Source organism: Sorex fumeus, unplaced genomic scaffold, assembly GCF_029834395.1.
Source record: "Sorex fumeus unplaced genomic scaffold, SorFum_2.1 ptg000107l, whole genome shotgun sequence".
Classification (NCBI taxonomy): Eukaryota; Metazoa; Chordata; class Mammalia; order Eulipotyphla; family Soricidae; genus Sorex; species Sorex fumeus.
Genome location: NW_026606164.1, coordinates 228,835 through 283,609, shown reverse-complemented (window position 1 = coordinate 283,609; position 54,775 = coordinate 228,835). Strand labels below are relative to the sequence as shown.

At 62.3% G+C, this 54,775-nt stretch overlaps 2 protein-coding genes across 4 annotated transcripts; one reads left to right on the top strand and one right to left on the bottom strand.

Moving 5' to 3' along the window:
* Positions 1–25,122: 25,122 nt before the first annotated feature.
* Positions 25,123–49,078, top strand: SMARCD3 (SWI/SNF related, matrix associated, actin dependent regulator of chromatin, subfamily d, member 3). 3 transcript variants are annotated; one of them, XM_056134798.1, is made up of 14 exons: positions 25,123–25,243; positions 27,015–27,147; positions 44,389–44,600; positions 45,796–45,838; positions 46,409–46,531; positions 46,660–46,782; positions 46,945–47,040; positions 47,153–47,254; positions 47,325–47,486; positions 48,036–48,133; positions 48,248–48,383; positions 48,551–48,673; positions 48,761–48,862; positions 48,954–49,078. In XM_056134798.1, the coding sequence occupies exons 2-14, from the start codon at positions 27,109–27,111 to the stop codon at positions 49,005–49,007; spliced, it is 1,413 nt and encodes a 470-aa protein (XP_055990773.1). In that variant the 5' UTR covers positions 25,123–25,243; positions 27,015–27,108; the 3' UTR covers positions 49,008–49,078. The 3 variants fall into 3 exon arrangements, with proteins under 3 accessions (XP_055990773.1, XP_055990775.1, XP_055990772.1); XM_056134797.1 differs by lacking the exons at positions 25,123–25,243; positions 27,015–27,147 and adding an exon at positions 41,852–42,165; XM_056134800.1 differs by lacking the exons at positions 25,123–25,243; positions 44,389–44,600 and having other exon boundaries at positions 27,035–27,147.
* A 267-nt stretch (positions 49,079–49,345) lies between these two features.
* CHPF2 (chondroitin polymerizing factor 2) lies at positions 49,346–53,464 on the bottom strand. Its single transcript, XM_056134785.1, has 4 exons — positions 53,138–53,464; positions 52,065–52,629; positions 51,301–51,483; positions 49,346–50,686 (listed from the first exon to the last, which is right to left on the bottom strand). The coding sequence occupies exons 1-4, from the start codon at positions 53,398–53,400 to the stop codon at positions 49,379–49,381; spliced, it is 2,319 nt and encodes a 772-aa protein (XP_055990760.1). The 5' UTR covers positions 53,401–53,464; the 3' UTR covers positions 49,346–49,378.
* Between the last annotated feature and the right edge of the window lie 1,311 nt (positions 53,465–54,775).

Here is a 54,775-nt window from a genome sequence, read left to right as displayed (position 1 = left end):
TGACCCAGATTGATACCCAGCACCCCCTATGAAGCCCACCAGGGCAGAGCCAGAAGTTGCTCTGAGTGTCACTGGTTGTGGCAAAAAAACAAATAAATTGACCTGCAGCCAGAGCGATAGTACAACAGGGAAATGCCTTGCACGTGGCTGACCCAGATTCGATCCCCAGCACCACATATGGTCCCCTAAGCCCACCAGGAGTAATCCCTTCTCTGAGTGCAGAGCTGGGAGTAAGCTCCGAGCATAGCCGGGTGTGGCGGCCCAAAAAGAACAAAAAGGCACATCAGCCAGGATGTGACTCAAAGAGAGAGCATTCGCCTTACACCTGTGGGGTCCTGAGTTTGACTTCCAGCACTGTCAGTTCCCCCCGGCACTGCAAGGAATGAGCCCTGAACAGCAAGCCACAGGAAGTAGCCCCGGAGGTCTCCTGGGTGCAAGCCAAGCCCTCCCCACCAATGACCAGTATGGATCAGAGTTACTGCCTTGCCGATCTCAGGTACTGCAGCGATGAGACGGTGTCTCTCTGCCCTTCCGTGTCCTGATTTGCATCTCTGACATACTCTGGTCCCCAAGGTTTACCGTGTTTCACTGTCAGTGGGTGTTCTGTTGATGTTGCTCCTCTGGAGGATGGGGGAGGGGGGGACGGCAGCAGTGATGATGCAGCTCAGACTCGGTGCTGTACACTGACTGCAGCTCGGGCCGCCTGAGATTTTAGGGTTTGACTCGATTTTTATGTTAGGAGAATCTTTTTTGGTTAGGAGAATTTTATATAAAATAAAATTGGTGATTTGAAGCTGAGAGGCGGCCCTGGGTCATTCTGGCTGGGTCCTCAGGCTGGTCTGCAGACTGGGCTGAGATGTCTGGGGCCCGAACCTAGCACAGAGCAGCTGGCACCACGGCACAGCAGCGAGGGTGTTGGTCATGCACACGGCCAACCCGGGCTTGAGCCCCAGCACCTCATATGTCCCCCCGAACCTTCAAGGAGTGACCTCTGAGCACAGCAGGCACGGCCCCAAAACACCAGCAAACCGAGAACGGGATGGGATGCTCCTTTGCAGATCACAGCGTGGTTTCGCCTCGCCAAGCCCTGCCTGGCTTCCTGCTGGCCTTTCTGTCTTTCACTGTCCCTTTCGGGCCAGCTGGGCGTGGCCACAAAGTCTGGAGGGTCTACAGCTATCCAACACCAGCTCAGACTCCCCATCCTTCACACATCTCAGTGGACTGCAGCACAAAGCCCGCCTCTACTCAGCACTATGTGCGTCCCTAACTCAGCACCAGGTGGGTCCCTAACTCAGCACCAGATGGGCCCCTAACTCAGCACCACGTGGGTCCCTAACTCAGCACCAGGCGTGCCTCTAACTCACAGCCAGGTGCATCCCTAACTCAGCACCAGGTGGGTCCCTAACTCAGCACCATGTGGGTCCCTAACTCATAGCCAGGTGCGTCCCTAACTCAGCACCAAGTGGGTCCCTAACTCACAGCCAGGTGCATCCCTAACTCAGCACCAGGTGGGTCTCTAACTCAGCAAACTTCACCTTCACCTAACTTTACCTTCCAGTGAAGGTGTGAACTGCTTCCCTCCCCGTGGGAAGGTAGGTGCCCTCCCTGCCCCCAGGCCTTTGACTTTTCCTTGAAAGAGCATTCCTCACTTTCCCCTTGCCAGCTCACATCAGATACTTTATCTTGCCTCCTCCTCTCCACTGGCAGACAGAGTTAGTGATACTGTTTACAGACCTGCAGGGAAAGAGGCAACTATCTTCCTGGGCCAAGAATGGAAACAATCCTTGTAGGAAACAAAGTATCAGCAACCTCCAAGGTCTCTCAGAGGGCCCTGGGCAGAGCCTGCAGCTCCTGAAGGGTTTAACTAAACAGAAGGCCAGCCCAGAGCTGCTGGTGGACCTGAAGAGGGGAAAGACCCCTGGGCGCCAAGGGGGGAAATGGACCCCCGTCCCCTGTCTCTGCTATGGGCGGCTAAGGGGCGACTGAGCTGCTGGTTCGAGAGGAGTAAGGACAGCCGTGAGAGAGTTCCCTGTCCTGGACCACAGAGCAGCCTCCAAGTGGCCCTGAAACCCTGCCGGCCCTGCCCGGAGCCACATGCGGGGAGTTTCCGCTTCTGTGCTCTCCCACGAACTGCCTGCAGGTGCCCGAGCCCGCACATCTATGAAGCCAAGACCCCGCACCTCCTTCGGGGCCCAGTCTTTGGAGCACGAGCTCAGCTGGGTCCACTGGGGAAATAAACTGCTTTCGCTTTCCCAGTCCTCACTGTGTGGTGCTGCTTGGTTTCCCAGGCTCTTGGGGAGAATTTCTGCAACAGACCCATGAAGTGTCAGGCGCTTGTCTCGAAGCCCTGTCTGGAGATGTCAAGGTACCCGAACCCAGTCTGACAATGTGGAATTGCTCTGTGACACTCCCCATGGGTCAGCAGTGAGGGGAAGTGGAGGGTGGGGGCTGGGGATGCCCTTGTTTTCCTGGAAACAAACCCAAACTTGACCCAGTTTGACTTCTGGAATCACACAGTGTCCCATGCCTGGCCCAGGGCACGCTACTGGCCCCTGAGTTCCTAGCTGGGATCAGCCCCTGAGCGACCCTGGGTGTAGCCGAAAAGCTGAAACAAAATAGGAAAAACCACTGTCAACTTCCAGGAGAGACAGAAGAAACAGAAGGGGCGGGAAGGGAGAAAGAGACATTTGGTGGTTCTTGAGATGTTACTTTGTCTCAGACCAGCCAGCTACATCTGCGTATGTTTCTTCTGGTGCTTGTGATTCTCCCTTGGTTTTTTGGGGGGTCGAGAGATGCTGGGAATCAAACCCGGGTCGGCTGCATGCAAGGCAAACGCCCTACCCACTGTGCTATCGCTCCAGCCCCACCATAAATAAATCTTGAAAGGGATTTTTTTTTTGCATCACAAAATGCACAGGGGAAATGCACAGGGGTTACTCCTGGCCTTGCACTCAGGAATTACTCCTGGCGGTGCTCAGGGGACCCTATGGGATGCTGGGAATTGAACCTGGGTCAGCCATGTGCAAAGCAAACACCCTACCTGCTGTACTATCACTCCAGCCCTTGAAAGAGATTTTTTAAAAAATGAAAAATGGAAAAATTAGGGACTTAATTTGTAGCAGTGGTGGCTAGGCTGGGCTGCCATAAATCATACCCTTCCCAGATCTTGTGGCACCTTGGCTCAGAAGTGTAGGCCCACCCCCAGCCCTGCACCTAGGCCACGCCTCCATGGGCCATAGTCTAAGACGGAAATCTCCCTTAGGCTGAAAGTGTTCTTCACGGAAGCATAGATTGTGGGACCAGCAAACACACTTCCAGGACCGCTCAGGACACACCCACACACAGAGAGAGACACAAGAAAACCAGGTCAGGCGTTTCCAAAATGCGATTCTTCCCTCCCTGCAGTAACCACCTACACATCAGCATCCCCATTAGGGGTGAAGGTTCTTTGTCACACGCAGGATGACCCGGGGTACCCACCATGGCACCAAGCTTTCTGCCCTGGCAGGCACCCCAACGCAAGGGACAGTGGAAAGGCGAGCATGAGAAGCCCGCCTGGGCAGAGGGAGGGACGGGGGAGGTGACTCACCTCACTCAGCAGCGTCTGCCAGACTGATTCCTGGGATGCAGGGGAGCGGGTTGGGGGGACAAGGGCCGGGCCAGGCTGGCCTGTTTAGGAGTCCTTATAAGTCCTCTTGGGTTTTCGACACCAAAATGTCAGGCTTGGCTGCAAGAAACCAGACCGGACTCTACTTGCAAGCGAGAGAAACTTTATTGGAAGGAAATGACTGCTGGGCGGAGGCATCTAGAACACAGGCGCCGCCCGGGGGGGGGGGGGGGGGGGGGGGGGGGAGGGGAGGGGGAATCTTTCTACAGGCCGGAAGTTTCTAGGAGGTTGGGAGGGAGGGCTCTCTTCTTCTTTTTTTCTTTTTTTTCTTTTTTGGGTCACACCTGGCAATGCAGAGGTTACTCCTGGCTCTGCACTCAGGAATTACTCCTGGCAGTGCTTGGGGAACCCTATGGGATGCTGGGAATCGAACCCAGGTGGGCGGTGTGCAAGTCAAATGTGCTCCCCGCTGTGCTATTGCTCCAGCCCCCCCCCCCAGGGCTCTCTTCTTGTCTTGTCCACACCAGCAGCCCCCCAACCCGCCCCCGCTCACACCTTACTGGGGCTTAATAATTTCAGAAATGTTTCCTTTCTCTCACTTAGAACCCGATCTTAGCGGTTTGAGGGCTGCTCCATCAGATCTTTCTCGGAAAAAGCGCTCCCCACATCCTGCAACTGCCTGGTGGTCCCCCCTTTCCAGGCAGCAGACCGAGTTTACTTCTCTTCTATGCTCCTCGGCTTCATGGTTGCGGTTTTGACTTAGCCATGCGGGGACTGGACCTGTGACCTCACGCACGTGGGAGCAGTGCTCTGCCGCTGAAGCAGCAACCCCAGCTACTCCTTTGGCTGTGAGGGCAGCCACACCCAATGGTGCTCAGGAGCAATTCCTGGCACGGTGCTTGGGGGTTGCATCCAGCAGGGCTGAAGGGACCATGTGGTACCAGGGGTCGAACCCCAACCTCCTACGTCAAAGCTCGGCCTTCTGATCTCCCTGCCTCGGAGCGAAACCTTACCCCGAAGTGAGTCGTTGGACCGCTTGCAGCTTTGTTCTTTGCGTAATGTGAAATTAATGAGCACAGCACGCGTGGACGGTCTGATCTGAAAATATTTCCTTCCAAGCTAAAGGCTCATCATGGCTCACGCAGAGTCAAGGAAGGGTCATCCTGCTTTCAGTCAGTGCACGTTAAAAATAACCGCAGAGGGGCTGGAGTGATAGCACAGCGGGGAGGGTGTTTGCCTTGCACGCAGCCCGACCCGGGTTCAATTCCCAGCATCCCATATGGTCCCCCGAGCACCGCCAGGAGTCATTTCTGAGTGCAAAGCCAGGAGTAACCCCTGAGCATCGCCGGGTGTGACCCCAAAAGGAAAAAAAAAATAACCGCAGATGGCGCTGGAGAGAAAGTCCAAGCGCGAGAGTGCGTGCTCTGTATGCAGGAAGCCAGCATCCCATGGGCTCTGAACGTGGCCAGGAGCAACCTCTCAGCAGAAAAATCCCCTGTCCACCTCTGAGTGTGACCCCAAACCTAATTAACCAACAAAAAAATTTCAAAATAGGGGCTGAAGCGGTAGCGCAGCGTGTAGAGCATTTGCCTTGCATGCAGCTGACCCGGGTTCAATTCCCAGCATCCCATAAGGTCATCCTAGCACTGCCAGGAGTTTTTCTTGAGTGCATGATCCAGGAGTAATTCCTGTGCATCGCTGGGTGTGACCCCAAAGCAAAAAATAAATAAATAAATAAATAAATAAATAAAATTTCATAGGAGGGGCCAAAAAGACAGGACCTTGTTTCAAATTCCTGGCATCAAACGCGTTTTCCCCAGGCACCACCAGGGGCCACTCCTGAGCACAGGGCCAGGAGTAGTTGCAGATACCACCAAAAGCGGCCTGATCTGTTCTGCAAAAAAATCTGATCAGGGGGCTGGAGCCATAGCACAGCAGGCAGGGCGTTTGCCTTGCACGCGGCTGACCCGGGTTTGATTCCCAGCATCCCATAGGGTCCCCTGAGCACCGCCAGGAGTAATTCCTGAGTGCAGAGCCAGGAGTAACCCCTGTGCATCACTGGGTGTGACCCAAAAAAGCAAAAAAAAAAAAAAAATCTGATCAGGGCCCTGAGCATAGCACAGAGGGGAGGGCGCTTGCGTTGCACGTGGCCAACCCAGGTTCAATCCCCTCCTATCCCATATGGCATATGGTCCCATATGGTCCTGTGAGCACCATCAGCAGTATTTCCTGAGTGTAGCGCCCTGAGCAGAGAGAGCGCTCCTCTCTGGACCAGACAGGAAGCATCGGTCTAGATCTAAACCACCAGATGCAACATTATGGCTAGCCCGGGGGCTGGGTTCCCCCTGGGGAGAGGGATGGGGGAATTGTCTACCTGTAAAACCTTGTCAACAACCACTTAAGTCAGGGTCTAAATACAAAGGGGGAACGTTTCTTGTTCAGCGAAGGAATAAATTGGTCACTGGGAAAATAAAAACAATCCCGTCTGGACCTGAGCGATAATACAGCAGGTAGGGCGCTTGCCTTGCACCTGGCTGACCTGCTTTGCATCCTCACCCCAGGAGCGATCCCTGGGGCTGGAGCGATAGTCCAGCAGGGAGGGCATTTGCCTTGCCGACCCAGGTTCGATACCCGGCATCCCATATGGTGCCTGAACACTACCAGGAGTAATTCCTGAGTGCAGAACCAGGAGGAACCCATGAGCATAATTGGATGTGACCCCAAAAAGACAAACAAAAAAACAAAAAAACAACCAGGAGTGATCCCTGAGCTCGGGGTCTGCAGCGGCCCCCAGCAGCGCCAAAATACCCTCAGGCTGCTTCAGACTCCCAGGGGCTCGGGCTCCCTCTGCTGGTGAGAGCTGGAAGCGTGTTGGGCGGCTCTAGACTGCTGGCCTGGCCTCTCCGGCCGGCTCCTGGACCTTCCAGGGAAGCGGGAGCCCCAGAGCGGCCTAGTCCATCAGGTCTCCCCCAAGCTCCATTTCCTCCAACGCCAGGAAAGACGTTATTCCTCTACCCTATTCCATGCGCCACTGCCAGACGCCCCCAGAGCCTGCCTTCTCCTCTCCAGGAAAACGCTCTGGGTGGGCCAGAGCGATAGCACAGCGGGGAGGGCGTTTGCCTTGCACGCAGCTGACCCTGGTTCGATCACTGGCATCCCACAGCACTGCCAGGCGGGGCCCCTGAATTTCCCTGCATGAGTCCCTGAGCACCCCTAGATCCTGGTCCTAAATGCAAACCAACTGCAAATGTATATGGCCCAAAAAAGCATATATGTATATATATATGTATATATATGTATATGTATATATATGTATATATATATATGTATATATATAGCCAGAATCATGTCTTCTTGCATTGCATTAAATCACCATCATTTACAACTCCAAACTCAGGGTCACCCATTCAGGTAAATAGGCCACATCTGTTACACCAGGGTGCTGAACTGGGCACCCTACCATGCAGCCTTTTTAAAATTTAATTTAATTTTTGTAAAGTTGTTCACAAAAATTTATTACACTCAATATTTCAACACCAATCCCACCACCACTACACCTTCCCACCATCATTAATTCGGATTTTCCAACTACCACCCAATCTGCCCCAATAACAGTCCCTAAATGTATTTCGTATTGCTTGTTATGAATTTAAAAATTCGCTAAAAATGATTCTTAAAATTTCCTTAGAGGGGCTGGAGCGATAGCACAGTGGTTGGGCATTTGCCTTGCACGCAGCTGACCCGGGTTTGATTCCCAGCATCCCATAGGGGCCCTGGAGCACCGTCAGGGGTAGTTCCTGAGTGCAGAGCCAGGAGCAACCCCTGAGTGTCACTGGGTATGACCCAATGGGACAAAATTTTTTTAAAAAGTTTCCTTAGAAGAAGATTGTTGTATCTCACCCTGGAGCCAGTAAGCCTTGTATAAGAGATTACTAACACGTCGTTACAGGTTGAGCCTTGAGTGCCAATAATTTTTTAATTGAGATTGGTCACCTTCTACTTTATATCCCATCCAATGTGGTGTGTTGCTACTACTACTGGTTCATCAGTGGTGTAGACTATGAGATGCCAAATGGACACAAGTGTGTCCGTGAACTCCAGGAATTCTAAAATTTTAAATAGGGTGTTAGAACTGGAGTTAAGGCTTTAACTGATGGTGACTTTGGAGTCTGGAGGCATCTCCGCAATTTGTTGATCTCTTCCGAAATTTATCTGTGAGTCTCTGGATCATGGCTGGTAATGAACTTATATGGTGCCAGAGGCAGCTTGTGGGTGTGACTGCCAGGCTCCTGGAAGGACAGGGGGATGGGGGGAGGTAACCCATCCCCGACTCCATGAGAGCCTGGAGATTTCAGTCACAAAACCGCATACCTGAGATTTTCCAACAGATTCATTCATGGACGAGCCTTGTCCCAAGCCTGTGGAGACTGGCCGTGATCATGGCGGCATTTGGGTTCTGGAGGTTTTCGGCTGCTGGGGCTTTGTTTGGACAGGTGGTGGGATCACACTCCCCCGCTCCGGGGTGCCCTGGATGAGACCCAGCCTAGCGTGGGATCTGGAGGCATCTCTCCAAGCAGAGTTTGAACGTCACATTCTCATCTCAGGATTTGCACCTCGCTCCCGCCTCAGACGCAAAGCCTTGGCCAGGGTCTGGAAAATTCCTGGGTGCCGTCAGCAGAGAAATACTCACCCTTCCCAAAGCAGAGAAATACTCACGTCTCCCTCAGCACCTCTGGGAACTTTCCCTCCATTGGAGCTGACCCGCTGCTCAAATTGACAGACCCCTGAAGATTGTCTAAATGAGGGGAGGAGGCAGGAGAGGCAGAGGAGACGAAAGTCGGGTTAAGGCGCTGTCTTGCGGCCGCTGACCCTGTGTTTGGAACCTGGGCCTCGCCTATGGTCCCCTGGACACCAGCAAGGCTCACTCCTGAGCTCGGGGCCAGGAATAGACCCTGAGCACCTCCAGAGGGGCCCCAAAACAAACAGAAAGGACTGTAGCCAGACTGTAGTCAGGTCCCCAGGCCTCTCTGGTTTCACGGGACACGCTCTTGGGCTTCCCACACTTTCCTGAGCAAGAACAGCAGAGGGGCATGGTGCCTGAGGGGGGGGTCACAGTGCCTGAAAGAAGGAGGCAGGTACCTGGGGGGATGCCTGAGAGGAGACAGATGCCTGAGCCAGGAAGGAAGGAAGGAAGGAAGGAAGGAAGGAAGGAAGGAAGGGAGGGTGGGGTGATCCCCAAGTGTAGAAGCAGGATTAAGCCCTGAGCACCATCGGATGTGGCAAAAGGGGAAAAAAAGTGGTAGAGTCCCACAGCGTGAGGTTGGGGAGACCAAGTCACTCCCTCTGACCAGCTGGACAGGTGAAACCACCCTGAGGGGCCTGTGCTCAGCATTACCAGTAGGGGGCGCGGCAGAGGCAGGTCTGGGCTGGGCCGCAGGTGAACCTGGTGAGCCTGGCACCGGGTCCACGCCTCAGCGCAGAGCCCAGACCTTATTCAGGGGCGCAGCCAGGGTCTGTGCCCACCCTGGGGCGGGGGGTGGGTAGGCAGTCGTGTGAGAGTTCAGGCCTTTGCACTGTGGACCCGGTTTATCTGCCCCACATGGGATCCTGAGCACCCCAGGAGTGGCCCAGACATGAAAAAAGAAAAATAACAACGCGTGTGGCGGGGACACAGCCCAAGGGACTTGTGAGGGCCAATGCTCTGCATGCAGGGGACCGGGTTTCAGCCGTCTACACTGCACAGAGGCCTGAGCACAGAGCCAGGAGTACCTCTGAGCACTGTCAGCAAAACAAAGGAAGAAAGAGAGAGAGAGTGAGAAAGGGAGGGAGGGAATGAGGGAAGGAAGGAAGGAAGCAAGGAAGAAGAGAGAAAAAGAGAGGTGGAAGGAAAGAAAGAGAAAAAAAGAAGGAGAAAGAAAGAAAGAGGGAGAAAGAAAGAGAGAGAGAGAAAGAAAGAAAGAAAGAAAGAAAGAAAGAAAGAAAGAAGGAAAGAGGAAGCCAGAGCAAATGTACAGTGGGGAGGTCATTTGCCTTGCACGCGCCAAGCCAGGTTTGATTCCCAGCATCCCATAGGGTCCCCCGAGCACTGCCAGGAGTAATTCCTGAGTGCAGAGCTAGGAGTAACCCCTGAACATCGCCGGGTGTGACCCAAAAAGCAAAAAAATTAAAAAAAGAGGGGGAGAGGGATGGAGGAAGGGAGGGAGACAGAGAGGAAAGATGGGGCTAGAGAGAGGAGCGGGGGGGGGGGGGCGCTCGCCTTGCACTTGGCGGCCCCGGCTTCAATCCCCAGGGATCCCGTATTGTCCCCCGAATACTGCCAGGAGTCCCTGAGCACTGGCAGATGTGGCCCCAAAGCAAAAGGCCAAAATGAAGGGAGGGTGCAAGGAAGAAGGAAGAAAGGAGAGAGTCGATTCTGGGTTACATCACCCTGTCGAGACTTAATTAATTCTATTCCGTCAAATTTCCTGTTTCAGTCACAGGTGGTTTGTTTCCCCTGATGGATGGGGACTCGTGACTCTTTCCATGAAAATAAATGGGGAGATGGCAGTGTGCCCCCAGGTCGGACCCGAGTCAGCGCTCAGCAGGACTGGTCCCTGGGGCATCAGAAATCACGGCTGGGAGCAGTTCCTGAGACGCAGGCCAGGAGCTGCCCCTGGTGGCAGCCAGGTGTGCCGCCCCCCGCCCCCCCCCCCCCCACCTAATACAGTTTTAAAATCAAAGTGTAAAATACACCGGGACACGGTTGTAAGGGCTGCTGCAGCCTCCAAGGATTATTTTTACCCCTTCGTTTTTGGGGCCACACCCCATTTTGCTCAGCCTTCGTTCCTGGCTCTGTGCTCGGGGCTCACCCCAGTGGTGCTCAGGGGGGCCACCGGGGCCAAACCCAGGCCTCCATCTCTCTGCCCAGAAGGGTTTTCCATTTTGTTTTTTCTGCATTTTGGATGAGGTTGCTCGCTCTCTGCTCAGCCATTCCGGGAAGGCTCGGGGGACCAGTTTTTCAAGGATAAAACCCCCGACATGACACACACGTGCTCCGGCCCGCAGACCTGCCTCCGCCTCCTCTCCCGGGAGTTTCCAGGGTTCTGGATCTTTCAAGGTTTTGCTTTGGGGCGACACCCTGCGGAGCTCAGGGCTTACTCCTAACTCTGTGCTCAGGGGTCACTCCTGGTGGTGCTTGGGGAACATAGGTGGTGCCCAGGGTTGCGCCCACGTCAGCCTCGAGCAAGACCTTCCCCTCTATATTATCGCTTTGGTCCTTCTTTCTTTTTATATATATATATATATTATATATATTTATTTTTATATATATATATTTTTTTATTTTCATAAAAGTAGTTCACAATAGTTCATTACAGATAATCTTTTTTTTTTTTTGCTTTTTGGGTCACACCCAGCAATGCTTAGGGGTTCCTCCTGGCTCTGCACTCAGAAATCACACGTGGCAATGCTCAGGGGACCATAGGGGATGCCGGGAATCGAACCCGGGTCAAGTGCATGCAAGGCAAACGCCCTCCCCACTGTCCTATCGCTCTGGCCCCAGAGATAATATTCAAACACCAATCCCACCGCTGAGCACCTTCCCACCACAGTAAGAGGGAAGTGTGTGAGAAGTGTTGTATTTCATTCTGGAGCCACTTAAGACTGAGTATTAGAGAATACAACTTGATCACTTGATCACTTGACATCCCGTTGTTCATTGATTTGCTCGAGCGGACACCAGTAATGTCTCCATTCATCTGCTCATTCTAGGAACATGAAGAGCCTCAAACCGATCGATCAGGGTCTTGACGAAGAAGTCTGACCATCTCGTAGGTGGGCGGCCACGCGGTCTCTTGACATCCCGTGGAATCCAATCAGTAACAGCTCTAGTCCAGCGGTCGTCTTTAAATCTCATTACGTGACCAGCCCGTCTGATTTTTGACACCTTGGCAAATGAGACAGCGTCCCTGATCCTTGATCGTCGACGGATGTCAGAACTCCGGATTCGTTCTCTCATTTGAGTGAAACGTGATATTCCAAGCATAGCTCTTTCTATTCTTCTTTGGGAGACCTGAATGGCGTTCTCATCTTGTTTGCGTAGGGCCCAGGTCTCTGAGGCGTATGTTAATGCAGGAAGAACAGTGGAATCGAAGAGATGTGCCCGGAGCCGGAGGTTCTTCGTCCTCTTAGCTATTTCTTCGACGCTCTTGAAGGCGTTCCAAGCTGCTCTCTTCCTCCTGCGCAACTCAGGTGCCAGGTCACTCATCACAGCGCATACAACACGTATGTTAAAACCAAACAAACGTTTGCTGCTTTTGGCACGTGAGGGGGCCAGAGTGTCAGAAGTTGCACAACCGTGTGCTCCAGGGCACTGCTTTATTTTATAGTCTCTGGGTCTTGGCCATTGATGAGATTCCATGGCGCCAGGGCGCGACTGCCAAGCTACTGGAAAACTGGGGACCTGGGGGAGGAGGCCCAGTCCCCGTCCAAGCGGGCTTGGAGGTCTCAGTCACGGGTTCCCGCATACCTGGGTTTTCCTGCCGGTCCGCTTTCTGGTGAGGTTCATCCCGTCTTGGGTGACGCTCATCTGAGCATGTGGTGAGTGGCCTTGAACATGGCTGAGACTGGGTCCTGGAGGTTTTCAGCTGCCAGGGTTCTGTTTGGAGCGGGGGGGGGGCAACTCAACCCAACCCCCTCCGAGGTGGCCCGGTGAGGATAGCCTGGCGCGAGGTCAGCACATTCTGTGGCACTGTCCTCTGGGAGCTTTGGTTTCTGGTCTCTGGGTCTTGGCCTGGCCCCTCTTTCAGGTTTTGGATTTCTTTGCTTCGCTTTCAGACTAACCTTGAGCACAGTTTGAGCAAATGACACGTGTCACTGGAGCATCCCACCCAGAGGCGAGTGAGCCGGGTTTGTGCTTTCCACCGCCAGCGTTTTATGTCCTATTCGCTCCCGAAAGGCTCCCCTCCCCCATGTGTTCATCGGAATCATTAGCTGGATTATCAGACAAGCCAAAGACTAGTCATTACCGCCGTTTCCGTTTTTCCTTTTCTTTGCATCAATCACGGCTTTTTATGTGCTCCGCGAGTTTTGATGTTACACGTTGCTTCTCGACGTCAGAATCATTCGGATTAATTTCCTCTCGCTTCTGTTTGGCTTTTGTTTCAGACTCCTCTCATTTCACATTGACTTTAAAGATGACATAGCAAGGTCTCCTTTCTATAGAAAGTGCTGGAGCCTGTCATGTCTCACGCCTCTGATTAAAATGTTCCCAATGTTTGAAATCGCAACTGAAAGGCTCGTCCGTGTCCTATCCGGTGCGTTTGTCCTTCCCAATCATGACAGGAGACCCACTTGCTCCGTGTGCTGCTGTGTTCTCTGTTGGGGGGGGGCGACTCAGCTCGGGGGGCCCCGGGGTCTGGAAGATCCAGCCTTTCTCACTCAATTGCTCCCCCAACCCCAGCATCTAAATTTCTGGGGTTTTTTGGGGGGTGGGCACACCTGGTGATGCTCAGGGCTTACTCCTGGCTCTATGCTCCTAATGGGGCTCAGGGAACCCTATGTGGTGCCAGGGATTGAACCCATGTCAGCCATGTGCAAGGCAAGCTCCCTACCCACTGAACTCTCCTGCCCTTTGCCTTTGTCTTAATCTCCAAACACGTGGGGAAATCCTTTCATCAGACACAAACCATGTCCTGGTGGAGACGCAGAAAGTGCCGGGAAACCCTTAGGTTTCCCTGGCAACTACGGGGCAGACAGCTCCAAGTGCTCCTCACCCAGGGGCCTCCGGGGGCCACTGCAGCAGATGGGGGGACGCGTCCCTCGGGGACCCCTGGGCCCCCCTCAGTCACGTGCAGCCCCAGGGCAGCTGACCTCACAGCTCTGGGAAGAGCAGGGGCTGTGGGGGCACCTCCCAGGACCAACTGGGTCATAGCTAGCCCTGGTTCGGCCTCCTGGTCCTGGGGTTGGGCATCTGGAAGTGGCCGCCATCCCTGGAGGAAGCTGGCCGCTGCTGTCAGATCTCCTGTGAGTCCAGGAAAGATTCCAGCCCCCAGCGGGCCACACCCCCAGCTTCTGTGGCAGTTTGGCCTCATGCCCCCCTTCCCAGAACCCAGGTGTGATGGTTTGAGGGCGTGTCTCAGGGACGAGACCCCGGCAAGAGCAGCAGCCCCCAAGAGCAGCGCCCCAAGCCCAGGCAGGGAAAGGGCGGCGGCGCCCAGGGGCTTCGAAGGGTCCCCCTCCTCCCGATCTGGGGATGCTGCCCCAGGACCAGCCTCTGGGACCCCGAGTGGCAGGGTGGGATGGAGGGAGAGTGGGGTCCCAGAAGAGCACTCCCTTGGCAGTTGACCTGCCCCCTGCCCCCCACGTGCCCGCACTCAGGGAGCAGGCGCAGAATACTGAAACATTTAAATGCTGCAATCAGGCCTCGGTGGTGACGGAGCAGATTATTGAGGGAAATTTACAAGTTAAATCACTTAAAAGAATGTGCAAATGACGGGACTCAGCAGGGCCTGGGGGAGCGGGGGAGGGGCGGGGGGGGAGTCCAGCCTGCCTGAGACTCAGCTGCGGCCCCTCCCTGACGCTACCCCCGACTACCTGGAACAGCCCTGGCAGCAGACAGACAGTCAGACGGACAGGCGGACAGACAGATGGTGAGCAAAGCAACCTGGGGGGGGGGGAGATGTTTCTGGCCATCACAAGCGCTGGGGACCCCAGCCAGGCCCCAGACCGGAAGTGAGGACAGTCCCCGGCCTGGGAGGCGGCAGAGAGGGGCAGTCCCTGGGCAGGGACGGAGAGGGGGCCATGTCAGCAGTACACATGCATCCCCACAGATACACACACACCCTCACAGCTACAACCCCCGTCCCAGAAGACACCCCCCACAGACACACACCTCACAGCTACTCACACCCCTCAGGCGCAACGCCTCCCACAGACACACACACCCCACAGACACACATGCCTCTCAAAGCTGCATAAACACCCTTCAAGGTACACACACACACACACACACACACACACACAGGCACACATATCCCCTCATAGTCACACACCCTTCACAGGCATACACACCCTCCCCAAGGCACATTCCCCTCAGAGGTGCACGTATAACACACACCATGTTTGTTGCCAATCGTTGCCCTGATAGGGAACACCTCACCTTTCATCTGCTACAAACTAGCTCAAATCTCACCTCCTCCATGAAGCCTTCCAGGACACCCTCATCTGCAGTCAAACAGCACACACCCAGCTCTGGCGCTCCCATGACTGGATATTGAGGTCCAAGTCAGCTCCGTGCAGCTTCAGACATACACATTAGCACCCGGCCTGGTCCAGGAAGCGTTTGGCATTCTTCGAGCTCCTGAGACACGTCAGTCCGGCCTGGAGCTCGTCAGCTCTAGGATCGTCTCTGGTGTCTGCAAATCACTTTCTTCCAGGACTGTTTCCAAAACCGCAACCTGAACATCCTGGCCACATATCCTGACTGGATTTTTCTCTGATGAATTCCCAGGATTGGGCTGGGGGGTAGAAAAATGGGTCAGGCGCTTGATTTGTACAGAGTCAACCCGGGTTCCGTCCGGTCACCACCTACTGTCCCCTGAGCCCTGCCAGGAGTGATTCTCGAGCCCAGGAAGCCTTGAGCACTTGGCAGATTTGGCTCCCAAAACAGATCCTGACTGTACTGCGCTGCACTGTCCTCCCGTTGGTCATCAACTTGCTCGAGTGGGCCCAGTGACATTGTGAGACTTGTTGTGACTGTGTTTGGCATCTTGAATATGCCACGAAGAGCTTGCCAGGCTCTGCTGTGCGGGCGGGATACTCTCGGTAGCTTGCCCGGCTCTCCGAGAGGGACGGAGGAATCGAACCCGGGTCGGCCGCGTGCAAGGCAAACACCCTACCCGCTGTGCTATCGCTCCAGCCCCCCCTGTCCCTGTCCTCCCGTTGTTCATCAATTTGCTCGAGCGGGCCCAGTAACGTCTCCATTGGAGACTTTGTTGTTACTGTGTCTGGCATATCGAATACTCTCGGTAGCTTGCCGGGCTCTCCGAGAGGGGCAGAGGAATCGAACTCGGGTCGGCCATGTTGGCTGCATGCAAGGCAAATGCCCTACCCGCTGTGCTATCGCTCTAGCCCCCCAAAACAGATAAAGAAAAAGAAATCAGTGCATTCCAGAATTGAGCCATGAGGTGCAGAGGGAAATGATAGAAAATCAACCCGCTCGCAAGCACATTGCTATGGAGTTGAGGCTGAGGAAAAGATGTTAAAAAGAAAAAGATGTTTTCTTTTTGCAGTGCCTCCAAAAAGAAAAAGGAGAGAGACGTGGCATCAGGGAGAGATGTGGCCATCAGGGAGAGATGTCAGTCCAGGGGAGACGTGACCATCGGGTCTGCACAGAGCCGTGTCTCTCCCCATCCTGGTGGCGCTGCCTTCCTGGGTGAGGACCCGACTCCCTGCCCCGGGAAACTGGGGTGCAATCCCATGCGTTCCGCTCCTCAGGAGCCACAGGCCTTGATGGGAACAGAGCAGGAAGCAGGAAGTGGGCAGGGCCCGCCCCAGGCCAGGGAGCAGGCCAGCTCTGTGGGGAGCGCCGGGGCCCTGGAGACGGTTCTCAGGCACTGAGCCAGAGAGAACGAACGTTGCGCCTACTTTAAACCACCAGAAGACGGACACAGCTAGGGAAGAACCTGGCGTCCAACAGGGCGAAGTAACAGAGAACAAAGAAAACTCAAGCACGCTGCTGGACCTAGGCCGGGTCAGAAGTCACGGCAGAGGGCTGGAGAGTCAGTACAGCGGGAGGGGGGTCTCAGGTCTGACCCCCAGCCCTGCATCCTGGGCCCCCAAGTACCGCCGGGAGTGATCCCTGAGTGCAGAGCCAGGAGTACGCTCTGAGCAGTCCGATGTGGCCCAAAAGGGGAAAAAAAAAATTTTTGCAAAAGAGGGAAGTAACGGGGCTGGAGAGATAGCACAGCGGGTAGGGCGTTTGCCTTGCAAGCAGCCGACCCGGGTTCGATTCTCAGCATCCCATATGGTCCCCTGAGCACCGCCAGGAGTGATTCCTGAGTGCAGAGCCAGGAGTAACCCCTGTGTACCGCCAGGTGTGACCCAAAAAGCAAAAACAAAAATAAAAAAAAGAGGGAAGTAACTGGGGCTCGTCTGCAGAGCTGCCACTGATCGGTTACCGCACAGGGGGATGGAGTGGGTGGCAGCGCCCTCCAGCCGCTCACAAGCCCTGGGATGGGACAGCTGAGTGGCCCAGCAGGTCACCAAGTCTAACCCGGCTGCCTGCACTTCTCATAGTCCCCTGGAATGATTGGACTTTAAACTGGGCACAGTTACAAAGGCACGGGGGGATGTTCTATGGGGGCACAGTGGGCCTGTTCCCGCCCTCCCTCGGGGGTCCCATCACAGCGGCCCAGGACCACCCAGGGTGAGTCAGGCTTGTTCCTGGCGCTGTGCCCTGCAAGGTGGTGCCCCCACCCCGCTGACGATGCCTGACTGGGGTCAGTGTGGGCGCCCCGATGGGCGCCAGGTGGCGCCAGAGCCCAAGACAGCCGTGCAGCGGGGCGGTAGGTGCCGGGTGCAGCTCCCTCTGGGTGAATTCTCAGTGAGAAGTTTCAGAGCATTCAAGAGTTGCCCCCACACACCCCCCGGCACTGCGCCCCCGTAAGAGACAGGCCATCATCCAGCTGCGACTGTCTCGGAGTGGCCCTAAGGGCACGCGGGAATCAGATACTGGCCATGACCTCCTATGGCCCGATGCGGGTCCCGGGTCCACCATGGACGAGGCCAGGTCTGCGCCTCCAGCCCCTGCTGGGCCCCCGCGACTCCTCCCACCCCCAGTTCAGCATATCAGCCCTGAGTCCGGGCTCTCCTGACCTCGGGGCTGACCAGGGTGTTCGTCTCGGGCCACCCCCGACATGCTCTGCCCCTCTGTGCCTCCATTCCCAGGGTGACAGCCTGGCTGACCCCTGGCAGGAGGTGCCTGCAGGCGACATCTGCTATCTCCACCGCCTGGGTGGTTTGTCACGAGTCTGGGGGCCGCACCTGGCAGTGCCCTGGGCTCACTCCTGGCTCCGTGCTCAGGAATCATTCCTGGCAGAGCTCGGGGTACCCCTGTGTGATGCTGGGGTTCGGACCATGGTCGGCCACATGCAAAGCGAACGCCCTCACTCTCTGGCTCAAATTGCTAACTTTATTTTATTTTTTATTTTTATTTTTTTGCTTTTTGGGTCATACCTGGCTCTGACTCAGAAATTATTCCTGGCGGTGCTCAGGGAATATGGGATGCTGGGTATCAAACCCAGGCAAACGCCTTACCCGCTAGACTGTCGCTCCAGCCCCCAAATTGCAAACTTTAAAGGAAATATGTCTGAAGGGGTAGGAAAACAAGTAATGCTAACCTCTCAAAACGAGACTTTAAATTGCTTGATCACTTGATCGTTATTCATCAATTTGCTTAAGCAGGCGCCAGTAACGTCTCCATTCGTCCCTGTCGCGTGCTAGTGTAGCCCAATGGCGTCTGCTCGTTCTAGGAAAACGAAGAGCCTCAAACCGATCGGTCAGGGTCTTGACGAAGAAGTCTGGCCATCTCGCAGGTGGGCGGCCACGTGGTCTTTTAACGTCCCATGGAATCCAGTCGGTAACGGCTCTAGTCCAGCGGTCGTCTCCAAATCTCATTACATGTCCAGCCCATCTGATTTTCAACGCCGTGGCAAATGAGACAGCGTCCCTGATTCTTGACCGTCGACGGAGGTTGGAACTCCGGATTTTTTCTCTCATTTGAGTGAAACATGGTTCTCCAAGCATCGCTCTTTCGATTCCTCTTTGGGAGACCCAAATAGCATTCTCATACTCTTTGCGTAGGGCCCAGGTCTCTGAGGCGTATGTTAATGCAGACTTCTAATACGAAGGAAATAGTGGAATTGATTAGAAACCTGGAACCTAAAAACCTAATCTAGTAAATTTGTAATCTAAAAACGATACGACTGAAATTAAGACTCCCTATGAAGAGTTTCATAAAATAAATACAGTCGATAACAGGGTCCACTGACTGAGAGTGAGCTCAGTGGAAATTTACATTAAAGAACGTTGATAAGAGAGACGAGGAAACGATACTGAGATGGCCTGAGAGCTGTGTGACTGGGTCGAACAGTAAATCCCTCAGGGCTACTGGTGTTCCAAAAGCGGGGAGGTAAATGAGGCAGGAACAGTGGATGCGGTGACTGATAACTGGGCGTGGGCCATACCTCATGGTGCCGAAGGTCGTTTGTGACTCTGCGCTCAGGGCTTGCTGCCAGGGCCACCAGCGATCGGACGGGGCCTCCTGCAGGCAAAGCCTTTCTTAGCATTGCCCTTCTCTCTCGAAGGGAGCATAACACGACACGGCCAAAGCCATGCCTCCGGGCCCCGCGCCAGGTGGTCTCATTCGGGGCACCCAGGATCCGGACAGGTGAGACCCCGCCCCGCCCCAAGGACCCAGCCTCAGCAGCAGGAAATCTCCAGAACTCAACCACCACCATGCTCACGGCCGCTCTCCCCACACGCAGGCCGAGCCTCGCCTACAAGTGAACCTATTCCTGGACATCTCGTACCTCACACCACCCATACTCCAAGAGTAGCACACCACACTTGATGGGGTTTAAAATAGAAGGCAACCATGGGGCTGGAGCGATAGCACAGCGGGGAGGGCGTTTGCCTTGCACGTGGCCGACCCGGGTTCGATTCCCAGCATCCCATAGGGTCCCCTGAGCACTGCCAGGGGTTATTCCTGAGCGCAGAGCCAGGAGGAACCCCTGTGCATCGCCGGGTGTGACCCAAAAAGCAAAAAAAAAAAAGTAAAGTAAAAGGCAGTCAATCTTAGAGGGAAATATATTTTTACAGGTATATATATATATATATATATATATGTGTGTGTGTATGTATGCACACAAGGCTCAACCCTTAACAGTATATTAGCAATCTCAGGGGCTGGAGCGATAGTACAGTGGGTAGGGCATTTGCCTTGCATGCGGCCAACCTGGGTTCGATTCCCAGCATCCCAGATGGCCCCCTGAGCACCGTCAGGAGTAATTCCTGAGTGCAAAGCCAGGAGTAACCCCTGTGCATCGCCAGGCGTGACCCAAAAAGCAAAAAATATATAAAGAAATAAATAAATAAACATGTTTAAAAATATATCAGTAATCTCTTGTATCAGGGCCCCAGGTGAAATACAACAACCTTTTCACACTTTCCTCTAAGCAAAGTTTTTTGGAGTCATGTTTATCCATAACAAAAAATACAAAATAAATTATTTCAGTTCTGCTTTGGGACAGGGTTTGGGGTTCGGGATGGAAACATCCAAAATATGGTGGTGGGAAGGTGTCATGGTGGCGGGATTACAAAGATTAAATGTAATCAAATATTGTGAACTACTTTATAAAAATAAAATTAAATTAAAATAAAAAGCCTGTCTTAGCCCTTTGAGGTATCTCTTCAACACTGTCGCACTGTCCTCCCGTTGTTCATCGATTTGCTCGAGCGGGCACCAGTAATGTCTCCATTGTGAGACTTGTTGTTACTGTTTTTGGCATATCGAATACGCCACAGGGAGCTTGCCAGGCTCTGCCACGAAGGCGGGATCTCTCGATAGCTTGCCGGGCTCTCCGGAGGGGGACGGAGGAATCGAACCCGGGTCGCCCGCGTGAAAGGCAAATGCCCTACCCGCTGTGCTATCGCTTCAACACACCAAGAATTTTTTAGGGGGAGGGCATACCCAGCAGTACGCAGGACTGACTCCTGCTCCTGGCCAGGTGGGTCTCTGCTGGCAAGGGATGGGGCTTGGACGGGCTGGGCCTGAGTGACGGCTGCTCAGTGTCAGGTCTGAGTTCCACTTCCTGGGCCAGCGCGTGGACAGCGTGTCATCCTGTGAGCGCTGACATCTGTGCCCGCTAGCAGTAAAGGCGGCTTCCGGCCACACCGCGGGGCTAAAGGATGGGACCTCCAGTGAGTACCACAGCAGCTATAAAGGATGCAAGAGGGGCCAGAGCGCCGGTATGGCGGGGAGGGTGCCAGTCTTGCACGCGTCTGACCTGGGTTCAGTCTCTGGCATCCCATAGGGTGCCCTGAGCCTGCAGCAGAGAATCCTGAGGGCGGAGGCAGGTGTTGGCCCTGAGCATCGCCAAAAATGCATGAACAGGGCTGGAGCAATAGCACAGCGGGTAGGGCATTTGCCTTACACGCGGCCGACCCAGGTTCGATTCCCAGCATCCCATATGGTCCCCCGAGCACCGCCAGAAGTAATTCCCGAGTGCATGAACCAGGAGTAGCCCCTGTGTATTGCTGGGTGTGACCCAAAAAGCAAAAAAAAAAAATGCATGAACAGCACAGCTGGGAAGTGTGGGGAGTACGGCACCCTGGGAGCTCCCACCAGCACCCCGTGGGACCCAGCACAGCGGGAAGGGCACTAGCCCCCATGTGGCCTGCACCGGCTTGACCCCCAGCGCCACCTCTGGGCCCCAGAGCCCCACCACAAGTGGCCCCAGAGCACAGAGCCAGGAGTCATCCCTGAGCATAAAATATCACCCCCCAAAACTCGACGGTCGGTGCTACTTCAGGCAAGAATGGAGGTTGAGTGTGCTGGCAGCAGAGCCGGGGTGCAGACCCCAAGAGAGGAAGGACTGGCGACCACCTCAGCGGTGTGTTGAGACCCAGCAGCCGCTGGGGGGGGGCTCCTCTGAGCTCAGCGCTCAGTGCTCACAACAGCAGCAGTGACGGGAGGTGGGGTGTGCCTGCGGGAAGCATGAGGCCATGGGTGTGACCCCCCAGTGCTGCCCAGGTGCTCTGAGCAGCTCGCAGGGGGGGCCCCAGAAAGCTGGTGACCTGCAAGTGTGGGGAGGGGGGAGGCCTCTGGACGGTCACCAGGGGAGACCCCGCACCTCCTGTCTCTCCCACGGCCCCACAGCAGATCAGTGAGCGGCCTAGGACTGGGGGAGTCCACCTCGCCCCCTCCTTCCGGCTTCGCTGGGGCTGATCTGGGAGCCCCTCCCCAGGCCAGCAGCCGCCGGGGAGACCCTCCCCTCTCAGCATCCCGCAGGCTCTGCGGCGGGACCTGCGGGGGCGGGGCCTGTTGCCGGGGCAACGCGACTCAGGCCGCGCTGCAGCGAGCAGGCCCGTGTGTGTGTGTGGGGGGGGGGGATTCTCCGCAGCTCTCTGCCCAGACGACCCCCGCAGGCTCGGAGACCCCACGCCCACGGAAGCCTGGAGCCAGGCTCTGCAGGCCACACGCATGGCTCTGGAGACCGGCTGGGGAGGGTGGCGTTGTGGGGGCCGGGACAGGACCTCGCCCGCTGCAGAATCCTCAGCTCAGTAGGTCTGTTTTGTATCGTTCTGTGTTTGGGGGCCACACCCAGCAGGGCCGCTCAGTGCTGGGGGCTGCTCCCCGCTCAGTGCTCAGGGAGTCTTCCTCGCTGGTCCAGGCTTAGAATCCAAGCCTCCTGCACATCAAGCCTGCACTCAGCCCTTGGATTTCTTTTTCTTTTTTTTTTTCCGCTTTTGGGGTCACACCCAGTGATGCACAGGGGTCACTCCTGGCTCTTTACTCAGGAATCACTCCCGGCCGTGCTCTGGGGACCATATGGGATGCTGGGAATCAAACCCGGGTCGGCCGCGTGCAAGGCAAACGCCCTCCCCGCTGTGCTATCACTCCAGCCCCAGCCCTTGGATTTCTCTTCCTGGCCCCCAAATTCAGCGGGTTTAGGGGAGCACGGTCTCCGAGAAGAGACTTGTTCACAGCCCATCGGAAGCCAGGGTGGCCTGCTCTGGGCACCGCAGAGCCCAGCAGCGCCCGCCGAGGCCAGAGGAGCCCAAGGTCGGGGACACCGTCTGTCCCCTTCAGTCTTACCAGGGCCAGGGACCCACCTGGGTCACCCCACCATGCTCGGAGCAACCGCATCTACGCACCAGAGTGTCCCACGCGCCTCCTCGTGCTCTGTCGGGGTCCAGGCGCTGCCCTCCCCCACGCCTGGGTGGAGATGCGGCTTCACCCCGCAAAGCAGGGAAACGCTTTCATCACTGCCCTTGCAGCTTTCCCTGTTTGGGGGCCGCACTTGGCGGTGCTCAGGGGTTACTCCTGGCAGGGCTCAGGGGACCATCTGGGGTGCCGGGGGGGGGGGTGAAGTTGGGTCAGCCGCCTGCAAGGCAAGTGCCCTCCTGGCCCTGGACAATGTTTCCCTTCTTCATTGTTGGTCCTTGGTGCCTGCCACTGTGCCCAGCAGGAAAGGGCGATTTGTAGGAGAAGGTCAGTGAGGGCCCCCGCTGACTCTGATAGTAGCTACAAGCCCCTTCAGGACAGATGGTCTCTTTACCAGTCCCCCCCCCCCGCGGTCCCTAGTGTCACCCCTCTCCAGGGCCCCGGCCTGCTGGATGTTGAAAGACTCTCTTGGGCCCGCCCACACCTCATAAAGGCGGCCTTGGGGAACACTCTTCACTTAAAACTTCTTTCTTCCTTTTATTTATTTTGAAGGGGGGGCACACCTGGCGATAATCAGGGCTTAGTCCTGGCTCTGCGCTCAAGAATTACTCCTTTTGGGGCTGGAGCAATAGCACAGCGGGTAGGGTGTTTGTCTTGCACGCGGCCAACCTGGGTTCGATTCCCAGCATCCCCTACGGTCCCTTGAGCACTGCCAGGGGTAATTCATGAGTGCAGAGCCAGGAGTGACCCCTGTGCATTGCCAGGTGTGACCCAAAAAGTCAAGAAAAAAGAAGAATTACTCCTTATGGTGCCTGGGGGGCGGGGTAGGTGGGGTGCTGGGAATTGAACCCGGGTGAGCCGTGTGAGGCAAGTGCCCTCCTGGCTGTGCTACGAAGCCAGCCCCAATGGGACCTTCTTCCTGCGCCTCTGCCTTCCTGCCTGAGGCCAGCTGAGTCCTGGTCCTTCGAGTGACTGGTGGTCACTGAGGTGTGAAGTTCAAGATGGGCAGAAACAACGAGGAAGGGGTGGGAGGTCACTCCTGAACCCTCTGAACCACATCCTGCAGTGCTCAGGTCGATCACTCCTGGTGGGGCCAGCGGTGGGGGAGGGGCATTCAGGGGCTGGAACCAGGACCGGCGGCGGGCGAGGCTGGCACCGTGCCCACTGTCCTCCCCCTCCCAGCCCCACCTACCCCGTTTATTGGGGCCAGGTCAGCTGCCCGAGTCTGTGCGCCAACTTGCCCCCATCCATGGATGTCAGCTCAGCCCCATGGGGCTCCTGCTAGACCCAGGACGTGCTCAGAGCCACAGCCTGCCTGGCCCTCCTCCCCCAGAAGTACAGGCCCCCTCAGGCTCAGGTCTGTAGGGCCCCTGTGCTGGGCTCCCCCCCCACACACACACCGCCAAATCCACTCCTCTCTCCACCTCGTGCTGCTGGAACCCAGGACCTCAGCCCGAGAACCTGCCTGGATCTCAGAGACTCGAGGTCTGGATCCCACCGTTTTTTTCTCTTGTTTTAAAAATACAAAGTGAGGCTATTGACATAGTACAACCGTCCTGCCCATGTCTTGCACGCAGCCAGCCCCGGCTGGACCCCTGGCCCCACAGAGAGCTCCCAGTTCCCACAACACCCCGCCAGGAGCCAGCCCTGAGCACCGCTGGGTGCGACCCTGAACCCCAATGATGAAATCAGATCAAATCAGAAGCCGGATACAGCTCAGCGGTATAGCCCTATGCCCCGTGAGTGGGGGACCCAGATTTGACCTCCAGCACTGCAAATAACGAAAATAATCATGAATATGAGGGGAAATAGCCTCAAGGAAGAGCCTGCAGCGGGGGAGAAAGCCGCCCGTCCTCACGGCACCCTCCACGCAGTGGCAGGAAGTGTGGGGAATCCTGGACCCCCAGAGGCATCCTGAGGGGATGCCCAGGCAGCCGGTGCTCAGAGCAAGACCCAAGACCTGAACCCCTCTCTCTTTCTTCCCTGCCACTTGCTGGCCACTCACCACCTTCTTGATGAGGAGGGGATGCCAGGCTCCGCCCCAGACACCCCCACCTGCAAGTTGCTGGGTGGGGGGTGCGCTCCCACCTCCTCTCCATCTTGTTTGGAGGCTCGGTAGCTCCCTGCGAGGCAGGGAGCATCAGCACCACCCCAGCTGCCTCTGAGGCTCCAAGGGGCATCAGGCTGTGTAAATTAGGGACCTTCTTCTGCAGGACCCGAGAGACAGGCGTGGGCTGGGGGTGAGTAGGAGTAAGACGAGTGCTCCCCCCAGACCACGAGTGCGTGAGGGCTCAGATGGAGCCCAGTGAGTGCACAAGTGTGCACGTGTTGCTGTGTGCAATGCACGTGCGCGCGTGTGAACGAGCGTGTGCGCACACGCGTGTGTGGTCATGTACACGAGGTGTGCCTGGGTGTTGCTGCGTGTCTGTGCATGCAGTGAGGGTGGGCACGCGTGGCCCCGGGTGCCCGTGCGCTGCCCCCCACCCCCGCCTGGGACCCCACTGCCGCGGGCACCTGTGCGCGCGGGCTCCAGGTGACGCCCCGCCCGTGGGGCTGGCGGGCGCTCACGGTCCCTAACTCGTCAGGAGGCTGCGCGCTCTTTGCAGACGCTCCCTGCGCCTCCCCCGCTCGGGCCGCGGCGGCGCAGGCGCCGGGCCGAGCCGACGCCGAGCTGGGAGCGGGCTGCGGGCTCGGGCCGGTCCGGGGAGCAGGTGAGCGACCCCGCCGCCCCCGCCCCGGCGCGGCATCGCCCCGGCCCGGCCTGGCACCTCCTCGCCCCTGCCCGGAGCCCCTCCCCCCGCCGGCGCGCGCCTCCCCTGCCTGGCCCCTTTCTCCCTGCCCGGAACCTCCCTCCTCCGAGCGACCCCCGCTCCGGGCACCCCGCCCCGGGCGCCAGCCCCTGCTCCGCTCCCTGCGCCTCCTCGCCCCTGCCCGGCACCCCCTCCTCGCCCCACCCCTCCTCCGCCACCTGCGTCTGCCTAGCCTGGTACCTTCCTCTCCTCCCTCGGTCTGGCACGTTTCCTCCTCCCCCTGCCTGGTACCTTCCTCTCCTCCCCCGGCCTGGCACCGGCTCCTCTTCCTCCTTCCCTTACCTCCCCTGCCTCAGTCTGGCACTTTCCCATTCTGCTGCCTCTGGCGCCCTCCTCCTCCCCCATCTGTCTCTTCTCCCCCTCCCTCTGTCTGGCTTCTCCCTCCTCCCTCTGTCTGGCTTCTCCCTCCTCCCTCTGTCTGGCTTCATCCTCCTCCCCTGTCTGGCCTCCCCCCCCTTTGGCTTCATCCTCCTCCATCTGTCTGGCTTCTCCCTCCTCCCTCTGTCTGGCTTCATCCTCCTCCCCTGTCTGGCCTCCCCCTCCTCCCTCTGCCTGGCTTCACCCTCCTCCCTCTGGCTGGCTTCTCCCTCCTCCCTCTGCCTGGCTTCTCCCTCTTCCCTCTGTCTGGCTTCTCCCTCCTCCCTCTGCCTGGCTTCACCCTCCTCCCTCTGTCTGGCTTCTCCCTCCTCCCTCTGCCTGGCTTCACCCTCCTCCCTCTGTCTGGCTTCTCCCTCCTCCCTCTGCCTGGCTTCTCCCTCCTCCCTCTGCCTGGCTTCTCCCTCCTCCCTCTGCCTGGCTTCACCCTCCTCCCTCTGTCTGGCTTCTCCCTCCTCCCTCTGTCTGGCTTCTCCCTCCTCCCTCTGCCTGGCTTCTCCCTCCTCCCTCTGCCTGGCTTCTCCCTCCTCCCTCAGCCTGGCTTCTCCCTCCTCCCTCTGCCTGGCTTCTCCCTCCTCCCTCTGCCTGGCTTCTCCCTCCTTCCCCTATCTTTTCTCCTCCTCCCTCTGGCTTGGCTCCCTCCTCCCCATCTGTCTCCTCTCCCTCTGTCTGGCTTCCCCCCTCCTCCCCATTTGTCTCTTCGCCTCCTCCCTCTGTCTGGCATCTCCTTTCTCCCTGTCTGTCTCCTCTTCCCCTGCCTTGGCTTCTCCCTCCTCCCTCTGCCTCTCCTCCTCCTCCTCTTTCTGGCTCTTCTCCCGTGCCCTCCCCACCCCACCCCCCATCTGGCCCCGCCCCCTGGCTCCTCCTGTCCCCCTCATTGGTCCCTCTCCCGGCCCATCCTTCGGCCCTGCCCCCTCCGCACTCCCTGCCCCCCTCCCCCCTCTCCCCCTTGGCCTCCTTCTCCTCTTCCTCCTCCCCCTCCTCCCATTGCCTCTCCTTCCTCCTCCTCCTCCTGCTCAGAGTTGCCCCCCAACACCTACACCTGACCTGCTTTCTGAGTTGCGTCCAGCCCAAGGCCTTCCTGCGGTGGGGAGGTCAGGGGGCAGTGGACAGGGGTCAAGGGGCAGCTGGCCGGGGGCGGCAGGTGGGCTACTGGGCGGGGGGGCGGGTCTTGCCTGCCCCCAGGAGGGGCACTGTGTCTACTCGCCCGCTGCTATCCTGGGCCCCTCCCAGCAGCAGGAGTGTCCCCGCAGGGCAGCCCCTCGGGCACGTCCCTCCCACGGGCCTCTCCTCGCAGGTCCTCCTCAGCATGGCCCGGGGTGCTGCGGGGGCGGCCGGCCGCAGGCCCGGGGCTCGAGGGGGCACTGGATGACCGCAGGACCGTGCCACCTATGACTCCAGGCCTCCAGCACCCACCAGCCGTGGTACAGGTAAGCGCTGACCCCTCCCGCCAAAGGGGCCCCCACCTCCCCAGGCCAGGGTCTGTCGCTCTAGCCGCAGGCCTCGGCAGCGCCGGGGACCCCCGCCCAGACACACACTCCAACAGCTTGGTCCCTGAAGCCAGTAGGTCCCAGCCGGGGGTGGGGCGCTCGCCCCCCAGCCTGAAGACCTGAACTCAGGGGTGCCCGTTCTGTGACTGGTGAGCCGGACCTCCTGAGGCATGGTGGGACTGACTTCCTGCCCCCACTCGCCATGCGGAGGGAAGGGGGTTCTGGCCTCACGGGCCCCCTCAGTGATAGGACTCACCGCCCAGCAGTGGGAACCAGCTGACGCACCCCCGGGGCACCCTGGCGGCCTCCAGGAAGGCCCAGAGAGGTAGGACAGCGAGGAGGGCGCTGGCTGGAAATCCCACACCGCTGACCAGGTTCAGTCCCTGGCAGCCCAGGAGGTCTCCCCGCCGGAAGAGAGCCCTGAGCATGGAGTCGGGAGCGAGCCCTGAGCACTGCCATGCGTGGCCCCCTCAAAACAAATTGTCTTCCGTCGTGTGTTAAGGATAGGTTTGGGGGTGGAGGGGTACCCCGGGGGAAGGCGCTGTCCTACACATGGCTGGCCCAGGCCTGTCCCTGGCACTGGGCACCATGCCCTGAGCCCCACCACCAGGAATGACCCCCAAGCAGAGCCAGGAGTGAAGGGGGGGTGCAATTTGCTGGGCTGAGGCCCTGAGGGGCAGTGGGAGGGGCCTTTCTGGACTGCCCGGATCCTGGGCTGCTCCCGGCCACCCCAGCCGCAGGGAGAGCGAACTGGGGGTGCCCGAGCCCCAAGGTAACATTCTCCCTTGTTGCTGCAGGCAATGCCACCTGCTTTGGGGGGATGGTCTGAGGATGGAGGAGCTCGAGACGGGGGATAACGGGGGTCCCTGGGACGCACAGAGATGTTCCCCGCCTGGCGAGTCCTCAGAAATCACAGCTCTTGGGGTGCGCAGTGCCGAGGCCTCCGGAAGTGGGGGCCCTGGTCGGGGAGGGGGGCACATCACTGTGAGTGTCTGTGCTCTGGGGGTCTGAGGTTCTGGGGACAGCAGGTATCCCCTCACGTCGGCTGAGGAGTCCTGTGCCGGGGGCACCCCCGGCGGCCTCCTCAGGCCACACCCCAAGGAACAGACCTGCATTTGGCCCAGGCGGGGGTCTGTGCTGTCACTGGAAGGCCACGGCCACACCAGTGTCCAGGTGGTAGTGGGGGGCCATGACGCCCACCCCCCTGTGAGGCAGGGGAGCCTGTGGCGTGACTGGGAAAGTCACAACCGTGTGTCCCCGAAAAGGCTGTCCCACAGACACCCAGGCTGAGTGACGCCCCGGGCTTGGGCTGGGTCCTGAGTCCTCCGAGACCCCCCCAGGGCTCCACAGACTTCGGGTAGGCACGGGGGGGTGGACACTTTGTGGGGTCACAACCATGTCCCCTGCTGCCCTGTGCTGGGGGGGTGGTCTGCGTGGGCCTCAGCCTTCACCTTTCTTTGGTTGTTGTGTTGTTGTTTGGTTTGGGTTTGGGGGCCACACCCGGCGGTGCTCAGGGGTTCCTCCTGGCTCTGTGCTCAGGGATCACTCCTGGCCGTGCTCGGGGACCCTATGGGATGCCGGGGACGGAACCTGGCTTGGCCGCATGGAAGGTGAACACCGTCCCCGCTATCCTGTCGCTCCCTTAGTAGTTTCTTGGGGGTCTCAAACCTTCTGGTGATACCACCACACCTGGGCCCCCAGGTCTGGGCCAGGTCTTCTCCCTCATCCGTGGCCCTCCCAGTCTCCAGAAGGTTCTGGGGTCCAGAGGAGCCACTGCTGTGAGGGCAGGGGCAGGAGACAGACATGGGAACGCCTTATCCCCACCGTCCGGGAAAGGGCTTGGGGTCCTTCGTGAAGCGTGCCTTGAGCTGGTGAGGACGCCGTGGGGCCAGGGTTGCGGTCAGGAGTGGTCTCAGTGACCAGAAGGCAACGCAGAGCCGGCTCCGCTGTGGCCACCAGGCCCGAACACACCTGATCCCTCTGAGGGGGGGACAGAATCCAAGCCACGTGCCCTGGAGGGCCTTGATGTCTCCTGTGTGGCCTGGAAGGGGGGCAGAGGCCTGGAGACCGTCCTACTGGCCACCAGCCAGACCCAAAGACACCCTCAGCCACCCGAAGCGCCTGTCAGCACCCAGGGCCTGCTAGTCGCTGTGGGAGGCTGATTACATGGAAACGCCAGATGGGAGAGAAGGTCCGGGCAACCCCTCGCCTCACAACACAGCCAGTGGGGTCCACACCCCGCTCCGTGGGAGGCCCCCCAAGCACCACCGGGAGTGATCCCTGAGCGCAGAGCCAGGATTAGCCTGGGCAGTGCTGGGTGAGGTCCAACCCTCCTTCCAGCGGCTTCGATGGGCATGAAGGGGCTGGGCCGGGGGACCATTCACGGTCCATGCAGCGGCCAGAGTTTGCTCCCTGACCACCTGGCCTGACCCCTGGGACCCTCAGACTTAGCTCTCAGGGCTGAGTCACTGGGAGGAGCCACTGGGTGCCCGTGAGATTAGGAATGGAGGGCAGGGAGGTGGGGAGGGTGAACCCCACCATGGAAGCAGGACAAGCACCGCCCCTCTCCCGGATGAGGTGCCCCAGCACCCCCGGAAGTGCTGTCCGAGGTGGGCACAGGAGCTAGGAACAGGCCTCTACTTGGGCGGGGGTCGGAGAGACAGTCACCCCAAGGGGAAAGCAGACCCGCTCCCCCCCTGCGCAGGAGAGGGGCTGGCCAGAGCATCAGGGACAAGAGCAGAGGGCACCCAGGCTGGCCCTCCCTCAGGGCACGCCCCCAACCCCCTCCCCGGGAGGGTGAGCCCCCCTCTGCACACCTCACTGCTCTCCAGCGTGTCCCCCTAAGGGCACCCCTTGGGCCTGGGGAGGTTTCCGACCCTGGGGTCCCTCCTGGCGCTACTTAGCCTCCAGCCCGCGCTGCAGTGGCTTGAGCTCTCTGACCACCATCCCCAGTTTTGTTTTTTTTCAGTTTTTTTTTTGTTTTGTTTTGTTTTTTGTGGCCATACCCAGAGATGCTCAGGGCTTACTCCTGTCTCTGTGCTCAGGAATTACTCTCATGACTTAGGGGACCCCAGGGGATTCCGGGGATCGAACCCGGGTCGGCAGCATGCAAAGCAAACACCCTCCCTGCAGTGCTCTGGCCCCGGCCCGGCCTCTGGGTTTAAGTACGGCCCTGCAGGGCCCCTCAGAGACAGGCCGGCACAGAGTGGAGGGCGGCAGGGGAGGCTTGGCTTCGGCTAGTGGGTCCCCTCGCTCCGCTGCGCCCCTGCCTGCCCCCCTACCCCGCAGGACACTTGGTGCCCAGATTCCGGGAAGCCGGTCGACTGTGGCGTCCGTTGCCTTCCTGCTGGACATGTGTCCTGCCTGGGTCGCCCTGTGCCCATCTGCGCGCACCATGGCGTTTCCCCGCCGGCCCTCTGAGTGCCTGTGTTGGCACATCTAGTTCTGACATCTCCCAGGGTGCCCTGGGGTGGGCAGCTGCCCCGGCCGGGCACAGGGGTCAGGAGAGGGACAGTTCCTGGGGGTCCTGGGGTACTTGGGGCACCTGCAGCCCGACTCAGCCCATCGTCCCACCCAGCGGGAGGCATGAAGGGCTTGTCCCCAAGTGCACCAGCCCCGCTTATCACCCTCCACTTCCGTCTTACCCTTCAGGAGAAAAACCTGAGGGTAAAAAAAAGAAAAAAAATTAAATTTATTGTAGGATGCTCACCTTACACATGGCCTACCTGGGTTCGACCCCTGGCATCCCATGTGGAACCCTGAGCCCCTCCAGTCATGTCCCATGTTGGCTCACACCCACTGGTGCTCAGGGCTCACTCCTGGCTCTGCACTCAGGGCTCACTCCTGGTAGTGTTCGGGGAAGCGTAGGTGGTGCCGGGAATCAAACCCCTCTTTCTCTTATTCTTTGTTTTATTTGGGGGTCACACCAAGCAATACTCAGGGCTCATTCCTGACTGTGCTCAGGGATCACTCCTGGCATTTTGGGGGGACCCTACAGGGTACTGGGGTATCGAACCCAAGTCGGCCACACGCAAGGCAAACCCCCTCCCCACTCTGCTACGGCTCTGGCCCCCGCTTCTTGCTTTCTAAAGGGGTGTCAGAGTAACTGACCCTTTCCTTCCCACGATGTTGAAAATCCAAGCCAAACCAGGCTCCTTGAGCTGTCGTATAGGCTGCGACGCTTCAGAGAAGAGCTTTGGTGATCCCTGAGCCCAGCTGGAGCCAGGAGTCAGCCCTGAGCTCTGCTAGGTGTGGCCCCGAACCAAGCTTTGAAGAGGCAGGTGTTAATTTGGGGGCGTTGGAGAGTCCTGAAGTCTCATGTGGCGGTGGGCCTCTGCCCTAGATGGGGGCTGCCCTGCGGGGCGAGGAGTGGCCTGAGCCCCAGTTCCCACCTGAGTCGGTGGGTTCAGGCCCTGCTTCTCGCGTCAGTCAGAGGTTGAGCCTGGGCCTCGCCTTTCCAGAACATTCAGTGCAGGCTGGGTGGAGAGTCTGAACCACGCTGTCTGGATCCAGGAATCACACAGTCACACACAGCTGCAGCAGACGGAGGCTGCGAGTGCGGGCACTTTCCCTGGCTCCAACCCAAGGCCCTGAGCAGGACTCCGCACAGGGGTCTGTTCTCGAGTTCCGGTGGCAGCGCCCCACGTCTGGGCCGAGGAGATGTGTCTGTGGTCCCCTGAGGTGCAGAGAACGGCCACCGCATGAGGGCTCTGAGCCCATCCTGCAGAGGAGACCTCGGTGGGTGGGTGGGCGGGCCTGCACTGGACACCCTCCAAGGCGGGCGGCAGGAGGACAGGCCACCCCGGAACGGGCCCCACCTGCCACGGGAGCTGTAGTCGAAGGGGGAGGTTGAGGGGTCTCCGGGGTGAGCAGGAACCGGAGCTTCTCGTGTCTTCGTCTGTCCGTGTCGCCACCCTTGGTACCAGCCTGGCCAAGGGCCCAGATCTCCCTTTTTCTGTCCTGGGTCAGAGATAGCACAGAGGCTAAGGCCTGGGACCTTCCACGCCTTGCATGCAGCCAGTCCCGGTTCGAGTCCCGGCCCTGCGGATGGTCCCTTGAACAGTCAAGAGGGAGTGCTGCTTGCCGTGGGCTCCTGAGCACTGCTGGGAGTGGCCTAATAGCACTGCAACACTGTAGCACCGGCCTCCCATTGTGCATCGATTTGCTCCAGCGGTCACCAGTAAAGTCTCCATTGTGAGACTTGTTACTCTTTTTGGCGTATCGAATACGCCATGGAGAGCTTGCCAGGCTTTGCCGTGCGGGCGAGATACACTCGGTAGCTTGCCGGGCTCTCCGAGAGGGGCAGAGGAATCGAACCTGGGTCAGCCGCATGCAAGGCAAACGCCCTACTCGCTGTGCTATCGCTCCAGTCAAATAAAAAGAAAAAAAATCCAACCAGAAAGGACTGGAGAGCAAGCAGGTGCTGCCTGCATGAGGCTGACCCGGGCTGAGTCCCCAGGACCCCCAGAGGTCCCCTGAGCCCCGCCAGGAGTCCGCCCTGAACAACGGCTGAGCGTGGCCCAAAAACCAAACCAGCAAACAGAAAACTGTCTCCTCCCCAACCTCCTTTCTTCTGAGGACACTGTCAGCCGAATCGGGAGTGGCTGGAAGACCCTCGGAGCTCAACCCTCGTGAAGGTGACACCAGCAAGGATGGGATGGGGCCCCGTGAGGATGGAGCAGGGCACAGGGCGGGCTGCGACTTGTCCCCAGAACCCAGCCATTTCCTGGAGCGGCTCTGCCCTGGGGAGCCACCGGCCTCTGCACCCTCCTTCCGGAATCCTGGCCTCTTCCCCAGAGGCCTGGCTGAGACCGGAGGGGGCGCCCTGGGTGCGAGCATGGGCTCCCCACCAGCTCCTGGCATCCCTCCCTGCACCCGTCCCCTTCCTCAGCACCCTTGGGCCTCCCACCTTAGCCCCCTGGCTCTGGGGAGCTGCTGGGTTGGGCTGAACCCAGACCCTGCTCGGCGCCCACAGCATCACAGGTAACTGCACCTGCACACACGTGACCCACACACGACGTGACCCTGTCCACCCACCCTCCTCTGCCCGACGGGATGGCCACAGGGCTCAGGCAGGGCGAGGAACAGGTACAAGGTCATGGCCACTGGTGGCCGAACTGATGGACCCCTGATGGGCTGTTGGACTCAAGCCTGGAAACATCGCCAGTGTCTGCAGCTGTGGCTGTTTGTGACGCTGAGGGGTGACGGCTGGGAGGACCGACTCGGGGGCACCGCAGAGATGGGCCGGGGGAGATACCACTTGCCTTGCACACAGCCGACCCAGGTTCGGTCCCCAGCACCTTCTACGGTTCCCCCGAGCACCGCCAGGCATAATCCCTGAGCACAGAGCCAGGACTAAGCCCTGAGCACTCCCAGGTGTGGCCCCAAAACGCGCGTGCTCACACACACACTCACACACACTCACACACACACACACGAGGGAAAAGAAGCTCCTACCTAAGCCGATTTTGCTCCTGACATGGTGCCACACACGCCTGGACCCTAAAGGGTAGCGGGAGAGGAAACGCGTCCAGTGGCTGGCCGAGCTCACGTCCCTCACCCAGCTTCGGGGCCAGTGGGCAGGAGGGGGTGTGAGGCGCCCAGCCCAGGTCCCCGTGCTGCTGGTCTGGAAGCCGGGGCACAGGTGGGCGCAGGATAAGGGGCTGCAGAGGGATCCATGGTACAGCTGGGCAGGGCCACGGGGGCAGATCCCTTCACTAGGGGTAGTGGGTCCCAGCAGTGGTCAGTCGGTTGAGCAGACCCAGGTCATGAGGGCATGGCACTCTGGTCGGCAGGAAACCTTCATCTGGGCTGCCCCCCCGCCCCCACCCCCCCATGGCTCTGTCGGTCCGAGCCTTGCATGTTGCATGTTGCTCAGACCCCGTCTCCTGCCCTCTGATGCCAGGTTAGACCCTTAGCTTCTCCAGACCCCTGGCACAGTGGCCCCTGAGCACCCACTGCCCAGAGCCAGCGACCAGCCGGTTCCTAGAGACCACATGCCAGGGTGGCCGGGCACGAGGAGGCATGCATGAGTCATGCATCATGGGGGGGCTTATCTGGGGGTCACGTGACACATACGTGTGCCCACATGGAAGGCCCATCTGTCCACTGGGCACTAATGATAATAATTCTTACACACGAACAAAAGGAACTTCTGAAACACGTTGGTGTTTCCTAGAAACTGTGTTCCCTGAGTTTGGGGTGTGCTTCATTTTCCTGGGGGGGAGACGGGCCACACCCAGAGGTGCTCAGGTGCAGTTCCTGTGCTTGGAAGGGACTCTGGCAGGGCTCAAGGGCCTGTGTGCAGTTCCAGGGGCGAACAGGATTGGCCACCGACGAGGCAGGTGCCTTAGCTTGAGGTTGAGGTGTATTTTACTTTCCCCTGGAGGGCCACACCCAGCAGTGCTCAGGGATCATCACTCCAGGGGTCTGTCTGCTCCCAACGGTCGCCTGGGACTCAGCAGGCAACGCCGGGGCCTTCACCCTCCTCCGTGTATTTGACAGGACAACGGAGTGGAACTCACCTTGAACGCACAGATTTCTTGATTCCCTTCTTTCTTTTATGATTCAATTTATAATTTATTTGTCGGGGGGGCACACCTGGTGATTGATGCCCAGGGGTTACTCCTGGCTCTGAGCTCAGGAATCACTCCCGGTGGTGCTCATGGGACCATGCGGGTTGCCAGGTGTCGAACCCGATCAGCTGTGCGCCAGGCAAGCGCCCTCCCCGCCGTGCCCTCTCTCTGGCCCCACTGACTGACTTCCTTCTTTAAAAGGGGGCTGCCGGGCACCAGGAGATGGCACGGGCGGCTGGGGCATGGGGTCTGGATGGCAGGTTCAGTCCCTCGAGTGTTGCTGGCACCGTGGGACGTGGCACTCACGCTCTGCACTGGGTGTGACACCCCCCCCCAAAGGCAGGTGCTGTGACTCGGCTGGAGAGAGAAGATGCCCAGCCAATGTGAGGGGACTCGGGCTGGGTCTCTGTAGACATTGTACCCGTGTGAGGCCAGTGACTCGGGAAAGGAAACGAGGTGCACACACTTGCATGTGTGTTGTATGTGCACGCGTGTGTGTGCTTGTGTGACTACCCCAGCAGGAAGGCCGGCCGCAAGGGACTGCAGGGAGATGACCTGGGGTGCAGGGATGGAAGACCACGGCACTGCAGGGGGAAGACACCACCCAACTTGCAGTCCCACCCACCTCTGAGGTCACAGTGACATCGGTGCCGGGTCCCATGAGCTCCCCTTCCAGAGGTGGCTCAGGATGCCAGGCGTCGAACCCTATCAGCTGTGCACAGATGTGTGGGGCGTCTGAGCTCTAACCTCTGCCCAGTGAGGGGTTCTCCTACAGTCTCCTATAGGCAGGTCAGTTGACGGTCAGGATTTGCCAACAAATAATAGAAAACTCCCTGCCTTTAAGGGACTTTCTTTTTTTGGGGGGGGGCAAACCCGATGGTGCTCAGAGATCACTCCTGGTGGATTCAGGGGTCTCTCTGTGGTGCGGGGGATCAAACCGGGGTCGGCTGCATTCAGGGCAAGCGCCTGCCCCCTGGACTGTCGCTGGTCCCCAGGCTGACTTGACATTCTGATGGGAGGAAGGAGGTTAAAAGCCACCAGGGTTTATGCAGACAGAGTAAAAAGGGCACAGAGCTGCTTGCAATCCCTCCCCTGGAGAAGCAAAATAAGCAGCAGAGAAAAAGAAAATTGAGAGGGTGAGTGGGTGAGACGGAGGGGCAACTGGGAGAGGGGCAAGTGCGGTACTCGGTACTCGGTACTCGGAGACGGAGGCTGTGTGGACCAAGAGTGGGTGGGAGTTCCCTGGGACCCGAAGGAACTTTGCTCCTTCCTCGGAATCAGCAGGGGGTTGGCAGTTGGTGACAGGAAAGTGGACAGGCCTGAGCCCGCGGCTGAGTGGGGCAGTTTGCGAGTGAGCAGGCCGGCCTGGAGGGGGGGCTGGAGCAGCGAAGAGGTGGGCAGGGGCGGATTCCGCATCTGACGCCCCCCGGACTTAGTGCCAGCTTTGGGGTTGGCGGGTGAGTGACAGACACGTCCAGAGCACCCGGGGTGTGAGCCTGCGCCCAGGATGGTGGACGGGGCAGGTGGATGGTCAAGCATGAGGTGAGACCCAGACTGTTGCTGGCTAGGAGGACACAGGGTGTGGCACATGGCCAGCCTGGAATGGGCACGGGCTTTGTCCAGACGCGGAGGGCACGTCCCGCGGTGAGACCCCGTGGTGACTGAGCACCCCCAGGAAGAGGACCCCCGTGGGGCCTGAGAAGCCCCCAGACGGAATGGGCAGGACGCTGGAGGGAGAGCCAGGCTGGAGAGGCAGTACGGCATGTAGGCACCTGCCCTGCCATGGTGACGGGTTCGATCCCGGGCACCACAGAGGGTCCCCCAAGTCCTGCCAGGACTGATCCCTGAGCACCGCGGCCCCAAGACAAGTGAAAAATAGCAACAGGGAAGGAAGGAAGGAGCGCCCGACCAGCAGCGGGAATCGTCCCTGGGTGAGGCCGAGATGGAATGGAGCGATGGGCCAGGAGGGTCCAGCCGCACCAGGAGGAAACACCCTGGGGGTGAGGGGGCGAGGGGAGCCCAGTTTCTGTGGAAATGGCACGGGGGGGTTCCAGAAATGGCCGATGTGCAGAGTCCAGTTTTTCTTTTTTTTTTTCTCTTTGGGTCACACCCAGCGATGCTCAGGGGTTCCTCCTGGCTCTGCACTCAGGAATGACTCCTGGCGGTGCTTGGGGGGACCCTATGGGATGCTGGGAATCGAACCCGGGTCAGCCGCATGCAAGGCAAGCGCTGTGCTATCACTCCAGCCCCAGAGTCCAGTTTCTGAGTGTGGCCCCGAGGCCAAGGCCAGGGCTGGCAGGATCCAAACAGAGGAGCCTTCTGGAGTGTGGGCCTGGCGCTTAGGGACCCGGGTGCTGAGGCAACTGGGCGCTGAGGAGACCTGGACGCTGAGGGGACCCGGGTGCTAAGGGGACCTGGGCGCTGAGGGGACCCAGAGCTTTCTGGGTGGATGGTCACAGCTGGGGCAGGGGAAGGTCCTTGTGGAGATAAGGGGTGTGGGGACCGCATGTGACAGGTAAGGGTGTGGGGAGGGGAGGAGGGGTCTGGGCCCCCTGGGTGGGTCCCCCCAGTTGCCAGCAGGGATAGAACCTTCCCTAGGGATGGGCTGGGATGTACCTCCCTGCTCCCTGGGCATTCCACTTCACCATCCTGTCACCACCTTTGCGCCTGCTCCCCCCAAAGTGCTCCAGGGAAGTGCAGAGGAATTGTACCGCCACTCAGCTCTACGACCCCAAAGCCCAGAGGGCAACGGGTGGCCACAGAGGCTTCTTGGATGGGGTCCCGGCCACCAGTAGGGTTATTATTTTGGGAGGCCATACCTGATGGTGCTCAGGGATGACTCCTGGCTCTGCACTCAGGGATCACTCCTGGAAGTGCTCGGGAGTCAGACCCAGGTGAGCCGCACACAAGGTAAATGCCCTCCCCCATCCCCACTGTATTATCACTTTGGTCCCCACCAGGAGTTTTGGCCTTGGGGGTGAGGTGGGAGAGAGGAAAGGAAGTGGGGTGCAGGGGTAGGGCTGGCAGCCAGCAGGGGCCCAGACGAGGAGGGGGGGACGGTGCTCCCAGCTCACCCCACCCACATCCCTGAAGGACAAAGGTCAGAGTAGCTTGAAGGGCCCCATTCCAGGGGCCACACAGCAGGGTGAGCAGAGCGGGACACCCAGAGGAAGCCACAAGACTCAGGAGGTGCCACGAGCATGAGGGTCCCTCGGGGCGTGCAGAGCCCAAAGGCGGGGCACAAGGGCTCGAGCACCCCAGGAACAAGCCAGGGTGGGCGCGGGGAACACATGCCCCACACAGCACAGAGCTGCCCCGAGGTCAGGGCCCTTGGCTGCGGCTGTCCTGGGTGTTTGCTTCTCTGGTGCCATACCTGGCGGTGCCAGACTGTGCCCAGGACCCTTGGAGCCGAGCCAAGCCCGCCCCCAGCCGGGCCACTCCCGTGCCCTTGGCCACCCATCCCCTGGACACACTCGCTCAGGAACCCCTGCCCCAGCTGACCAGCTGCGCCCTCCAGTGCGCGACCCCAGCTGGCACTTCCAGCTAGCAGTGAGCGGGGTGGGGGCAGGAAGCCCCCCAGGCCGCACCCCAGGACCCCACGGCCGGGCGGCTCCAGAGGCTGCGGGTCGGGGTGAGAGGGACCTCGGCCAGCCCCTCACTCAGTGTGGCCCTGCGCCTGTGTCCCCATGCCCCTGGGCCCCAGGTCCCTCTGTCCCCATGTCCCTGTGTCCCTAAGCCCATGTCCCCACGTCCCTATGCCCATGTGTCCTTGTGTCCCCGTATCCCTGTGACCCCACGTTGCTATGTCCTTGTGCGACCGTGTCCCCAAATCCCTATATCCCTGTGTCCTTGTGTCCCTCCCCATGTCCCTGCACCCTGTGGCTGTCTCCCTCTGTTTCCCACTCCTGCGCCAGGGACCCTTAGTTTTCGGGACATAGACACACAAACACACCCCCCCCCCAGGCAAACCAACTCCCCCAAGGTCACCTGGTGGAATGACCTACTTTTGCTTCGAGTTTTGCTTCTTTCTACCTATTGTCGGTTCTTAGGTGAGCTGTGGCCTGTCCCCCTGGCAGGGGGAGAGGGGGGTCTTGGGGCCACGCGCCCTCCCAGACAGGCAGGGCAGGAACTAGTGTCCTTAGTCCCTCAGTGAGGGGGGGGGGTTACACGACAGACTCCCCTCCCCAGCTCTGGGGCCACACGTGGCCCCAAGGTCTCCCCTGGGTCCCAGGCAGGCAGGCTGCACTCGGGACCCCGCCGTACCCAGGGGGCAGTGCCCAAGGGCACCAGAGACGGCCCGGGGTGCAGGGATGAATCAGAGCCGCCCGGCCTGGAGGGGCCTGGGCTGGGTTCCCCCTCCTCCTCCTCCCCCTCCCCGTCTCTCTGCCTCTGTCTCTCTCTGCCTCTCCGTCTCCGTCTCTCTCTGCCCGCCCGCCCCCCACCCCCACCTCCAGCGGGAGCCGTCCCCCTCCTCCTCCTCCTCCTCCTCCGGAACGCTTTCTGGATGGGGACGGGGACGCCCGCTCCCCCGCAGTCCGCTTTCCTTTGTTCCTCGGGGCCTGCCTCCCTCTCCCCTCGCCGGCTCCGCTCGGCCCGGCTCCCCCCGCCTCGCCCCTCCCCGGCGCGGGGTCCCCGCGCGGGGCCCCGGGGCGGCCGGCCGGCGGCGGGGAAGGGGTTAAGCGCGGCCCCCGCGCCGGCCCCTCCGCCCGCCGCTCCCGCAGTAGGCCCCGCGCTGACCTTCAGCGGCGGGAGGCGCAGTGCGCATGCCCGGCCGGGCCCGCCCGCGGCCGCCGCGGCCCCGGGCCGTGCGGGAGGGCGCGGGGGGCGGGCGCGGGCCGGGCGGGGCCGGCCGGGGCGCCGAGGGGGCGGGGGCCGAGCCGTCCCGCCGGCCGCGGCGCATCTCTCCCCGCGCGGGGAGCGGCGCTTTGCCATTTGGTGCCGGCGGTGCCTCGGCGAGGGAAGCCGAGATGGGGGGACGGCAGGGGGGACTCCGGCTCCGGGCCGCTCCCCGGCCGGGTGGCGCGCGCGGCCGGCCCGGAGACGCGGGGCTGCCCCGGGGGCGCTGGGGCGGGCGTGTGGCCCGGCCGCGCGCCCCCCGGGGCCGAGCCACCGGGTGGGGGGGAGGGGGGCGGCCTCTTCGAGTTGTGCCCGGGTGCGGAGGCCCCGCGCGCCGCGCCCCTGGGTCGCGCCTCTCCGTGCCGCCTGCAGACGTGTGTGTGTGTGTGTGTGTGTGTGTGTGTGTGTGTGTGGTGCGCGCGCCCGGCCGCCCGCCGGGACGTGGAGCTGCAAGCCAGGTGCCAAGCCATCGTGCCTGTCTGTGCCCAGGGTGCCACCCTCTAAGGTGGCTGCGGGGGGGAGGGCCCGGTGCCCCGCTGGCGGAGGGGAGGGGGCGTCTGTGGGCGTGAATGAGAGTGACCAGCTGCCCGGGCACCTCCCTGTCCACCTCAGCCCCAGGAAACTGCTGGCCACCCGCACCCCGCAGGCCCCTCCCTCGGCCTCCCCCAAAGGCCTTTCCAGCAGTTTCAGCTCTGGGCTCCTCTGCGGCCTCTCCCCGGCCCGGTCCTGGGAATGGCCACGTGGCCCTGCCAGAAGCTGCCACAGCGGGGAAGGGGTCTGGGCACCCACAGCAGCCTCGGACACCCGGCCTATGGAGGAGGGTGCAAGCAGTGTTGGCGGCCCTGGGCCCTGGCCAGACCCTGCACGCGGGCATAGGGGGACAGAGGCACCCAAAGGCCCGGAAAAGCACCCAGACACACAAGGTGCAGGGCACGTTGGTCCTCCAAGTGTGGGCTCATGGCACAGGCAAGCGGGCTGAGAGACAACCCCGGCACAGAAGTGGAAACACCGGGAGACTTCCTGGAAGAGGGGGCCCAAGCTGACTGGAAAGGATGAGTGTCCGCAGCATGGGCAGTGGAGCCAGCCCAGGCAGAGAGGAGCGGGCGCGCCGCAGCTCAGGGACTCAGGCTCATGCCCACGCCCTGCCCCAGCCTGCAAGGGCCCCGTCTGGCAGGGATGTGGCAGGAGCACCCCTAGATCCCCGCTGAGGAGTCCTGGCCAGGGATCTCTCTGGTCTCCGCAGTGACACCCAGTAATGGGTCGCACAGCTGGGCAAGGGGACCAGCCTCCGGGGTCTCTGTCCTCCTCTGAAGGCCGGGAGGACCCTCGGGGATGCCACGTGGTCTTCCGGCCAGCGTCCCTGCCCTCACCTGGCCTCCAGTCTCCCTCCAGGATGGGGCCTCAGGACTGCCCCCCCGCCCCCAGCCCCAGCCGCCTCCTGCCCCCAGCCCCTGGGGTCCTGCGCCCCTGCCCCAACCAGCAGGCCCCCTGGCCGCCCGCCCCTCGCCGGGCTGTGGCCCCGGGTCCTCTTCCTGTTCTCGGGAGCCCGTCCACATTCCCGCTTTCCGAACCCGGCCCCTTGGCCTCACTTTCTCACACGGAAACAAACAAAGACTCACAGACCCAGAAATAGACTCCCACGAGCTGGAAGACGCACAGGCCGCGTCCAGCCACCCGGCCACCCCGGCTCTGGGCGCGGGCATGTGTCCGCGCCTGCACCCACCGGGCGCGCGCGGGACACACACACACACACACACACACACACCCCTCCGGGCTGGCAGGGGGACCCCGCCTCCCGGGCACACCCACCCACCCACCCACCCCGCCGCCGGCCGCCCTGGGGGTGGGGGTGCGGGAGGAAGGCCCTCCCGCGCGGCTCCCCCCCGGATTCCTCCCTCGCCGCCAATGCTTCCCTACTTGGCCGGCCGGGTCTCTGGGGACAGGCCCTCGGCAATGCAGCCGGAGCCGCTCGGGGGGCGGGGGCTGGGGAAGGGGGGCGTCGGGACGGCCTGTTCCGGGCCCGGCCCTGCCGGCGGATTCCCTCGCCCGCCCGCCCGGCCAACTCGGTGGCGGCGGCGGAGCGGAGCCGGGCGGCCGGCGCGCCCCCCGCCCCCCGCGCGCGCCCCCCGCGCCCCGCGCCCCGCAGGCCCGCCCGGCCCGGCGGCTTATCTGGCCCGGGAGCGGCCGGCGCCGGCGGCCCCGCGAGCGGGCGCAGGCGGACCCCGGGCCGCGACTATTTCGGGTTATCAGCGCAGGAATGCGGCAGCCGCGGCGGCGGGCGGGCGGCGGCGGCGTGGGCCGTGGGCCGTCAGGGCAGCCCTGAAGGGGCCCCCTCCCCACTCCGCTCGAGTAGAAGTGTGAGAGAGCCCAGCAGGACTCAGAGGGGAGAGTTGGAGGGAAAAAAAAGGCAGAAAAGGGAAAGAAAGACGGAGAGAGAGAGAGAGTGAGCCGAGCCGCCGAGCCCACCCCGATGGCCGCGGACGAAGTTGCCGGAGGGGCGCGCAAAGCCACGAAAAGCAAACTTTTTGAGTTTCTGGTCCATGGGGTGGTGAGTGGGGGAAAGTTAGCGGGGGAGGGCGGGCGAGCTGGCGCGGGCTGAATGGAGGGAGGGTCGGGAGGGGGTCCGCTCGCCCGCGCCCGAGCGGGGGGCGCCGCCTCCCACCCGCGCTCCCCCCGGCCGCGGCCCGAGCCGGCGCCCTGGCACCCGGCCACGTCGTCAGCGGCCGCGGGGACGGGAGGCGGCGGCAGGGGCGCCGTCAGGGGCTGGGGGTGGGACTTGGGGACTGGGGGTCCCCCTCGCTCTCCCGGGGCGGCTTCCTTCTTCCCCCGCGGGCCCAGGTGTGGCCCCCGGCTTGGGGGGGCGGTGGGGGTGGGGTGGCGCTTGAGCTGTCCCGTTCATCCTCGGACGGTGCTGGGGCTGCCTCCCTCGGAGTGGGGCGCAGGTGACCCCCCACCACGGCAGCGGGGCGGGGGGGGCAGCAGAGAGGGACCCTCTCCAGGGACACAGCCCGAGTTCGGGGAGCTGAGGGTTCCCTGGGGGCGAGGCGGCCACCGGAAGCTGGTGTCCTGAATGCCTCAAAGGTGTGAAAGGAGGCGGGAGGCGGAGCACAGACATGCGGGCTGCTCTGCTCGGGGCCACCTTTGCGGATGGCAGGTCGGGGCCAGGCTGGGAGATGGATGGGGCGCGGGCCTGCGGGGTGGGGCAGACTTGGCTTATGGTGGCCAGATTTGGTGGTGACCCCACCGGACACACTCCGACGGCCAGGGTTCCTGACTCCCGGTGATCGCTGGTGGGGCCTGGTGGTGCTCCCCTGCCTCCATCAACCGACGAGGGGCTGCCCCAGCCAGCTGACCCCCACCGCAGGCATCTGTGGGGTAACCGCCCAGGGGTGCCATGCTTTCTGCTTAAAGGGGTCCCATTGGAGAGCCAGCGAGGCCACACACGAGTTTTCATTGGGCAACTTAGAACCCGGGTTCCAGGGCGGCTGCAGGCTCCTGTCCCACTGCCTGGGTCCCTGGTGCTGCTGGGGGAATGGCCGGGCCTGGGCTCCAGGGTGGCTGCAGCCCAGGAGGTCTGAGTGACGGGCTCAGCTGGGGTGGGAGAGGCCCCGCTGGCACACAGGCCAGGGAGAGATGGGCAGGGACAGCTGGCTGGAGGGGTCAGGTCAGACAGCGAGGGGGACATAGAAGGGCAAGAGGGAGCCGGCAGGGGCAGCTGCGGTGCTGGGGGCAGCACACGGGGGCGGGGGCCATGGGGCACTTTGGTCTGCCCCCTCAACTCCCTCCTGCCCCCAACCCCCACCCCCTCCCTCCACCCCCCACTCCACTCCACAGGACCCTGGGACTTGGGCAAAAACGGGGTCTTTAAAGCCCCAGCACAGTCCATAGTCCCCTTTGCACCTGGTGGAAGCAGAGGGGCTGTAGGTGGCACCATCTGGGGACGCAGGCAGACCGAAAGGGGGGGATGAAGTGCCCTGGCATCCCCCTGCCTCCTCCAGCCCAGGTTCAGTGGGGGAGTCACTGCAGGGGGCGTGACCTCGCTGCCCAGGTTGCCTCCCCCCCTTCACCTTGAGCCCAGACCACGGGTGTGCCACATGGATAGCCGCCCCTGGGTGTGGCCATTCGGAACCAAGACAGGAGTGGGGGTCCCAAGGGCCCAGAGCGCCCCTCCCCCTTGGCCCCCAGGCCGGGAGCTGAGATGCGGGTGGGCCCCAGCAAGACCGGACTCTCGATGCGCGGGCTGGGACCTGGGGCAGGGGGTGCGAGCCGGCGCCTCGAGAAACAAAGCCGGGGTCCCTCCCCAGCTGCGCGCGGGGCTGCGAAGGCAGGGGGAGCCGCGTGACCTTGGCCGTGTCGCCTTTCTCCTTGAGCCCCAGTGGTCTCATCTGTCAAGTGGGGATCGCGGGGAGGTGGGGGCCGCGCCCGGCGGCCTGCGGGGGGCGGGCGGCGGGCGCCGGGGCTCGGGCTCGGCGGCGAGGCGACCCCCGCCCCCACCCCGAGAGCGCCGGGCCGGGCACCGCCGCCCGCCGCCCGCGCGCCGGCCTCCTCGGTTCGCGTCCCGCCGCGGCCGCCGGCCCCCGCCGCCGCCGCCGCGCCCCGGCCCCGCCCGCCCGCCCGCCCGCCCGCCCGCGCTCCCGCCGCCCCGCGCTCGCGCCCGCAGCTCCGGGGGTCGCGGGGCCGGGGCCGGGGGGCGGCGGGCGCGGGCGGGAGGCGCGGCGCGGCGGGCCGGGCTCTGACCCGCGGCGCCTGTCTGTGCCGCCCCCGCCCGCAGCGCCCCGGGATGCCGTCTGGAGCGCGGATGCCCCACCAGGGGGCGCCCATGGGTCCCCCGGGCTCCCCGTTCCTGGGCAGCCCCGCCGTGCGACCCGGCCTGGCCCCCGCGGGCATGGAGCCCGCCCGCAAGCGAGCAGCGCCCCCGCCCGGGCAGAGCCAGGCCCCGAGCCAGGGCCAGCCGGTGCCCACCGCCCCCGCGCGGAGCCGCAGGTGAGTGGGGGGCGGGGGGCGGCCGGGAGGGGCGGGGCGGGGCGCCCGCGCGGCCGCCGCGGCCCGGGGGGCGCCCCCTGGGGAGGGGGCGGCGGGGGCGCCGGCCGCTCCCTTTGTGTGCCCGCCGTCGGGACGCGGACGGCGGCCGTCGCGCCCCGCCGGCCCGGTCACCTGCGCCGTCCCGCCTCCCCGCCCGCCGGGCTCGGGGATGCGGTCCGGTGGGGGCGGGGCGTGTCCCCCCGCGTGGCCGTCCCGGAGCGCCAAATCTAAACCCGAATCCCGGGCGGGGGGTGGAGCCTGGCGGCGGGCCCGGCGGGCGGGTGGTCGCGGCCCGGGGCTGCTGGACCTCGCGCGTGTCCGAGCCGGCCGCTGCACCCCGAGGCCCTGCTGCCCCTCGCCCCGGAGTTGGTGGACGCGCGCGCCCGTCCCGGCGCCCCGGGCGGGCAGCGGGCGCGGCGCGATCCGGCTTTTCTGCTTCTTTTTCTTTTCTTTCTTTCTTTCCTTTTTTTCTTTTTTTTTTTTTTTGCGCACCGAGGACTCTCCCCTGACCGGACTCTCCTGATGAGGAAGTCTTTAGCCACCTGAGTGGTCCCTGTAGACAGTGAGCGAGTCCCCGGGTTATCTCAGACGGACAGGTTCTCGGGGGTGATCGGTGTGCCCCGCCTGTGAGACCTTTGCGGGAAGACCTGCCTGGCCTTAAAATTCAAAAAGAATTTTTGGACGAGGGGGCAGCGGTCGCGCCCACCGCAAGGGGGCACTGCGCAACCGCCCTTGCAGCCGGGCTCGGGGCCTTCTGGGGCGCACGGGGAGCCCGAGCCCCATCGCCCTCCCAGGGGCAGACACTCGCCGGGCGCCGCGGGGGCACGCTCTCTCGAGATCCCCGGGTGCCTGGGGCCCGGGGGCCCCGTCTCGAGGTGCAGCAGGGGTCCCGTCCTCCCGCCCCCTCGGGCCGCTGCGGATCGGGGGTCCCAGCCAGACCCCGGAACTGCCCTCCCGCCCCCGCCCGCTCCCGCTCGGGGTGGGCTGCACGGGGACCCTCAGGCCACGGAGCGGCCGGGTGCCCGCTGCGCCCCGCGCCGGCGCCGCGGCGGACCCCAGCCGGCGGGGGGAGATGTCGGGATAATTTAGCAGGTGGCCTCGTTACTCCCAGATCTGTCGCCATGGTAACCTGTTTTTTTCTTTAAAAAATGTACAGTGCCAAGAGGAGGAAGATGGCTGACAAAATCCTCCCTCAGAGGGTGAGTCCGGCCTGCAGCCCCGGCCCCTCCTGCTCCCCCCCTGCCTCCCGCTGCGCCCAACACTCACTGCCACTTTTTTTGTTTCAAAAAGCTCATTAAGAAGTGGGGCTCCCCAGGCCAGAGGAGGAGGGGTGGGGTGGAGAGGAGGGGAGCCCCCAGGGTGGGAACAGGGTGCCCAAGACGGCCTCCAGCCCTCTGAGATGGACAGGCATTGGACAAAGAGGGACAATTAGCGGCAACTTGGGACTCAAGAGGCCGGTGCGAGGGCCTAGGAGCTGCAGAGTGGCTGGCACCTTGCGGCCACTCACTCGCAGGACCAGCTGGGGATGAGGCAGCACAGCTGGGGCACCCCAGGCAGTGACTGGGTTTGGGGACAAGGTGTGGAGGGGGGCGGAAATCAGCTCGCCCTCTGTCTCAGGGAGCCCAGGTCCCACCCACGTTCAGGGAAGCTCTGGGCAGGTGACCAGGGGATGCTGGATGAGGTCAGGCAGGCCAGCCTCCCCGGGGCCTGGCGAGAGGCCCCAGCACAGGCCAGTGGCCCTGACGAGACTGCCCGCGCCCTCCCTCCAGATCCGGGAGCTGGTCCCCGAGTCCCAGGCTTACATGGACCTCCTGGCATTCGAGAGGAAACTGGATCAGACCATCATGCGCAAGCGGGTGGACATCCAGGAGGCGCTGAAGAGGCCCATGAAGGTGCCGTGGCTTGGGGGCAGGAGGGCTGGACCGCCCTGTCAGCGGGCGAGGCGGGGGAGGGGGTGTTGGCCCGAGGAGGCCGGCCGCCCACACACAGCCCGTGCCCTGGCCCACCCTGTTTCCAACAGCAAAAGCGGAAGCTCCGTCTTTATATCTCCAATACGTTTAACCCTGCAAAGCCGGACGCAGAGGACTCGGACGGCAGCATCGCTTCCTGGGAGCTGCGGGTGGAGGGAAAGCTCCTGGATGATGTAAGCCCTGGCGCAAGGCTCGGGGTGTCCCGGTGGGGACGGGCAGGCGGCCACTCCAGGTGTGAGGCTTGGACTAACCGTTAGGCTCTCGGCGCCGGCTCCTGCTGCGCGGCCCCGCCCCCGGCCCCGCCCCGCCCCAGCGTCCCGGTCCTTCTCGCACAGCCCAGCAAACAGAAGCGGAAGTTCTCGTCCTTCTTCAAGAGTCTAGTCATTGAGCTGGACAAGGACCTTTACGGCCCGGACAACCACCTGGTCGAGGTAAGAGCCGGGCTCTGCCGGCCGTCCGCTGCAGGGACTGGGGCGCGGGGCCACCCCAGAGTCGCAGGCCCCGCCCCCATCCCGCTGTCCCCCCTCCCCCTCCCCCGCCCAGTGGCACCGGACGCCCAGCACGCAGGAGACCGACGGCTTCCAGGTGAAGCGGCCCGGGGACCTGAGCGTGCGCTGCACGCTGCTACTCATGCTGGACTACCAGGTGCGCGGCCGCGCCCCCCCCCACCCTGCCCCACCCCCCTGGCCTCCCCCTCACGGCCACCTCCTCCCAGCCCCCCCAGTTCAAGCTGGACCCCCGCCTGGCCCGGCTGCTGGGGCTGCACACGCAGAGCCGGTCGGCCATCGTGCAGGCCCTGTGGCAGTACGTGAAGACCAACCGGCTGCAGGACTCCCACGACAAGGAGTACATCAACGGGGACAAGTATTTCCAGCAGGTACCGCGAGGCGGCCGGCCGGTGGGGGGAAGGGACGCCAGAGTGCCAGAGTCTCAGCTTGCCGCCAGGGTGCTAACGGGGTACCAACAGCCACGCCCCCCACCCCGCCCCCGGGGACGCTGGGTCAGGAATTCCCATTTCCCCGAAGGTGTGAGTGAGCTGAGAAAATTCTAGCGCGGCTGAGCTGGTGAGTAATTCAGCTTCCAGAGAACACGGCAGGCAGCGCGGGGCGGCGCAGAGCCCAGTCTGCTCTGCTCCCCAGCACCCGAAGGTGCCCCCCACACACCCCTGGGTTGAGCCCCGAGCACAGAGCCAGGGCTGGCGACACTGGCTGTGGCCAAAAAAAAAAAAACACTGGACAGAGCAGAGAAGGCCGCGGTGTTTATTGCGCTCAGCGCCCGTGCGGGCTCTCTCCAGGGCGGCTAGGGAGGCAAGGTGGTCGCTCATGGCCCCAACCCCCGGCCCCCTGAGTTCAGCTGACGCTGGGACGACGTCGGGCCCCCCAGGGCCAGCCTCTCTACCCGCACACATCTCTCCCTCCTGCTGCAGATTTTTGACTGTCCCCGGCTGAAGTTTTCCGAGATTCCCCAGCGCCTCACCGCTCTGCTCCTGCCCCCTGACCCCATCGTCATCAACCACGTCATCAGGTGAGGCCCCTGGCGTCCTGTCCTGCCCTGCCCCTCCCCCGGCCTCCCCGCAGCCGGCCCGTGCTGGCCCCGAGCGGCCTCTGCTTGGACCCCACGGGCTGGCCTTCCCGACAGCGTGGACCCGTCCGACCAGAAGAAGACCGCGTGCTACGACATCGACGTGGAGGTGGAGGAGCCGCTCAAGGGGCAGATGAGCAGCTTCCTCCTGTCCACGGCCAACCAGCAGGAGATCAGTGCCCTGGACAGTAAGGTGGGCCCCAGCCCGGAAGTGACCCGGGACGGGCGGGCGGATGGACACGCACACCCAAGCCCAGGCACTGCCTGCCCCCCTGCCCGACAGGCGGTGGGGCCCGAGGCCACCCGCCTGGCGGCCCCGCCCCGCGTCACCAGGTGGAAGATGTGTCTTTCTACCTGCAGATCCACGAGACGATCGAGTCCATCAACCAGCTGAAGATCCAGAGGGATTTCATGCTGAGCTTCTCCAGAGACCCCAAAGGCTACATCCAGGACCTGCTGCGATCCCAGAGCCGGGACCTCAAGGTGACGGGGCCGGGCGCTCCGGCGCGAGAGGCGGCTGTCCGGCTGTTGGGGGGGTGCCAGGGTGATCACCCCACTGCTCGCTCGCAGGTCATGACAGACGTCGCGGGCAACCCTGAGGAAGAGCGCAGGGCCGAGTTCTACCACCAGCCCTGGTCCCAGGAAGCCGTCAGCCGCTACTTCTACTGCAAGGTGGGGAGGGCTCCGTGTCCCGCCCGGCCCCTGGCCCCAGCGCCCCTCCGGAGAGGCTCCCCAGCACTCACCAACCCCTTCCTGCTCTCAGATCCAGCAGCGCAGGCAGGAGCTGGAGCAGTCACTGGTGGTACGGAACACCTAGGAGCCCCGCGGACGAGCACCGAGAGCCCAGCGCCGTCCGCCCGCGCTACCCCGTGGCCGCCGCCGCTTCCGGGGAGACGAAGCGGGGCCGGATTAAAGGTCGTTCATCTGGTAGCCGCCGCCGTGTGGTCATTCGCAGAGGGGAGGGAGGGGGGAGGGAGGGAGGGGGGAGGGGCAGGCAGTGGGTCCCCGGGGAAGACGCTGCGCTCCCCCTCCAGTGCTGCTCCTGACTCCGTTTCCCTAGACCTAAGCACAGTTTGGCAGAAAACATGTTTAATAACGTTTTCTTATTAAAAAAAGAAAAAGACAGCACCGAGCGCTCCATCTGTCCGCGCATTCCTCCGTCCTCCCGCCGGCCGGCCACGCGGCCGGCTATGTGCTGTTGGCCTGCTCCTGCTCGAACAGGGCCATGGCCAGCTGCGCGCGCGCGCCCAGCCCCTCCAGGTTGCTGAGGCGGCAGCGGTGGTACAGCTCCTCGCTCAGCCGCGGGCTGCACTCGCGCACCGAGAACTTCTGCACCAGCCCCGGCTCCACGGCGCGGAAGAGGTGCAGCCCCGAGAACCGCAGGAAGACGTCCATCACCTCCAGCCCCTCCAGGGCCTCCTCCTCCTCCGGGCCGGGCAGCTCGGCCGCCAGCCGCGCCCGCGCCGCCAGGTAGTCGCTGTTGTAGAAGCAGCCCTCGGCCGACGCCTGCCGGTCGAACCTGCCCCCCGCGGGGCTGCCCCGCGCCGGGTCGCCGCCGGGAGGGGAGGGGGGGTCGGGGCCCGCGCCCGCGCCCCCCGCGGGCGGCCGCTGCGGGGCCAGGGCCGGGTTGAACTCCTGGAAGTGGATGGGGAAGAAGGCCTGCCAGCCCGCGATGGCGTTCATGCGGCAGCGGTTCAGCACCTCGGGGCTCGGCCGGGTCCGCACGGTGGTGAGGAAGAAGAGGGTGTCCACGGGGTGCTTCTTGGACACCACGTCCATGAGGCGCACCTGCGACGGGGCCTCGGCGCGCACGGCCAGCCAGGCCAGCCGGGCGCCCGGGTGGCGGCGCTCCAGCTCGGCCGCCGCCGCCTTCACGCCCACGAAGGGGTCGGGGGCGCCGCGGCCGCCGTCCCGCGGGCCGTAGACCAGCAGCAGCGTGAGCAGCGCGTGCTCGCGGGGCGCCAGGACGCCCGCCGCGAAGGCCTCCAGGAAGGCGGGGGCGGCCGCCGCCTCGGCGCCCGGCAGCGGCAGCACCAGCTGCACGCGCGTGGCCTCGGTGACGTAGGGCACCGGCAGGATCTCCACGCGGCTCAGCGGCCGCAGCAGGCTGACCCGGCGCGCCAGCGCCCGCCGGTGGCCCCGCTGCGTCACGGCCTCCAGCAGCAGGTCCAGCGTGTACTCCATGCCCCGCACCGGGTCGAAGCGCCGGTAGCCGTTGAGCAGCCGCTGCTTCTGGAAGCGCAGGCGCGGCTGGTAGCGCCGGTTCAGCTGCTCCAGGGCCGTGTCCACGGCGTTGCCCACGTCGGCGCGGCTGGCCCCCTGCAGCGGGCACTTGGGCGCTCCGTCGGCGCAGGAGAAGGTGTGCTGCTCCGTGAAGTAGTCCCAGCCCAGCACCTCGAAGCGCGAGCGCGGCCGGAAGGGCGCCGGGAGGCCCACGGGCCAGCTCAGCCCCGCCTCCCCTTCCGGGGTCAGCGCCGTCAGGTTCCGGATCTGAGCCTGGGGGTGGGGGGGGACGGTCAGAGTCAGCCAGGTGCCAGGGACCCACCCGGAGCGCAGACCTGGCAGAAAGGGGCAGCACCCGGGAGATGTTTTCCCAGCACACCGCACTGGGATGCCCAGGCACCCAGAGACCCATCCTCTGCCTTGGGGCGCTGAGGTCAGTCCCTCAGTGACGATGAGTGAGGTCAGGGTCTCCTTAGCGAGGAGTTCAGATCCCTTAGGCCCATGGAGTTCAGATCCCTGAGCCACCCCCCTCCCCACCCTCCCTCCTGCAAATCCCCTGCAGCTGGGGTGCAGTTCCCAGGGGGCACTCCCCTCAGCTGGGGTGCAGTTCCCAGGGGAACCCCCTTAGCTGGGGTACAGTTCCCAGGGGCAGTTCCCTCAGCGGGGTGCAGTTCCCAGGGGCACTGCCCTGCAGTTGGGGTGAAGTTCCCTGGAGCAGTTCCCTCAGCTGGGGTGCAGTTCCCTGGGGCACTCCCCTCAGCTGGGGTGCAATTCACAGGGGCAGTCCCTTCAGCTGGGTGCAGTTCCCAGGGGCACTCCCCTGCAGCTGGGGTGCAGTTCCCAGGGGCAGTCCCACCAACTGGGGTGCAGTTCCCAGGGGCACTCACCTGCAGCTGCTCGATCTCATTGTAGGCACGCTCCAGCTCCAGCGCACTGAAGCGTTTGTGCAGCCGGTACATGAGGTTTCCCTCTGAAACAGGGTGCACGGCAAAGGCACTCAGGAAAGCCGGGCTCCCCTCCTTCTCGGGGTCCCTGTTCTTGGCCAACTCAAACGAGTGGTACTGCTGCCCCTGGAGGAACAGTGACAGGTCGGTGGCACTCCCTGGGCCCCAACCCACTCAGCCCCATTCCCGCGCATCACCGAGTCCCCAGAGAGGAGGTTGCTCAGGGCCCTGACCTTGCTTTCACCATGGGGTGTGTTGCTTCATTTTGTGATTCGGGGTCAGGGCTGACTCCTGACTGTATTCAGGAGTGACTCCCAGTGGGGCTCGGGGGTCCCTGTGTGGTGCTGGGGCTGCACTCTCACTGAGGCCTGCCAGCAGGCTTTGAGAAAGCAGTTAGGGCAGCGAGGAAGGTTCTCTCCGGCGAACCCCAAGCTCCTCAAGGGAACAGACGCCCTCGTCTGGGGTCAGTCCCCTCTTTTCCTGTCAGCAGCTCAGGGCTGGTGCTGAGCCAGGAGAGGGTCCCCATGGGTGGTGACACACGGCAGGACTGGCATGGGGGCTGGGGGCACATGCACCGAGGGCGGGGAGCGCCGGTGAGGGACCTACTCTGGAACCTTCTGCCTCTGAGGCCCTTCGGATCCGCAGTGGCCCCTGGAGACCCACCACCCCACACAAGCTGGGGGACGGGGACAGGACGCGGCCGTCACCTGGTGCTGCGAGACGCAGCCGACGCCCAGGGAGTCGATGAGGCAGCGGCCCAGCCACTCGTCGGGCCGGGCACTGAGGATGTCCCCTCGGCAGCCGTCCAGGTGTGGCCGCAGGCGCAGCAGGAGGCTCCTGGACAGGAGGTAGCCGAAGCCCCCGTGGCAGTAGCGGGCCTGCTCGCCCGCGCCGATGAACTCCTCGGGCCGGCCCAGGTACAGGTCCTGGTTGATGCTGAGGTGGCCGGTCAGGGCGGCCAGGCGGGGGGCCTGCACGTACGTGTCGTCCTGCATGACGAAGAACCAGTCGTAGTCGGCTCCGAAGTGCGTGTGCAGGTAACGCAGCGTCTCCGACATGAGCCAGGCCGGGCGCTCGTCGCCGTGGGACACCACCTGCATGCCGGCCGGCACCCGGGCCCCCCGCTGCCCGGTGAAGTAGAGCAACCGCGGGAAGTGGTGGGCCACCGTGCGGTTCACGGCCACGGCCAGCGTGGACAGCGTGGCCCGGGAAGTGAGAACCGCCACCAGCAGCCGCTCCCGGGAGCCCAGCTCCGTCTGGATGTAGCGGGTCCTGCAGAGACCAGCGTGGACTGTGCGTCAGTACTGCCGGGGACACACAACGCACTGTGACAGCAGCCGCCGGGTTCAGGCAGCTCCTGGCAGCTGGGGGAGCCCAGGCTAAGGAAGAGGAGCCAAGACTGCCACCTCGGTACCCAACCAGGGGCTGGCACTGATCTGGGGCTAAGGGCCGGGCAAGTTCCATCCCGCTCAGGAACATAGAATGATGATTTAACACCAACGTGTGAGACTTCTTAGACCTGACGGGGGACACTGAGGAACAAACTGGTACCAAGGCATAGAAGTGGGGCAGGGATGGCGCTGAGAGGTAGACCCTATCCTCTGCAGACACAGGACCTGGGTTCAACCCCCGGCACCATATAAAAAGCAGAGAGAACCCAAGGCAAACGCTCCCCACGGGGCTGGACACCCGGACTCGGGAAGGCGGAGGCCAGGATTCGAGGTCGCTGGCAGGAGTGTGGGAACCACACCCACACACACGCCCACACACTAGCTCTCACCTGAGCACCTTCTTGTAGGGCTTATTGGGGTCCCTATAGTAGGGGACAATCCGCGGCTTGAAGTCTTCATCGCTTTGGTCCAGCCGCCACCTTGCGGCGGGGTTCTGCCGCCCTCCCGGCTGCCCCACAGGCTCCTCGCAGGGGTCTGGGCCCTCCCCCTGGATCCAGGAAACCCGCAAGAGGCTCAGGCTGCAGCCCAGGGAGAGCCCGAGGATGAGGGGCAGCGCTGGGCGCAGCAGCGCCAACAGCGCGTTCAGGCGCATGGCCGTGCCACGTGGAGCCCCGAAACCTCAGCTCGAGGGCCGGGGTGCACCCAGGCCCGGCAGCCCCTGGGAGGTCCACCCTGCGTCCGTCCCGACCGGGCGGCCTGGGGTCCGGTCATGCAATCAAGGCGGCGGGCAGCGTCGTGTCCGTCTTCCAGCAGAAGGGGAGCAAAATAAAACTCAGTCCTGCGGACCCTCGCCCCCAAGGGGGCCCGCGCGGGTGTGGAGTCGCAGCCACGGGCGAGGAAGGGATGGGTGGTGGGCGGGGGGCTGGGGGAGCTACCGGTTCGGCAAAAACCACACCGCGGCCCGCAGAGCCGGCCTCCTCCTCCTCCTCCTCCTCCTCCCGGGACGCCCCCCAACCCCCGGGGGGCTGCAGCGGGGCGGGGGGCGCGGCCTCCGGGGTCCTTTGCACCGGTCCTGCTCCCGCGCGGGGCTGCTGGCGGCGCGGGCCAGCGAGGGGGTCGACGCGGGTGACTCAAGCGCCGGCGGACCCCGGGGTCCCGGGGCGGGGGGCTCCCCTTGCACCCCCGGCCGGGCGGGGCGGGCGCGGCGCCGGCTCTACCTCTCGGCCATCGGGGCCGGCCGCCCAGGGTCCGGCAGGAAAGCGCGGCCGCGGGCGTGGGCACGGGGACACGGGCGCGGCGCCCCCGGACGCCCTCCGGAAGGGGCAGCTGGGGAAGGGGCACGGACCCGGGGCCAGCGCCGCCGCCGAAGCCGCTGCCACCTCACCGGCCGGCGCGCACCCCTTCCTCTTCCGCCAGCCGGCCGGCCCGTCTCTATGGTGACCGCATCCGGCCGCTCTCTCCCGCCGCCTCCTCTCGGTGGTCGGCCGGTCCGCGCACGCGCGCTGCGGAGGAGGCCGGGCCCGCCCGGCGCGGGGTGCCCAGCGGGTGCCGATCCCCAGGCGGGCACCTGCGGGTCCGACTGGGCTCCGTTGGCTCGGGCCTCCTCCCCGCCGTGGAACGCGTCTTGGCCGCCCCGCAACCGATGTTTCCCGGTGGGCGTCGGGCCCCAAGGGTCCGACTCGGGCTGCTTTTACAAGAGTCGGTGGTGCCTGGCCCTGCCCGTGTCCGAGCTGGGCATGGTCCCTGGGGTGCTGACGATGGATGCGTTCGACCAAACGAAGCCCCGAGGGGGAAATCTCAAACCGTCATAAGCATCGCTGCACAAAAAAAAAAAAAAAAAAAAAAAGGTACGGTCCAGGACAGCAGGAACGAAACTGAATTGGAATTTGGAGGTGACGACGGGGTCCATAGATTCACCAAGAACCCGAACCGAACGTGGAGACGGGCTTTCCAGGCCAAGAGCAAGGCTCCGAGGTCAGGGGAGAAAGAGAAAGACGAGAGTCTTGGGGCTAGAGAGGACAGGCGCG

Bases quoted from the DNA above. Each gene is read 5' to 3' on its own strand.
- SMARCD3 (XM_056134797.1), top strand. From the start codon at position 42,088: ATGGCCGCGGACGAAGTTGCCGGAGGGGCGCGCAAAGCCACGAAAAGC. The intron at 42,166-44,388 runs GTGAGTGGGGGA...CCCCGCCCGCAG, and splicing joins AGTTTCTGGTCCATGGGGTG to CGCCCCGGGATGCCGTCTGG. The intron at 44,601-45,795 runs GTGAGTGGGGGG...AAAAATGTACAG, and splicing joins GCCCCCGCGCGGAGCCGCAG to TGCCAAGAGGAGGAAGATGG.
- CHPF2 (XM_056134785.1), bottom strand. From the start codon at position 53,400: ATGCGCCTGAACGCGCTGTTGGCGCTGCTGCGCCCAGCGCTGCCCCTC. The intron at 51,484-52,064 runs GTGACGGCCGCG...CTGTTCCTCCAG, and splicing joins GCTGCGTCTCGCAGCACCAG to GGGCAGCAGTACCACTCGTT. The intron at 50,687-51,300 runs GTGAGTGCCCCT...CCCCACCCCCAG, and splicing joins ATGAGATCGAGCAGCTGCAG to GCTCAGATCCGGAACCTGAC.